General features: G+C 36.7%; 8 protein-coding genes, 1 long non-coding RNA gene and 1 pseudogene across 32 annotated transcripts; 3 read left to right on the forward strand and 7 right to left on the reverse strand.

Annotated features, from left to right (window-relative positions):
• Positions 1-6,146: 6,146 nt before the first annotated feature.
• On the forward strand, positions 6,147-10,955 carry LOC140807100 (serine/arginine-rich splicing factor SR34A-like). Of its 10 annotated transcripts, none has more exons than XM_073163787.1 (14): positions 6,164-6,298; positions 7,436-7,698; positions 7,840-7,963; positions 8,769-8,834; positions 8,926-9,000; positions 9,130-9,244; positions 9,347-9,393; positions 9,470-9,527; positions 9,741-9,790; positions 9,856-9,912; positions 10,162-10,241; positions 10,327-10,386; positions 10,508-10,562; positions 10,721-10,955. In XM_073163787.1, the coding sequence occupies exons 3-14, from the start codon at positions 7,877-7,879 to the stop codon at positions 10,736-10,738; spliced, it is 768 nt and encodes a 255-aa protein (XP_073019888.1). In that variant the 5' UTR covers positions 6,164-6,298; positions 7,436-7,698; positions 7,840-7,876; the 3' UTR covers positions 10,739-10,955. The 10 variants fall into 10 exon arrangements, with proteins under 10 accessions (XP_073019885.1, XP_073019888.1, XP_073019882.1 ...); XM_073163781.1 differs by having other exon boundaries at positions 6,168-6,298; positions 6,680-7,698; XM_073163790.1 differs by having other exon boundaries at positions 6,201-6,420; positions 6,680-7,698; positions 10,514-10,562.
• Positions 10,956-12,068: 1,113 nt separating this feature from the next.
• Positions 12,069-13,903, forward strand: LOC140808363 (large ribosomal subunit protein P1-like). 3 transcript variants are annotated; one of them, XM_073165465.1, is made up of 4 exons: positions 12,069-12,291; positions 12,402-12,620; positions 12,919-13,010; positions 13,674-13,903. In XM_073165465.1, exons 1-3 carry the CDS (start codon positions 12,223-12,225, stop codon positions 12,970-12,972), a joined length of 342 nt encoding a protein of 113 aa, XP_073021566.1. In that variant the 5' UTR covers positions 12,069-12,222; the 3' UTR covers positions 12,973-13,010; positions 13,674-13,903. The 3 variants fall into 3 exon arrangements, with proteins under 3 accessions (XP_073021566.1, XP_073021565.1, XP_073021567.1); XM_073165464.1 differs by lacking the exon at positions 13,674-13,903 and having other exon boundaries at positions 12,919-13,190; XM_073165466.1 differs by lacking the exon at positions 13,674-13,903 and having other exon boundaries at positions 12,922-13,190.
• A 1,708-nt stretch (positions 13,904-15,611) lies between these two features.
• On the reverse strand, positions 15,612-17,988 carry LOC140807490 (uncharacterized). The gene has a single exon (XM_073164347.1). It carries the CDS (start codon positions 17,959-17,961, stop codon positions 16,438-16,440), a length of 1,524 nt encoding a protein of 507 aa, XP_073020448.1. The 5' UTR covers positions 17,962-17,988; the 3' UTR covers positions 15,612-16,437.
• Positions 17,989-18,766: 778 nt separating this feature from the next.
• On the reverse strand, positions 18,767-22,350 carry LOC140808381 (U-box domain-containing protein 44-like). 3 transcript variants are annotated; one of them, XM_073165493.1, is made up of 5 exons: positions 22,070-22,203; positions 21,127-21,968; positions 20,696-20,999; positions 20,088-20,575; positions 18,770-19,967 (listed from the first exon to the last, which is right to left on the reverse strand). In XM_073165493.1, exons 2-5 carry the CDS (start codon positions 21,919-21,921, stop codon positions 18,963-18,965), a joined length of 2,592 nt encoding a protein of 863 aa, XP_073021594.1. In that variant the 5' UTR covers positions 21,922-21,968; positions 22,070-22,203; the 3' UTR covers positions 18,770-18,962. The 3 variants fall into 3 exon arrangements, with proteins under 3 accessions (XP_073021593.1, XP_073021592.1, XP_073021594.1); XM_073165492.1 differs by having other exon boundaries at positions 18,767-19,967; positions 20,867-20,999; positions 21,127-22,350; XM_073165491.1 differs by having other exon boundaries at positions 18,769-19,967; positions 21,127-22,350.
• Positions 22,351-22,659: 309 nt separating this feature from the next.
• On the reverse strand, positions 22,660-30,286 carry LOC140808383 (uncharacterized). 3 transcript variants are annotated; one of them, XM_073165494.1, is made up of 11 exons: positions 29,984-30,286; positions 29,652-29,730; positions 29,464-29,558; positions 29,129-29,233; positions 28,964-29,043; positions 27,590-27,680; positions 27,311-27,418; positions 26,385-26,471; positions 26,144-26,212; positions 25,817-25,963; positions 22,660-22,798 (listed from the first exon to the last, which is right to left on the reverse strand). In XM_073165494.1, exons 1-11 carry the CDS (start codon positions 30,185-30,187, stop codon positions 22,784-22,786), a joined length of 1,080 nt encoding a protein of 359 aa, XP_073021595.1. In that variant the 5' UTR covers positions 30,188-30,286; the 3' UTR covers positions 22,660-22,783. The 3 variants fall into 3 exon arrangements, with proteins under 3 accessions (XP_073021595.1, XP_073021597.1, XP_073021596.1); XM_073165496.1 differs by lacking the exon at positions 22,660-22,798 and adding an exon at positions 25,440-25,463; XM_073165495.1 differs by lacking the exon at positions 22,660-22,798 and having other exon boundaries at positions 25,535-25,963.
• On the forward strand, positions 26,478-27,189 carry LOC140808384 (uncharacterized). Its single transcript, XR_012112871.1, has 2 exons — positions 26,478-26,627; positions 26,725-27,189. It is a non-coding gene; the product is annotated as an uncharacterized lncRNA (long non-coding RNA).
• A 412-nt stretch (positions 30,287-30,698) lies between the features above and the next one.
• LOC140808433 (aluminum-activated malate transporter 4-like) lies at positions 30,699-35,451 on the reverse strand. Of its 3 annotated transcripts, XM_073165573.1 has the most exons (7): positions 34,837-35,449; positions 33,745-33,882; positions 33,368-33,631; positions 33,119-33,255; positions 32,881-33,027; positions 31,131-31,860; positions 30,699-31,034 (listed from the first exon to the last, which is right to left on the reverse strand). In XM_073165573.1, exons 1-6 carry the CDS (start codon positions 35,207-35,209, stop codon positions 31,153-31,155), a joined length of 1,767 nt encoding a protein of 588 aa, XP_073021674.1. In that variant the 5' UTR covers positions 35,210-35,449; the 3' UTR covers positions 30,699-31,034; positions 31,131-31,152. The 3 variants fall into 3 exon arrangements, with proteins under 3 accessions (XP_073021674.1, XP_073021673.1, XP_073021675.1); XM_073165572.1 differs by having other exon boundaries at positions 30,699-31,860; XM_073165574.1 differs by lacking the exon at positions 32,881-33,027 and having other exon boundaries at positions 30,699-31,860; positions 34,837-35,451.
• A 6,387-nt stretch (positions 35,452-41,838) lies between these two features.
• Positions 41,839-44,059, reverse strand: LOC140807921 (pentatricopeptide repeat-containing protein At5g16860-like; annotated as a pseudogene).
• Positions 44,060-44,349: 290 nt separating this feature from the next.
• Positions 44,350-49,091, reverse strand: LOC140807003 (uncharacterized protein At1g51745-like). 3 transcript variants are annotated; one of them, XM_073163638.1, is made up of 4 exons: positions 48,768-49,091; positions 46,752-47,218; positions 46,241-46,504; positions 44,350-45,844 (listed from the first exon to the last, which is right to left on the reverse strand). In XM_073163638.1, the coding sequence occupies exons 2-4, from the start codon at positions 47,122-47,124 to the stop codon at positions 44,721-44,723; spliced, it is 1,761 nt and encodes a 586-aa protein (XP_073019739.1). In that variant the 5' UTR covers positions 47,125-47,218; positions 48,768-49,091; the 3' UTR covers positions 44,350-44,720. The 3 variants fall into 3 exon arrangements, with proteins under 3 accessions (XP_073019739.1, XP_073019738.1, XP_073019740.1); XM_073163637.1 differs by having other exon boundaries at positions 48,297-49,090; XM_073163639.1 differs by lacking the exon at positions 48,768-49,091 and adding an exon at positions 47,492-47,596.
• Positions 49,092-49,337: 246 nt separating this feature from the next.
• LOC140806966 (uncharacterized) lies at positions 49,338-56,798 on the reverse strand. 5 transcript variants are annotated; one of them, XM_073163542.1, is made up of 18 exons: positions 56,403-56,798; positions 55,902-55,960; positions 55,683-55,814; positions 55,285-55,425; positions 54,916-54,972; positions 53,818-53,912; positions 53,495-53,627; positions 53,237-53,395; positions 52,714-52,904; positions 52,538-52,604; positions 51,844-51,977; positions 51,692-51,758; positions 51,519-51,581; positions 51,188-51,432; positions 50,979-51,108; positions 50,578-50,670; positions 50,233-50,433; positions 49,338-50,054 (listed from the first exon to the last, which is right to left on the reverse strand). In XM_073163542.1, exons 1-18 carry the CDS (start codon positions 56,722-56,724, stop codon positions 49,782-49,784), a joined length of 2,562 nt encoding a protein of 853 aa, XP_073019643.1. In that variant the 5' UTR covers positions 56,725-56,798; the 3' UTR covers positions 49,338-49,781. The 5 variants fall into 5 exon arrangements, with proteins under 5 accessions (XP_073019643.1, XP_073019647.1, XP_073019645.1 ...); XM_073163546.1 differs by having other exon boundaries at positions 56,399-56,540; XM_073163544.1 differs by lacking the exon at positions 56,403-56,798 and adding an exon at positions 56,046-56,378.
• Between the last annotated feature and the right edge of the window lie 12,061 nt (positions 56,799-68,859).

The raw sequence follows: 68,859 nt of genomic DNA on the forward strand, positions 1-68,859 counted from the left end.
TTGAGGTCCTCAACATATTCATTTTGCACAAGTTTTCTCAATCACGAATAGAAATGCTTGGCGTGCTTGTGATTGGAATATTGATTAAAACTCGTGTACAAGAGATACTTTAGTTTTTTTCTTTTTTTAGTCAGGTGGATGTTTTCTAAATGATGCAAATCCGACAACCATGAGTGAAATAAAAAAACTTACCGATCCAAAGAAAAGAAATCTATAAGATTGAGAGTGGAAGAGGAATTGGAGGTAACATAAAACCATGCACAGTTTTCACTTGAGCTAACGATAATTGGGGAGTCCAAGGATGGAACATTATCGTTGTTGGTGCCGTACAAGATGATCTACGTTGCCTCCTCCTAAAAAAAGGCAGTCGTTTCTTGATCGAATAATATTTCGCTCTCTATTTGGGCTCAAGGACCTCAGCTTGGCCACGCTGTGATCTCACTCAAACCATGGCTGATGCATTGGCAGCCATGAAGTTTGGTCGAGGAATCCTATTATTGATGACATTCCATCCGCCAGAGTCTTCGTATGGACTGACCATTGGTGCTCCAGCCCTGCTTATGGTGCTCCAGCTGGACTGACTTTTGGCGGCCAGAAGTGGTTGTCCATATAGAACATGAATGCCTATATATAGAGGCAATCTCAACTCCTTCAGAAAGTATAGGTGGCATTCAATCAGCCGAGACAATTCCCTCATTAGAGTCATCTTTGCCAGGTGGCTTCGGAGTCCTCTTTGCAACAAAGAAAGCTTCGTAGAGTCATCTTTGCTCGTTTCCGGATGTTGTGTCCCCTCACTAGAACTTGCAGCTTCACAATTCCCTTCAACACAAAGAATGCTCTCCTTGCCTGAGTACACGGTGGCGACATTCAACATGAGCTAAACTCTTTTTCTCTGTATCTTCCCTCACTTGACTCCACGCTAGATCTATCAGTGAGTACGGTTGGCATTCAATCAAAGTAATTGAACTAATATTTTTAATCAACAGAAAATTTGACTAAAGGACCTATGAAATATATTTTTCTATCAAAGATCAAACTAACCAAAACGACGAAATCGATGGCTGAATCGAAATATGCATATAAAACAATTTAGCTCAATTCGTTTTCTGACAAAAAGTGATCGAAATCGAAACTAACTAGCCAACGTTCTCAATATTAATTAACCAGCATTTGGAAATTGGAATTACCGAATCAAAAGACCAAGAAACCGATTCCACTGTAAAATTCAAATGGGCCTCACTCATACGGCCGATAGATGTCCAAGAACTTGAAGAGAATCAAAGAAGCTTGCCTGAATATGAAAACAAGAAAATTACCAGATAACATCTGAAGGCTGTTTGAATCACAAGAGCAGCAGCACTTTGTTCTCTAGTATCAGCCAAGAGCAGAGTCGGTTTTGTGGGCCTAATAATCTCTACAGCGGCTTGTGCTGTTGCCACTGCAGCCTCAGCAGCAGTAGTCTGTTGGATTTCGATTTTTTACGTGCCCAAAACGCAGCGGGAGTTTAAAAATTTTATTTTATTTTGAAAAACAAAATAATTTTGGACACTCGTATGGTTTTTCATAAATTAAACATACATAAGATGTTAAAAAATTATACCTTTAGTGAATTTATCACTTGGCTCCAACTACTCCGGTATTAGTGGATGCAGCTCTTGTTGTAAATCCCTTTGAACTTTATTCAAGGGAGTCCTGGTTTAATCTTCCTATCAAGTCCACGACTGGATGGTATGTTCCTCTTCCAAATTGCACTAGAAATTTTGGAAGATTTTTTCGAAGAGATAGAACACACCTTTTGTTTTAAAGTCTTTTGAGTGCACCCATAAATTTGAAGAGCCGAAAAAGTTTTTAAAGAAAAACTTTCGGATGCCTTTTTGTCCAATCAAGGATCAAAATCCTCATGCCTTTTTTATGAAGCTTCGGTGATCATTTTTCCATTCATTAATTAAAGTAACATATAATATTAATTTAATTAACTAATTGCAATTGCCTTAATTAATCAAATTAATTAAGTAATGAATCACCATAGAATCCTTGACTCTCGAACATGGCATAATCTAAATTAGTGGGAGCTAAGATTTTAGGTCAAAATTTAAAAAAATTCCATGACCCAATTATCATAATTAACATTTATGGGCTTGATTAATTAATTGAGCTAGTCAAACTAGTTTAATTAATTAATCAAAGTCTATCAAGAGCTTTAATTATTTAGTATGTTGGATTTGTACTCTTACAAGCCCATAAAACATATTTCCCACTATCTTTAATTTATTATTTGATAAACTCAACTTTTGAGTTTAATAAATTAAATTCTCAAATTTTATAAATTCAACCTTTTGAATTTATTCTCTCCAAATTTTATAAATTCAACTTATTGAATTTAATGTCTCATAAATTCAACTCCTTGAATTTATTTTCTCAAAATTTAATTATCATAAATTCAACTCCTTGAATTTAATATATCATATAATTTCAACTTCTTGAATTTATTTTCTCAACGGGAACAAACGATCCAGTGCTTGTGTGACCCTCAATGGTTCAGGGATACAGCTAGCCATGAGTTCACAACTCTTTGTGATTCAGGACATAATCCTTTATTCGGGCTTACCCTAGTTAGCCCCATTCTTTTCACAACACCTTGATCAAGAATGTCAGAACTCATTTCTGATTGCACCCATCAGATCATGGTAAGAGCGTCTAGTAGCATCACCCCATGATCCCCTAGGTATCACTGATAGTGCCTGCAAGAAACAGTCGATTATGATTAACGTACAGTACGGTCCCTTCATCTCATATATCCCGTCGAATCAGCAACCATTGGTTCATCGAGGGTTGCATATTAATTCGATAACTATGTGATAACTATAATAGTGGCACCGCGTGTACTATTGGAGAACTCCTTCTCCAACGTACATCTTATACTCTGGCCAGATATTCCATGCACTATTATTACATCAGGTCACATAGGATATCCACACCCGTAGGTGAGCGGTGAATTCCCGACTACAATGCACTGGCTCCTATATGTGTCGCAACTGTACCCAACCTCGCCACCTGATGACTCTCCTGGAGCCGGTAAACGAGTCAAAGCACAGCCCTCGCATATAGAGCCCCAGTGTTGTCCCGGGTCGTAAGAACTAATGGTGTACAATCATAACCACGGACTTATCCTCTCGATGAATGATAACCACTTGGAAAGTCCGAGGGAGGGTTGTTCGGCATAATCATCAAATGACTACACATCTGCATGTTTGGACATCTCCATGCCCTTACCAAGAAACGCGGTACACAACATCACAGATTGCTAGTCTCGAGCTCAAGCGACCTTTATCCATATTTTAGACGGCTGAATCGACTAGGAACAGATTTAGATAATACAGTGTTTACAAATGAGCTTCAACATCGAATTACGATTCATGTGTATTAAAGTATAATCAAGGTCTTTATCTATGTTGTTCACATGGGTATACAGATAAAGAAATAACAAACCATGAAATATTAAATTATATTAAAATAAAGATTGTTTATTACAACTGAGTCAATAAATTTCCTAGCCAACAGTTGGTTTACAGGACATCTACTCTAACATAGTCGCCATGGCCACAGCAATTGCACGCCTTTGATCGTGTTATTCTAAACTTTATGTTGTACAGTCGTTTCTTGACAAATTGGTTTAGAAAAATCCACCTCCTCTCTCTCCTCCTCTGCAAATCCATAAAAAAACATATATTATCATGACATCAGATTGGTAAACTAAATAATTATTTATTTTTACCATCGAATATTTATTACATAATTTTTTGAGGTGGTTTGCATGCCAAAGTTGCCGTTAGCCTGTTATTTTGAGTTTAGAAGGCAAGACATTTACCTTATCTTCTTCTTCTACCTCATTTTCTTCCCTTCTGTTGCTGCAGCTCCTCTTGCCATTATCTTTGCGAGGAGATCAATGGAAAATGTGTTACGTTATTGGCTAGTACATACGTATGATCTCTCTGAATGGAAAACTTTGCTCTGCTATGCTGTTTTTAACCTATTTCTATATATAACTTATTTAACCAATGTATATTTTAGGAGAATGTGTATAACTTTTGTGTCCACTGTTCAAATTGAGAGAGGTCAATAGAAAATGAAAATCAAGACATAGATCTACAACTTTTATGTTGACAACTTTTGCTTAGGCGAAGTGAAAAATGGTGTTTTGGATAGAACAAAGCACGTACCCGCGCACCAAACTATGCAAAACTTCTTCCGACAGCAAAAGACGCGCGATCGCACCAGAATTCGTGCACCAACACCCATCGCCTTTCCTGCACAAGTTTTAAGATTAATAAGAACGTTTTTGAGACATTTATCTCCTTCCTTCTTCTCTCAATCCACGAAGAAAAGTAGGAATTCAAGTTTTATAATCCGAATCTACATCGAAACATTGTCAAAACTTTAAACAATTTATATATTAGTAATTCTCGTGTTCAGAACGTTCTTTTGAGATAATTTTTTCTTGGGTTCAACATTTTTATTCATTGAATTGCTGGACTAGCATGTATATACATTCAAAATCAATGTGATGAAATAGTCGAAGAGAAAATAATTTTTAAAGTCAGAATAGAATTATATATAGGCATTCGAAATCAATATATGAGATAGAATAGTCGAAGAAAAAATAATTTTTAAAATCGGAATAGAATTATATTATGCTTTCAATTTTATATGAATTTTTAAAATTTCAAAACAATTTTGGAGCTTGAATTTTTTACTGTAAATGAACATATGCATATTAATGATTGTAGAACAATGACTTATTAGGATTTATAATGCGATATAATTATCTTAAAAATGTAAATATTAAATTGAATATTGTAGAATAAATTGATACATTCAAATATGCTATTAGAGTTGTATTTAAATGATATATATATATATATATATATATATATATATATATATATATATATATATATATCTTCTTTACAATGACCTGAAACCTATTAAATATAATGAAGTTGTATTGTAATAGCGATTAAGAGTGAATGACCTCACACAACATTATATCAATGTATACCAATGCTCGATTTAGTCTTGTTTACAATTAATAAGCATGAATGAATTGTGCGTTTGTGTTTGACTTATTAGTCTTACTTGCTCTTACTTAATTTAGTTTTAGTGAGTTGTTGATAAGATTAATGATTTGATACGATGGTTGAATGTCAAGTTTCAAGCTTAAAATATTATTAGCAGCTTAAGCGTAGCAAAAAGTTTTCAACTTGTACTATAATTTTAATTATTTTAAGTTAAACAATAACCAAATTGCCAAAAATTTAAAATTAAACGAATAAATTTAAAGTTCTTAATAAATATAAAATTATTAAAATTGTGACAATTAATAGTTTCCAGAAATCTACGAAATAATATAATAAAATAAACCGATCTATTTGGATTCATAATTAATTGCATAGCCTTTTCCCCCTAAAATTAAGCTATATATATATTTTGTCAACAACATAATTTGTATCCCATGACAATTCATTTTTTAATCGAAGTGTTGAAAACAGGAGTTTAAGATCCATTTAATTGTTTAGAAAAAATTTATGTGATGATTTTACGGATCAATTTTGTGATATTATTTTCTAACCTGACATGACTTATAAAAAAATAAAAGTATTAATTTTCGTTGTAGTTATAGATCAGGTCAACCTGTCTAATAAATAGAGGGCAAAAACTTGTGTGAGACGGTCTCACGGGTCATATTTGTGAGACATATCTCTTATTTGGGTCACCCATGAAAAAATATTATTTTTTATTCTAAGAGCATTATTTTTTATTGTGAATATGAGTAGGGTTGATTCGTCTAATAGATTATGATCCGTGAGACGGTCTCACATGAGACCCACTCAAAATATAGATCGGTGAGACAGAATTCATAATAAATCTTGATTGTTTGAATAAAATTATATTTATTGAATTTCAAATCCATAATTTGAGTTAAATATAAATATAATTATGATATATTTAAAATACATTCAACTCATATATTTTCCTAATACAGTATATGCACCATTTTTGCACAACCGTTTTGTTAATGGACGTGAATATAATTTGGGAAAAAATAAAAAAGTAGGGACCATTAACTAAATTTGCAAACATTTGGGGAGAAATTCGTATTTGAGAAACCTAACTACCCTAAGTTAAAACTGAGATGGATGTAATTTTACTCGTCAATTCCAACAACTGAGCAAAGCCCTAAACTTGGCGATTAGCACGATATCTCGAAGCGAAGGTTCAAAACATACCGGAGACCGAGGTACGTACCAAATTTTTCTTCGTCGTGTGATTAGTTTCTAAAAGATCTCGTTTTTTGGAAAGTGTATTGAATTCACTACTTGCAGAGGGCTGAATTTCGATTCTGATCTAGTTATCTTCTTGGTATGTAGTTCAGCTGTGTCATTTTTGCCAGTAAGGGGTTTTATTAAGTGATTTTAGATATGCGTGGTTTAATTGAAAATGGCTTAGTAACTGGTAATGAGTGCTGAGGGGTTGGTGGTTTTTTTTTTCCTCTCGATTTTTAATCTGAAATGAGACGGAATTAAATTAGGTCAACAATTGTCATTTTCAATTCCTAAACTTTCTCTCATTGAAGTTCGTAAAAAGAACAGTTGTGTATAAACGACGCCATTATATACAGGTATTTTCCTAGCTTCTCTTGGGAGAGGACTTGTTGAAGTTTGAGATATTTCTGTATGGATTAAAAAGAACTCAAAAGTTGGTCTACATGAATGGATTGCGCGTGATATGATATTTGACTTCATACTGGGACTATATGTTAACCAGTCTTGAGTAATATTCTGCAAATTGAGTTCTTAGGCCAGTGTCCTATGCCATAAAACGAAGAACGCTGATTTGTGCTGTGTGACTGTTCTCTGTATATCCTTTCTGGGGTGCTTATCACATTGTTTTCATTTTTTGGGGGGCACATTGTGTTTGAGGATGAAAGCTGTGGTGGTTTTACTAAGTCCTTCCGTAGTGGCATTTGGCACTTTTTGTTTCTTGTGATGTGCTTCCTCGAATCCTCGTGACCTCGGTTGGTTGAATTTTCTTCATGCATCTTATTCTTTTGTTGCAACTGTTTCCTTACAAATAACGAGGTGCAAAGAATTGTGATTCTGTTACTTTAGTTGTCATTTAACTAACTGATGCACAAATTCCGTTCTATGTTTTTCTCTAGTAGCGTTTACCTTGGATCAAATTGAACTAGCACACTTATTTCATTCAAAATTTCTGTGTATATGTCATACTGAGAAGGCCATCAACGTTGGACCACTTTTTGCATGTTTTCCGGGATCTTTATGTCCCTCATGGCTAAAAGAAATCTAATTAAGGTAACTGAACAAGTATATGGTAATATTACCTCCTCTTGTGACGGATGCTTTGTTTATGATAGATATCAAGAGCTTGGACAAATATGAGCTTTGCAATGATACATAGGGATGTAAAATGGGAGTTAGAGAAATCTGGGTGGATTTTTTGTGATTTATATATATTTGGAAGTTCTTGCTCACTCTCTGAAGAGCTATCATCTGCAAAAAATTTAGAGAGGATGGGAATCAATATTTTAGTTCAAATAAATAGTAGCTTGGGAGCATCTTGGAGTACATGAGCAATGGAGCTTGTGGAGCACTGCTCACCTCAAGGATTGCTCTCTTGGTTTGCTTCATAGGTTTTATTTTGTTTTGAGTTCTTGTTGTCAGATCATCTAGATTGCGTCACAAAAAATTCTTTTATCATAAGCTGACTTTTTTCCTCCAGGTTGTGGTTCTCCATTCCTTAAGTATTTTCTTTTTGCAGCATCTGTTGTTCTTGACATCTTCTTAAGGGTCTGAAAATGAGTGGTCGTTTCTCTCGCTTAGTTTACGTTGGGAATCTTCCGGCTGATATAAGAGAATCGGAAGTTGAAGACCTGTTTTACAAGGTTTGAGTTGAATATTTGGCATTTCATCTTTCATTTGTTTAATTGGGAGTGCTTAAAATTTGTGTCCTTCCTACATAAATACCTTATTGTGGAACTATTAAATCATCATCATAATGAAAATCTCTTTCTTCTTTTTTTCTACTTTTTTGTATTTGTACTATTCCATCTGCAAACTTACCCTCTGAAAAATTCCGACTTCTTATCATGTCAGATCGATCTTGTAGTAAATTTTATGGAGGGTGGTCCATTTGTAGAGGATATACATATTTTGTCAGTGATCTTATGGAAGGGGACATGTGTGTGCAATTTTCCATTAATTTGGTGTTTTCATTTACATATTCCTTAGGTGTGGTTGCTCAGCAATTTTAACTCCAATGTGTTTTTTTGCATTTTTCACCATATTTGATACACACCAATTTGTGAAAATTTGTTTTTTTAAGATTGTTTTGCACATGCCTTCACCAAATGTAAATTAAGTTGGGAATCTTAGTCTGGCAAAACTTAGTGCTCCCCCAATAGCTAAATTGTTGGTTCCTTGTTAAAGATGAGGCAAAACATTTTATCTATTGATTACATGCTTGCTAATGGTCATTTAAGATCCGCGTGTTTGCAGCGTGGGTATCATTATTTTGTTTGTTAAATTTTTTCAGAGATGTCATATGTTCTATTATGTGAGAAAGCACTTACTTGTTTTTTTGAAATATTCCAACTTATTTAGGTTCTGTTTTGATCATTTATACAACTTCTGCTTAACTGTTGTTTTCCAAAAATTTATTGGATAATAAATAACTGTTTTCTTGTGCAGTATGGTCGCATATTGGATATTGAACTGAAGATTCCTCCACGTCCTCCATGTTATTGCTTTGTGGAGGTATTTTTCAACTATGTTTTCTTATATAGGTATTTTATACCTTTTAAGCTAAGAAAATAATTGATGGTGAGTGGTCTGAACCTATATATAGTTTGAGAATGCTCGGGATGCTGAAGATGCTATCAGGGGTAGAGATGGCTATGACTTTGATGGTTGTCGACTGAGGGTGAGTTTATTGAATTAAAATAAACATGAGGTTTACTTTCTTCTTTTAAGTTTTTTTGTTTCCCTCAATCTATTGGTGACATTTCTCTCGTTTCTATTATTTCTTGACATCTTCTGCTACTCAATTAAGGTTGAGCTTGCACATGGTGGTAGAGGACCCTCATCATCTAATGAGCGCCGTAGTGGTCATAGCCGGGTTGCGGATGGTGGGCGCTATGGCATTTCTCGCCATTCGGAACATCGAGGTACTTTCCAAATTACCTCGTGTTATGTGGCTTTATGACTATACTCTCTTCATGTCACATGATGTGCTTTTTTTACATGTGGTTGTCTTGGTGGGCAAATAGTTGTTGTTCGTGGGCTTCCTTCTTCTGCTTCTTGGCAAGATTTGAAGGTGTGGGATATTTTATTTGCAAACAATTCATTCCTTTCCGGCGGCCCCATATTTACCTTGTCTAGAAATGTTTCAGGATCATATGCGGAAAGCTGGGGATGTTTGTTTTGCTGAAGTTTATCGTGACAGTGAAGGCATTACATCCATGATTGTTTACTTGTTTTTGTTTCTGGTGTTGGTTTCGTGATTTTCTAGATCTTTTTGTACCCACATAAATTTTGAAGTTTGAAATATTCACCTCATTTGTTGTCAGGATTGATAGTTCATATCAAGTTATCCTTATAATATCTGAACAAAAACAGTGCTTCTGTACTTCTGTTATTTCTGAGATTTGTGTTCGAATGCAGGAGCCTATGGCCTTGTTGATTATACCAATTACGAGGACATGAAATATGCTGTAAGTTTACTCATGTGTTTATTATTTGATGTAATCCAGTCCTGACAATTTTTTTAATAAATCAGATACGGAAACTTGATGATACTGAGTTCAAAAATCCCTGGACCAGAACTTATATCCGGGTATCATCCTCTCCTTTTCCCTTTACCTTCAAAATCTTCTATTCAACACACAGTTCTCACTTCACACGCCTCTTGTTGCAATTCTTGTTTTGATTCTGAAAATTATCAATAAATTCCACCGCTTATTTGTTGCTATAGTTTCCTCGAGCTTTTGCATTTTGTTATTAATTACAGTAATTTTGATTAATAGTAGTCTTTCAGTGTTTTCTTCTTTTTTAATGTATGTGTGCTCACACTATTGGGTTTTAGGTGAAAAAACACAAAGGCAGTCCATTAAGAAGCCGGAGTAGGAGTCGCAGCAGAAGCCGAAGTCCAAAGAGGAAAAGAAGGTAAAGCTACGTGCGATATCCTGAATTATTTGTATTTTGGTTGAGCCAAATAGTAAATCATTAAATGAATTATTTTGTTGGGCAGCAAATCATCGGATCGATCTGCTTCCAAATCACCATCTGCATCTCCTGCTAAACCTTCCAGGTAATGGTTTTCAAATTGCTTCTTAGCGTCTAGTCCACATTTTATTACGTTCTTCCACTCGTTTTAAAATCAGCATCTTCGTGAATACTTTTTTATTCTTTGCTTATTTGTGTGGACTCAGGTCCAGATCCAGGTCAAGGTCAAAGACTAGGTCTACTTCTGCTTCACCAAAACAGGTAAGTACCATTTTGAACTCTAGAATAACCGAACAGAAAAGACCTTTAAACATGCAGCGCGTCCCTGACAACTGCTTGATATCCTTGCATTATTTTTCTTGTCTGACTTGAATTTCGGTTTAATTCTGACTTGAATTTCAAACTTCTTGTGGCTTCAGGATGGTATAGATTCCTAGAATATTATCGATCCGCCTGGAAGAACATGCCAGATTGAAACGTCTTTTTTTTTTGTCTGAATGATTTATGTTGCGGATGTTTATTTGAAGCTGCCTGGATCTAATTTTGGGTAACCTGACTTCCATCCATTAATTGCTTAAAACTTATTTGGATATGGTCGTGTTATTTACAAGTATTAGTATTTTGCGATGGTAAGTGGATCCCAGTTGAATATAAGACCCTGTTTGGAGCATGTTTATAAATTATTCAACACAGTTTATAGGAAAGTGGATGTCAGCTTGGGATAAATGGATTTCCATTTATTTCAAATGTATTTTGGTTATTCAGTGAAGTAAGACCAAATTCACATTTTGCAAATTTATATAGTATTTCTTGTTAATAAAGATGAAATTCAAGTTCACTCAACAATGATGATATTTTAAATCAATTATATCTTGTATCACTGATGCGTAAACAAGTAAGACACAATAAAGCTAATCTTAAATTCATCTCTTACAAGAAAAGATGTTGCCAACTTGTTGTAGCTCAAAATCATACGAGCACCCTAAGTATCATACATATATAATGAAAATGTAAAATTGATAACCATGGTGCGGAATTGTCCGAACATGAAGCAAACTAATTTTCATTTAAATGGGTTAAATGTGTCGATCAATTTGGAATGCTCAGTTTGTCAAGTATATTCCGACAAAAATGTTGCTCGATTATTGATGCCAGCATGTAAATGTTCTTAAGAAATGAACTTTACATTACCCATCAACACTTTCTATCAGTATGTACAAAGACACGTAAAAGAGACAGGATTGCTTCTTCCCAAACAAAACTGTGTGTGCATAGTTGGCTGAACGAGGAGTAGTACATTGGATAATAGTACTGGCTGTGATGTGTAGAGTAGGATCTTCAGGTTCCCAGGGGTGCGAATGGGTTTCCAAAATCCAATCTTGAAAAGTGTAGGGATGAGCCAAAAAAGAAAGGCCTTCCCACAACTAACCACTTCACAATAGATTTGGATTCTCTACTGTGTTGAAAACACAGTACCAAGTGCTGTGTATTTTTTATACGAGATGATCACATGATTATCTAGTTTAATCTGATAATTTTTTAAATTTATCTTATATGGTGTGATGTCCACAAGATGATCACGTGATCATCTCGTGTAAAAAATACACATCACCAAGTGCTATATTTTCAACACAGTTGATGATCCAAATCCTTTCAAAATCTAGGCAATATGCGTCGCTTTATGTTCCGTAAGTGATATCTCTGTTGTTTGGTAGAAATAAAAAATAGATAACTTTTTATATCTACACGAAGATTCAAGAAAGATGAACAAAATTATAGTTGAATTTTTGAATCAGGGCCAAGTTTGGGCCGCCCTCAAACTTAAAAAGGGCGCTTCCAAAATCCAACAAAATAGTTCAATTGCCGAAACCCTAACGCTCACCCTGAATTCACCCGCGGAAGCCGTACTTCGAAGATAACAATGTCGGTTGCAGAGCTTGCCTGCTCCTATGCGGCCTTGATCCTTCACGACGACGGAATCGCTGTCACTGTAAGAATAGAAACGTATCTGAATACATCTGTGGATGTATGCATCGGGTTGTGATGTGTTTGCCCTTTGGTAAAAAGTTTTTTCCTTTTTAATTTAATTTTTTTTTTCAGGCGGAGAAAATTGCAGCTCTGGTGAAGGCGGGCGGGTTGACGGTGGAATCGTATTGGCCGAGTCTATTTGCTAAACTTTGTGAGAAGAGGAACATTGAAGATCTTGTCATGAACGTCGGCTCCGGAGGTGGCAGTGCTGCCGTTGCAGTTTCCGCTCCTGCAGGGGGTACTGCTGCTGGTTCCACTGCCGCGGCTGCCCCGGTTGCCGAGGAGAAGAAGGTAATTTTGTTTGGTTTCTCATTTTCACGTGCGGTATTTTGTTTGGATTTGTGTATGTTATTCGAGTGTAGTGATGTCCTTGTAATTCTTGAGATGCGGGATCTTAAAAAATCATGAATGTATTATAGATTACTGATGGCTCATAAAGGATGTAGTCTACTTCTTAGTTCCTTTTCCTTCGATTTAACTATTTCCTATAACCAGCTAGAACTTGAATTTAATGATATCAGTTGCATAAAGTTTTTGTTATCGTCATTTGATATCATATTGATTTTGTGTTCGATAATTTGATTTCCAGGAGGAACCGAAAGAGGAGAGTGATGATGACATGGGATTCAGCTTGTTCGACTAGAAGCTGTTACAACCTAGTGATTTGATTTTCAAACAGGGGTACCTAATTTGAGTTACGATTAGTTTTGAGTTTTTGTTATACTTTTGGAAGAATTGTTATTAACGTTGCTACAATGATCTGATGTGTCCTCCATTTTTGACAGACCATGAATTCAACTTATCAGAGTTATTTGAAATATTTGATTTCTATTTTCATGTTTAACTTTGATGTTACGAATATGCCTTGCTCATTCTCAGATTGTTAAGCAGCCTAATCTTAGTTATGGTTAGGTGGTCATTAAAATTTTGTTGTTGCCTCATATCATTTGGCTTTGATTCTAGAATTCCAGTTGCATGAAATGTTTTGATTTCTGCTGTTAATATGCCTCGATGTTCAAAGCTGCCCTCTTTTCTTGTCTATTCTCGTTCTCTCATTATTTGTTCTCTTTCTTTGTTGGATCCCAACTTCATGAGTGAAGACACAAATTCGTGATGTATTACTCAATTTCAACCATAATTATTCAGGATTCTTCTCTTCGTTGATCTTTTACTTGATTTTGAAGATTTTTTTTGGCTTTTTTGTGATGTTCTGAATTGTTTGTTCTTGTTGGTATGTACCGATTCGCTGGTTCCACTTTAATATATTTGAGTTTAGATCTTTATTTAGAGGTATAGTTTTTTTTATTACTTTAATTTGAATTATATTGCCTTTGGATAATGCAGATTGTCGAATCAGTCTGATGGGGAGTTGAATAAATGTAATCTGTTTGATACCATGCCGAATGGTATTGTAAAAACAATTCTCAGTATATAATGCCAGTCTGTTGAACTAATTATGTGTGCATACATTTTTGTTTTTTCATGTTTTGGGCTTGCCTCATGCTTTGTGGACCTAATACTACTTTCTTTGTTGGGATTGGGAAGTGGATTTGATGACATGGATTTCTCTACTATATCGGCTATTTTATATAAACAAATAAATGTAAAAAGCCATGCAGATTTTTGTGACAATTATGAAAAAAACAGCTCTCTAGCTATATAATGTTGGGTTTGGCAGGGATAAAATGGGATTGCAGGATGGCTTTGAAGTTAACCCTCATTTGTTTTTTTTCTTCCACTCATTTTATTCACCATATTTATGATTAAGTGGTATTAAATGTGGAGTAAACTTACTTATATGTAACGACCTGGGCTGTAGACTGGCCTATCATGAGACTCAATTCATGTCCCTGTCATGTGTCATAAGTTGGTCCAGCATGAGCTACATTATATGAGTAAAAGTGCATAGACATGAGCTACTGTCCATGCTGGACCAACATACGGTCTATGACCAGTAGTGGTGCATGAGCATGAGCTGAGTTTGATGTTGAGCCAACTTAAGGTTATGGTCGTCAAGTCCAATTGATGCCAACACTTTAAGAATTTAGGTACTAAAGACTGTAAGTTTCGAGTTCAAATGTTGAGGGGGTTAAATATTTTATGAATGACGGTACACGGGCTACGGACTACGGTCCATGTTGGACTAACCTACTGTTCATGATCAGTACTAGTGCATGGAGATGTCCATAAGCTATCTCTCTTGTATTATCAAGCTCTATTTAAAAAATAAAACATATCCATTTTATTTCAGAAATGCTCTCTTAGCCAAAAGATATTTTAGGCATAATAAAGTGGATTAATTTTTAATCATATAAAATATTAATATTATCTTTTTTATTATTTATTTATTTATTAATCACTCAATAATCTAATGCTTCTAAGTGTGAACAATACATATTCACTCGAAATTCATACTTGACATGACTCGGAATTATTTTTCGACCTATTCATACTTAGATCATCCATCTTTGACTCGTAGAGCATGTTTGTTGGTCAAAGAGAAAAATAGATCCCTTTCAATTTGCTTTAATTTTATGAAGAAACTTGATAAGAAGAATTTTAGGAGGCCAACGAAGAAGAAATAATTAAAAAGATAAGAGATCTTTTTACTTTTCTCCACAAGTTTTTTTTATTACATTCTCCATTCTTATACATCTTACAAGCAAAGAAATTGTCTAAAAATAATATCCACCCATTTCTTCCTACTAAGCCCCTACTATGTGCCAGTGTTTTAAAAAGCATGGAACTTAAGCACGTTTAAGTTTGGAGCTTGACATATACACTTCAGGGTCTTTCATGCTTTTTAGAACTTTGCAATGTACACGATTAGATGAGTGTGAAAACTAGTACTACTGAAATTAAATAACCAAGTCTTCAACTTCCATTGACTGAAGTATATGAAAAACTATAAATTAATAATTCAAATACTGAATTTTGGTAGGGTAGAAAGGTCAAACAAGACAGCACATCGTTGATCAAATTCTTGGTGATGTTTCTTTGGTATGTTTGAAAGAAGTTTCCCAGTCAACTCACACGCATTTTCCCAATTCTATAAAAACCTCTCCTCGATTCACATCCCCATAGCAACCAAAACCAATTCAAGAAAAGTAAGAATCCAAAGTTCTTTTGTGTGAAGAATACGAAGAAGTCATCATGTTGACCTCCATTTTCAGTCCCTTCGATGTGTTCTGCGCCGAATCTTTTGGCCTGAAAGTGAGCGCATCTAATATACAGAAATCGTCTGCCAAGATTGATGATCGGATGAGTGTTAAAGAGGCGAACCCATCGCCGCAAATGCCGAATAAGCCGGAAGTTTCCCGGAGGCCGAGGTTTGCGCCGGAGTTCGACGGGGTCCATTGTTTCGAAACTATACTCCCTTATTGATTTTCTTTTTTTGTCGGAAAAAAAAACTGAGATGTGTATTGAGAAAGAAATCTATACTTGATTCTTTTATAGGATTTTTTCTTATACTTCGTTTGCTGTTAATTCATCCGTCTTTCAGTTTGGTGAAAGACTTTATTCTTTTCGTTCCATCGGAATTGATTGATTTTCCTGAAATCTTGGGAGAACAGATGATGTGGTTGACAGTTCCCGTTATGTTTTGGAATCAAATGCAAGTTTGAAACGCTTAATTATTTTGAAATTGAACTAAACAAGGCTTGTACGTTATTACAGAGTTACAGTGAATTATAAAATCTTTAAAATAAGATAAATTTGGTAGAACAGAATACAACAAGAGAACACACATGATAAAAGACGAGGAAACAAACCTGACAGAAAATGAGACTCCATTATATCAAAAGATTATGGTAAAGATAAAAGTGATGTCGTTTAATCACATTTGTGTATAAAATATACACAAGAAATACAATACAGATCCCAATCGACAATTCTGAGTGGTCTTCTTGACAATTTTATCCAAATCGACATCCCTGTCACCACCAGTAGCAACTCAAACTCTAAGACTGTATTTGGATTAAAGTACTTGTTGGGAGATAATTTTGATGGATTTGAAATACATTAGAGATGATCTTTCAGATATTTGAACTGGTTCTCCAAATTCTTCTTCAAATCAAATCATTCCGCCCAAATGCATCGCTAAGAAGAATTAATTTCCGATATCCAACACCTTGGTTATACTAACTTGACATCGAGAGCCACAAAGATCTTCAACTAAGATGGAGTAAGTTGTTTCATTTGGTAAGAACCCATTAGTTAGCATCTCCTCCAAGACCCTGATCCCTTCATTTGCAATACCCACTTTGTGAAATCCTTTGATCAGCATGTTATAAGTAAAAGAGTTAGGAGAGCACCCCTTTTCCACCATGTCGTCCCACAACCTCCCAGCCTCACACAACTCCCCCCTTTCGCACATTCCTGCAATAAGTGTGTTATAGGTCAAAACACTAGGAATTGATCCCCTTTCGAACTCGTCGAACAATTTCCTTGCTTCCCAAACCTTCCCTTCCTTGCATAGCCAATAAATCAGCGTGCTTGATATAGTGTTATCCGGAGTACAGTTTTTTATCAGCAGTGTCCTCCACAACTCACATGCTTCCTCAACCTTTCCTTCCTCGCACAAGACATCTATCAGCCTACAACACATCGCCGAGCTCGGTATGTACTTCTTGTCAAGCATCTCACTAACGATATTCACTGCTTCCCCAGATTTCTTTTCTTTGCACAAAGCCTCGATCATTACACCATATGTTACGTCATTTGGTTCAACTCCGTTCTCGTCCATCTCATCCATCACTTTCGTGGCCTCGACAAACCGGCCCAACTTACAGAACCCATCCATCAAAACAGTGTATGTTGTGGCATCCGGAAGCCAACCTCTATCGAGAATCTCATCAAACATTTTCTTTGCTGCAATCATATCTCCGCGATCAATGTATCCGCCCATTATCGTGGTATAACTCACTACATTTGGAACCATTCCTAATCCAGGCATTTCATCTAACACCTTAACCGCACTCTCAACGTCTCCCTTCTTGCACAAAGCTTTCAGCAGTATGTTACCAGTGAACACATTGGGCACAATGCCAAACTTTTTCTGACAATTCTTGAACATAATGTAGACCGAATCATACATTTTATTCTGAACCAACGCATTGAGTAAAGTGTTGAACGACCGAACTGACCTCTGTACACGAAAGTCGTTAATTTGTAAGAATATTTTCATAGCTTCTTTAGGTTTGCTAGCAATGCCGTAGTTCCTAATCAGAGATATGAATAAATTCTCGCCGCTTTTGATTTGAGAATTCCGCAACTCATCCAAAAGGGAAGGTATGGGTTCAAACGCGCGGGCGCGTGAGAGCTTGTGGATGATGGAGTGGTAAGTGTCGTAATTATGAACGAAATTGGGATGGTAATTACCGGCGTGATGGAAAATTTGAAGAGCAAGATCAGTATTTTGCTGGCGTAATATTATGGAGCAGAGTCGTTTGGGGAAGAGTTTCTGGGGCCAGGGTTTGATCGGGGGTGTGACAGTGTAGGATTTGAGCAACTGGGATTTGGATTTAATGGCCGACAGGTCTTGGTGGCAGCCGCTGGCAGTGGTGGAAAGGAAGACCGAGCTGTTAGCGGCGGTGAAGAGGCGGCGCAGGTGAATTTGCCGCCGACCCAACATGATGCAGTGGTTAAATAGAATATTATTTTGAGTATTTCTAAAATTCACGATGTTCTTGAATTTTATTTTAAAGATTTTAATATTCAAAATTGTAAAACACCCTGCTCAAACAAACTTCATTTGCACAATTATTAAAATAATTAAACACTGTAAACAAAATACAATTAATCATCGATTCATCTATTTTTTTAAAAAATGAGTACATTAATTGAGGCAGTTACTCTCCATTTTTAATCTATTATGCATTTTATGTTTTGATTATCCCAAATAAGAATGTAAGCGAGTCAAGTTATTTGTGAATAACTCTGTTAAAAGTTGACTCGAGTTCGATTTGATTAAATTCGAGTAGGTCAACACTTCTCTTGAGTCAAATTTTAATTATGTCTACTCAAGTAGCTCACGAATTACTCGAATAACTATATATTATTATGTTTATTATTTTTAATTTAAGAATTATCTAATCTATATAAATACAAATTTAAATCTTAAACTATGTTACAAACACTATCGAGTTTTTCGAGTTAAATCGATATTTTCACTAGTCGAGCTCAATTTGAAAAAATTAAATCGAGTCGACTCGAGTTGTTTGTACCTTTGATCGCACATATATAATCTTGTTTTTATATTTCATATTAATTTTTCTTTTTTTATTTTACCAACATATCCATGTTGACGAAGTTTTAGAAAGATGTAGAACAATTTCTTGATTGAATTAAATAAGAATAAATTAAGAAATTTGTTTCAACAATGATATTCTCCATCCGTGAAAAAAAACAAACCAATCTAAGGCCTCGTTTCAGTAAAATCTGATTCAATGAAATCAAGGTAGCACCAGCAGTCTTAATGATAAGTATTTCTAATGTTTATATTCCATTATCATTGATAACTGTGATTAATGAATACACAAACAATCAAGAATCAAAATAATTTGAACTTGTAAAACCAATTAACCAACTATAAAGAATTGAGAACCACCAAGCGTGAGCAGGTATTGAATTCTTTCAGAAAAAAGAAGACTGATCATGAAGAACATTATTCAGCCGAGCAAGTATTCTGGCAGCTAATGATCTCAAGTTGCTGTTTCCTATTCGAGTCAAATCCACCAAATACCCATGAGTTAGTTGTCCATATTTCTGTTTATATTCCGAAATCCGAAATATCCTCTCTAAAGAGCTCAATATCTTCTCCTGTAACCTGGTACATGGGCTTGGGTGACTGATTAGTTTAATGATCTCTGTTATTGCATTTGCTTCCTCCAATACCTTGCAACCATTTTGCAAACTTTCACCATCTATCAAAGTTAAAAGGGCGTCTAAAGCTGCCTCGCAGGCTTCCGGATTCGGTTCTTCCCTCAGAACCTGAACAAGAGGCTTTACTGCACCTGCTTCCAATAGGCAAAACGAGGTTACAACTGTACAAATACCTCGGTGAACTAGGCAGGATTCGGGTAAAGAAGAAAAGCAACAAAAAAGCGGATGCCTAGAGATTTGCAAGCTCAGCGCAGGGGAACTCAGAGAGAGCTGAGTCAAAGAAACACCTACTTTCATTCTCGTTAAACTGCTTCCCGTCTCTAGCAGCAGTAGTAGATTGTCTATGATGCCTATTTCCACTACTTTCTTTTGCAATTCCACGTTTGCCTCAATTGTTAAACGGCATATAGCTCCAACAACGCTCTCTGTGAACTGGTTTTTTCTACTTCTAATATTCTTACTGTGGAAAAGAGAACTAAGACAACTTGTGAGATTGTGGGATTCCAAAAGCCACTCGGAGATTTGTGCAGATTCGGGAAGGTTAGCGATTGTGCCCAATGCTGAGGAAATTTCTTCCTCGTCCTTGGAAATCCTGATGATCACGAGCAAGACTTCGACTGAAGATTGTGTCATGTGTTCCAAGATTTGGGCTTTGTCATCATCTTTGGTTAAGCAACATAATAGCTTGACAGCATTTGCACGTAAAATGGAATCATCGACCTCACACAATCTCAACAACATCGGCAAGGCAGAGCACTGTGAAAGGCGATCAACCAGCCAAGCCATAAATTGGGAGGTGAATTTTCAATAGTAGCACATTTAATAATTAACCAAATAAAATGATATGTCAACTATACGGACAATATTTTCTTTTACCTGTCTTAATTTTGACTTGATAATAACAGAAGAGGGTGAAAGGCACATTGCATGAAATACCCTGAGAATGTTTTGCTGCACACCAGGTCCCGTAAAATTAATCAGCGAATACAATCCAATAATATCCTCGTCAGATTCCAGCAATGGAACTGGAATTGCAGCTGAATCTTCTTGTATAGTCGATAATGCTAGATTTGCAATAATTGCAGACACAAGCTCGCTCAATCTTTGTGACAATGTTTGATGATGGAGGATGTCCAACAATGGTCTGACAGCATTCTTCTTTATCGCCTCTTGCCCATTCTTTTTTAATGTCGACAGATTCAGAAGAGCTCCAACAGCAACTATTTTCATCTCAACATCATCATGGGAGACCAAGAGAAGAAGTAAATCCAAGACACCATCTTCTACTAGAGATGATTTGTTATGATTCGTCAATTCCATCTCCCACAGAGTTTTCGCCATTGCCATCTGGACATGATCGGGCCCTGTCAACAAAAATAATCATGGCCGGATAGCTTTGTATCAAGAACTAACACATAGATAACAGCAAAGATACAAACATACTTGATAGCTGTTAGTTAAAAACAAGTTTTCAAGATAATTACCAGTGGAGAGACGTCGCAGAAGATATTTAAAATAGTTATTATTAGCCATAAGAACAACATTGTCATCCGAGAATGCAAGGTTATCCAAAACATTATATGCATCTGTGGCAGCTTGATGGTCATCACTGGTTAACATAGTTTCAAGAAGAAGTATGCAGCCTTGAGCATTACCAATGTAGTCACGCACTGATTCACATTTCGACAGTTCCAGCAGTAATGCCACAGCCAATTTCCCTTCCCCAATTTGCTTTCCAAGAGACCGAACAATGTATTTAATTGCATTCTCAACTTTAGCAATTATTTCCTGCAAAATATATTATATCAGAAAAAAATTGCACAAAGCAAGATATGCAAAACTTAAAATGACATTACTTAATATTAGCGAACAGAAATGAGTATAGGAGAAAACATAACTGAGACTAAATTAGTACCTTAGCATCATCATTATACTTTGCCATCAAACAAAGTATCTGAAGGGTCTGGTTCCTGATACTCGGATCTTTAACACAGAGAAGCTCGATAAGAGTAGGTATGTAATCCTCCAAAATCAACCATTTTAGGTGTATTTCCCTTTGCTCGCACAGATCCAATAACTGTTTCAGACAAACACGAACTTCATCCTGCCCCCCTGATGAGAGTCTTGATTTAAGAGAAGCAAGAACAATCATGGTATTTCTCTCATGCCATTCTTCAATAGATTGCCTAAGGGTTTTGTTAGGCCTAAGCATTGAAGAATCCAATGGAGTTGAGGTCAGAGGACACATGGTGTTATCTGCTAACCACTTCTCGATGGAGCTCCTCTCAAAAGTATACCCCAAAGGAGTTTCCACAGGATCAACCATAACCTCTTTAGTGATCGGGCAATTGAACGTCATTAGAGGTTCGAGCAGCTGCATACCTAAAGATTTTCTCTCAATTAAGTATTTATTTTCTCTATCTTCAAACGACAAAGCTATATCTGCCCTTACTAGCAAAGCTATTATCTGATCCATCTGCATGGCTTCGGCATGACTTTTTTGCAACCTTAAATTTTCTATTTCATTCTTGAATTCCTCAAACTCCCTTTTTAATGCTGTACGATCGGTCGAAACTCCAACAGCCTTTGCAATAGAGACTAACAAGTTATTGGCAAAAGTACGATCGACATTCCTTTGGTGTATTCCAAATTCTATTTTTTCCAAAATTTCTTCTTCAGCAACGGCAGCCTTAAATTCGGCATTCTTCATTTTATTAACCAGCTGGTCTATGTCATCTCTAGTACTCGAGGAAATATCTAGAGAAGCGAGAGATAAGCAACTCATCACACGGCTAATCTCTTGGGTAATATCCCCTATACGCTTAGTAATAGACCTAGAATTTACAAAGAGATAAAACCTGTTTCTGTCACTACAATCCCGGATTAGTTGCTTCGCCACCTTCGTTTGATGGTTTAGAGTCTCCACAACATTTCTCAAGCTATCAGAATCACACAAATCCTTCCTACCCAACTCGCTCAGTAGAGGAACGAGTTTATGCAAATACGATGACAGTTGGGCAAAACTCTTCTTTTCAATGATCACATTTTTAGAGGCTACTCCTAGCTCAATGATGACTTCTATTACCTGAGAAACGACTTCCATGATTGTATCCATTGGCAAGTTAGCTACCGCATCCATGATCGTTTTTCAAGAACTAAAAATTTCACAGTGAGTTTCAGTCTAATCCCGTTTGAGGAACTTCACTCAACATATAACTCTCATTGTCTCCAAGCGAAAAACGGGCACAAATCTCTTTACAGTGCCTCAAATTCGCACATTCAAGAATACCCGTAACAATAACCATACAGAACTTCCTTCTCTAATTCATAAAAGCAGCAACGATAAAGAAAGAATGATCAGAGAAAGGAAACAGGCAAAGCACTAAATTCTATCACGGCCTGAACCTGTTTCTTATTGAAGGCAACAATTTTTCAGAAGCTAAACTCAGAAGAAAATATCTCAAGATAAACTTCTAAAAAAAGCCAAACAGAAGAAACAATTCACAACACCCGAGTCTCACTTGGCTTCAAAGCTTCCCAAAATTTTCTCGATCAAGCAGAGTTTCAACAAATTATCCCACGCAAAACTGCAACAATAAACTTTAATCACAACAAGAAGACAAGCTGAACTTTCTTACACCTTTTTTCCACAGATAATAGAGCCATAATAGTCAGCGTTAATTCATTAAATCTCAAGATTTGTAAACAATAAAGCTGAACGGAAGACGCTAATCCTTCCATAAGAAAGCTGTCAACCGAAAATGATATACATCAACAGCCAGAAGACTGGAATCAGGAAGACCATAATCGCATCAAATGGAAAAAGTCTTCTTCATTTTATATTCAAAAACACCAAGATTTTGTTAAGAACTTGGATATTCATTAAAAGGATATATAGATACCCAATTGGATCAATTACATGCAAAGCAGCCCATCATAGCAAGCATGATTCGTGAGTGAGTGCAGATAAAATATATTAATTAATTAATAAATATATATAAATTTTCTAATTAAATAATTATTAAGTGCTATAAAATAATTATCTTATAACTGATTTTATTTAAGTTTTCTTATTTGAAATTTTTGTATATTAACTTCGTTATAAATGATTTAAAATACTGCATTTTTCACTTAGATAATAAGATTATCATTTATCCAATCTTCAATCACTTGATTGAAAACACTCTATTGATGGTCGTCTTCGCAACTAATATAATCAGTATAAATATATTAACATTAGCATTTTGATTATTTATTTAAGAATAATTTATTGCGTGAGACGATCTCACGAGTCGTACAAACGCGCAACACATCTTGGTTCGGCCTGTGTTGAAGATTCCTCAACGCTATAAGACAGCAGGACGACACATTAGATAGTGGATTTTTGACGGACTAACCCGTCTGACAGTCCTAAACATAATCCTTGTTTTTTTTTTCATTCGTCTTGGAAAAAATTCACCCCCGACGGTAAAACACAAAAATATATAAAAATAATTTATGTCGAAATACTTTAATAATATAACTATATTATATGTATATGTCATTCATAATATTCTTATGTAATTTTAAAAAATGTCTCGGCGACTAAGTAAATATATAAAACACTAATTTGACATGGACTTAACTTCCTCTGGGCGGGTCTGGACTATATATATAATAATCAATCAATAAATATATTATTACATACAAATTTGACGCTGACTTTGATTCGGTTTCCTGGAAACACATCTGCTATGTCAGTATATTCAAAGTCCCAAAACCAAAATATTTAGAGTTAGTCTCATGTGATATCGTCTCACGGATCTTAATCCGTGAGACGGGTCAACCCTACCCATATTCACAATAAAAGTAATACTTTTAGCATAAAAAGTAATACTTTTTCATGGATGACCCAAATAAAAGATCCGTCTCACAAATATGACCCGTGAGACCGTCTCACACAAGTTTTTGTCAAATATTTATTAAGAATGGACCCAAAAGGGGCAAGCGCATACAAATCTTAATTCAATTTTTGTTACTCAAATTTATTCATGTTTTTATTTCTTCAGTGGCTCTGATGCACGTACATAATATTTTTGAGTAAAATATTATACTATTGAAAATAACCTTCTGATTTTTAAGAATTTTTTTTTGAAAAAATATAATTGAGCTTTTACTCGAAACAATCTCAATATTTTTTCCGAATGTCCCTATTTTCTTTCTTGCACCGACTTGATTTGTTTGTCTGCCCTTTTGACCTTTTTTCCCCCTTTTTAGATTATTTATTTTACCAAAATACAAAAACAATCAAATAAATTTTATACAATACATATATTTCCTTGACAACCAGCAATTATTTATAGTCCATAAAAGAAACAGCGAGACTGGAAGACTTGTCAAACGAGACGAGACAGCTGGCTGAACTCGTGCAAAAGACTCGAACCTTCGGTTTGTTTCTTCGACCAAATCCACATAATGCCAAATCACATTGGATATTTTTTGATAATATATTATTATATTATCAGTCACGATCAGCAACGTGTTCGTGTTTATACAATTTTTTTTATAATTAGCTTGAATTATATTCAAATAAAATTAATATCATAATTATAAAAATTAATAAATAATCATATTGTAATTTTTTTTAAAATAATTTAAATTGTTTATATTTAAATGAAATCATTGTGAAAATTAATGTGAGTATAAACTATGAATTAAAAAGTCAATAATATATCATGATACCAAATTATTTCTCTCTATATGCTCAGACTAACTAATAGTAATAGATTATATGAAAAACCTCGAACTAAAATTTACAATTGATACTAATAATGATGATATAATTTTTTTAAATAGTTTAATACTATATGTCATGTTTATAAATAATAAATTTTTTTGAAATTGCTAATTTTTTTTTTCCTGAAATACTAAGATTACTAAATATTTGTTTTATAAAATATATCAAAGGAAATGGAATTGAGCTCTGAGGGAAACGAGTGACAACAATTGCTTAAATATTTGGTTTTATTTATGAGAATGAAAAAATAAGTAAAAAAAATGAATCGTACATTTCCAATACTTCTTTTAAAACAAGCTTTATATTAGAACAAAACAAGGTTTTTTTCAACTTGAAAACTTCTCTATGGAAGCACATTCTAAATGTCAAAATAATGTTTCAACACACATCCTTTGCTAATTCTTTTCTCAAAGACAAGAATCAGCATTTAAGGCTAAACCACAAGCCACAAAATCGACACAGAATAGTCACCACACCTACGTACAAGCCAAGAAACCACTGTTCATAACCAAAGCTATGAGAACACCAACTCAAATCGCTCTATGTATGCAAACAAGTGGTCTATTTTATAGACCACGGCAAGTTTATCGAACTGTAGCATCATACCAATGGCATGAAAATCCGAACATGATAGATCATAGATGGATATTATCCCATTTTGGCGGAAGGGTGAGATGTTCTTTACTATAATAAGTCTCAATATTCATATCAGGAAATCTATCAACATCCTACTGGCTACTGTAAAGATTAAGTTGTCAAATTGAGTCGTCAAACACCCATCCGATACATCCCACTTATTGATATAAGTGCAATATACTTAATCACTAACCTTGTCATCAAATCCCTGATTCAAGTCTTGCCTGCTTTTTCCTCTCTTCATTTTTGCCTTCACGCGAGATTTTGTAATTAGGGTCTGCACTGTGTTTGCAAAATTCCCAGCAGCCATGATTATGAGAAGAATCCCACTGGTAATTACCTGAGATAGATGGGCCATTTTTAGTACCTAACTAGGCAAAGTTGATCACATACATTTAAGTAACAGTAAATCAATCATCGAAATATGGTATAATAGTTCTTGTCTCCCTTTTTTAAAAAAATAACATGAACAAATAAGCAAGCAGCAAATTGCAGGTAAAAAGTAATCCCGTAACTTTACCTGCCACTCGGAAGTAAAACCACCAAGTGCAGTTTTAAGCAATAAGAACCCCACATAGGCCTCAAAACCCTGAAAACATAACATAGTGGTACTCACTCAGATCAGCTTTTTGGTGGTAGTCAGTAGTCACAGCAAAGGCCGCGCTCTTTAGAAAAAACACATTTTCCAAAGGAGGAGTTTATTCAAGTACATTATGCAATATTCAAGCTTTTATGATGAACAGAACTTAAACATGGGATACCTGCAAAGTAAAGAGGATAGGACATAGCAACAACAACTGACCCTCCACTCCGGCAGTTTCTCCCCAAACAACATCCATTCTTCTGGCCTGCAAGATAAAATACCACCAAAAAATGTGCAGAGAAATTGAAAGATCGCGAAAATTGGTTCAAGGGACGAGTCCAAGTCAATCAGCCTAGTTTTTCATATGACTGTACGTGTTGCAATAGCTTTGGCATAAATTCAAGTATTAACATAAAATTACGTCGCCCTCCCTTAGCCTCCATCCTTATCAGGAAGGATGCTAGAATCGGCTGCGAGGTTGTCCGACAACCTCTTGTCCCCAGTCGTGCAGGTAAAAGCCGGTTGGAACATTTATCAGGATGTAGATTGCAAACAATGATGAAAATTAACCTCACTTAAATGGAAAAAGAAAAAAATTCCCACGATCAAATTCCTTCCCTCTCAATCCACTTGCAAGCATTTGAAACCCAGGACACCCGCATAATGACTAGTCATTATTATTAACAAATACCATCATGTAACAAAAATAATTCTCAGCTCCATCTTCAAAAATCTCAGTTTTTTAACACATCAAAACCTAAATAATACATTGATAACTTGTGAGTCATTGCAATGATTTTTGACATAAACTTGATTGGAATCTTGTCAGCCATTGCAAGAAAATTTTGAACTTGGAGTAGAGCGAAACCATTTAGCAGTTGTGCATTTCAAAAGGTATGCTTGAGTGTGTTTGCATGCATGTGAGGAATAGCGGGGCCACAGATGACCATCCATACTGGTCTCCCATATCAGCCCCTGCTAGTGCATATGGGAACTAAAAAGCTGTATAAAATTTCAACTGAAACTCCAAGAGATGAGAAACGAGAGAATGGACAAGTGGAGCACAAAAACTACGTGTTGAAAAACAAAAAATGTAAAACTTACCTTGCCAAGTGCAATACGTGTGTACAGTCTCTGCCTTTGATATCTATTCTGAAGAATCATGGAGACTCCTTGCATAATCGCCCATTTTAAAAACAGCTGTACACCTCTCTACAATAGGCATTTTCATTTCAATAGCTTTTTATCGCAGAAAAGGGGAAAAAGGGAAGCAAACAGCTAATGACACTAAGCCAGGTACACACGTTAATATCAATTATTGAGTTAATGGATTAGTACCCGTGTTTTTGCCAGGCAGGGAAATGTTGGAAAATGCATAAATACCTGTTTTTGGGAACAATCAGGTCCTCTCTCTATCTCCCATGTAAGACTTATGAGAGCCATAGCCATAGCATAATAGTGATGCTTAATCCACCTGCACAAGTAAATTCATCACTTATGAATGGAAGTATATAATACTGTGAATATCCAAAATTATCACTCATAAAAGTATACATTACTGTGACTATCCAAGAATCTCAGCTTTGAAAATATAACTGAAAAAGATTCTACATAAAGCTGAGACCGCAAACACCCAGTTGAAAGTTTATTCCAGAAATTTTGGCGAAAGATCAGCCAGATAGTCACAAAGTATCTTAATTACGAAAGTTGAACAAGTTCGAGCTTATAGAAGTTAGACAACTCGAATAAAAGACTTACTTTTATTTTTGTTTTAAATTGGATTATCGTCCCAATTGTCCAGTAACGGCTCCAATGGAAAGACATACAAATGGAATTCTATATAATAAAACTTAATTTCCTGGTTTATTTTATAAAGAGCACAAAAAAGAGTATAAGGAAAGACCGTTCCGCCATGCTGAATATCCAGCTTTGACCATCAAATGAAACGAAAAACGAAAATGGTAGCAAAATACCAGTTTCCTTTCATTGAAACCTATTCCTGAGTGCAATAAATTCTACGCATAGTTGATCAAAACAAAATTTTTACAAGAAATACAATCTACACACTTGTTCATGAGTCACACAGACAATTAGTAATTGGATTTGAGATAAAGAAATTTTCTTCAAGGATGCAAGCTGATATTTGATGAGGCCTTCAGCAGTCACAATTTACTTGACGAAAACTGATATCCTCATTGCAAAATTTATCTGCTTACAAACTGATGAAAAGTATAGTGGTGCACGTTTGCTTCCACTACTAGGTCAAAGGGTACTCCACCATCCATACGTGGTTAGATGCAAACTTTTTTCATTCATTCAGTTTCAATCGGAGTTTCAAATTAATGTGGATAAACTTATGAGTCAGAACTGGAATAATATAATCTCTAAACAAACGAAAAAAGTTGGATGAGCAATATATCCCTTTTCTTGAAAGTTATGTTGCTCTTGAAGCAAGCAAAAATTTACGTAGATTTCACTTCCATATTATCATCAAGCTCACTCTTAAATCAGAGAATTAAAAATTTGATTCAACACATTCAACCACATAAACTTCCACATCAAAATCTGCCACGGTGATAAACAAAAAAAAACACTACAAACAAAGGTTTTCTGATTCTAAGGGAAAACTCAAGCTCACAGAAAGTGTTGACATAGACAGAGAGGTGGAAAGAAACATTGCACTGTAAAGGACCAAAAGGCCAAACAAGATTTTGGAACCTATATCAAGATTGAAAATGTATGAACCATATTAATTACCATGGGCGTATGCCGCTTCCATTAACTCTCAAAATATTCTCTCTCAAAGTCAAACCTGTGTAGAGATACAGCAACCATGCCTGGATAGCAGAAATTGAGTAGGTTACATTTCAAGTAACCTCCACATAAATGATACCTAAAAGAAAAAAATTACACATGATATACCTGGTAAAGTTGAACTGGCAATGCAGGCAAACATCCATCCCAAATCCATGACCTTAACGTCAGCAGCAGTGATGGCAAAAAAAGGAACAAGAACGCTGTTCTATCCTGTCATGAGATATGAGTCATGCAAAATATGAACCAGAAAGGTAAAATTGCTTCTCCATCACATGCCTAAGAAGATTTATAAAGCTCAAGACAATCAACCACCTCAAGCTATATAAATAATTCCCTTAGTGAAATGAACAGAATTAAAACTAATTAACAAAAAGTTTAGCAGAAATCAATGAGGAAAATTGAATTTTAGTTGGCTTGAAATATTTAAAGATGAATCATACTCTGAACTTATTGTATTCCTCTTTGACTTTCAGTTGCACATCCTTTCTGTTCGCCCGCACATTAATTGGACCAAGAAACATCCTCAAATATCTCCCTAATATCCATGAATGACAAATATATACCATCACAATTGATTATCACGTGCAGAATCAACTCTCTACCAATGAAGAAATTAATAGAATCCCACCATGAGATTTGGTCGGGAGAAATGCAGCTGCGTCTCCTTCGCTCAGGACATATCTTGCTCTAACCAATTCATCTTCCAACTTGAGAAAAATAATGAAAAAATCAACGGAAAGCAGGCATATACAAACAGTCAAATACGATCCATTTGGTGGGTAAAGTACCCGTCTTGATAATTTTGCAGGGTAAATGAACAAATTAAATAGTTCTCCCCTTTTCAACATTGCTAGGAATCAAAGGGGAAAAAAATTTTCCACTAAAAACATATTAATAACAACATAACATCTGTATCGCGTGCATGCGCAGAGATAGTCAAGTTTTGAGCTGAGCACACACTTTTTCGGCTTGTTTGGAGCTCCGAAGAGTGGAACGCAGGGAACCGATATGGGAGTCGAGTGACGCAACGCGCTGGCGGAGCGCGTCTTCTTCGCGAGAGGTGCGGGATATGAGGGATGCCGCTAAGTCCTGCAACTCCTTGGCTTCTTCAAGCAGCCTGGAAACCTGGCCCCCGACATCTCGATCAGCCGGCGATTCTCCCATCGGTGCTCGGGAATTGGGTGTTACTGGGAATCGGGGAAATGGATGGATTCAGAAGTCAGAAAAACATTAAATTAAAATGAAATTTGAGGGAGATGATCCACGTATATGTTTGATTTGATTATGTGTACCGCTTCTAATTATTTAAATTTAAATTTAAATTTAATTAATATAAGAAGAATCCCCATAAAACAAAATTAATTCGAATTTCGATGGTTTACTAAAAAACTTTTAATATATTAATTATTAGTGGTTCCTTTTATAAACGAGTTTAAATTTAAAAAAAGAGTATTTTTCTTGGTAGGGTTGATACTACAAAATGAATTGAGTTTGCTTAAAAGTTTGAACTTTATCTCAAACTCGATTTTATAAGCATAAATGGTATGTCGCTCAATTCAATTCTTGTGAGGTGAAATCTCTATATAATTACTACTCTTAAAGAAAAACAAATAAATAAATGTCGTACTGAATTTGCAAATATTTAAGCATATTATGAAACTTGAACTGGCATTCATTCAACACTGAACTGAAGTTTCATTTCATGTTTTGCATTTTTGAACATGCTTATATATAAACTCAAGTACACGAAGCATAACTATATACAAACAAGAGAGTATTTGATGATTACACATGCTTTCACGTTTCTCGTCTAAGCGGCGACAAAATAAATTGTCATTGAATTCCACCCAAAGTGATACTTCGGCAATGAGCATATATGTAATGGGGTAGTTAGATTCTCTAAATACCTCCAAATGGGTCTTTTCTTATCATGTGTATACTATGTAGGAAGTGTTCTTTGGAGCTTAGATTCCAACCATACATTCGCTAACGCTTCATGTTTCTTGCTCCTCTGTGTAATCCCCGAAAATAACAGACTACTTCAATGCATCATCCTGCAGTAAATAAGATGAATACAACTCCAGGAATGAAAGATTTTAACAGTTACCAGTGCCGTAAAGTCCGTTTCATTAATTATCATTGCAGCACATGCACTTGAGCAGCCAACTCCAGAAACCAGCAGCCGCTTTCTGTTCTGTTGACTTGACCGGATCCTTGAATTTTGCCTTCTCGCTTAGTCCTTCAAATGAGTTCACGAGATTCTGAAGCCTGGCAACAAACTCGATCAACAAAGAAGTAAATGTTGCAAGCGACAATGCACTAGCACTTTCGTACGTCCTTATTTCACGCTCATTCAAAGGGAAAGGGGTATCACCAATGAGGGAGACCCGAGAAGGCCACATTGTCTGCTGTCTTAGCATATCTTCAGCTGAACCCCATTGTGATGCAGAGATGTTGACAGTCGCGTTTGGATTCTGCGGATCATAGTTTGGTAATTGTAGAGGTGCTTTTAGATTGGTCATTGATTCACTAAGTGAATTTATCACTGGCGGTCGCTTGTTTTCATTATCTTTGAGATCTTGTAGTTGTTCAGGATCGGCAAATTTCTTAGGACGGTTCTTAGTTTCCCAACTCTCTGCATTAACCAAATGGTACGATTTTTGGTCAATCATCAGCTGCAAATCCTCTGCGGCATCATGAACTTCCTGGAGCAGGTCTCCTGGATTTAGTTTTTCCATCTTCTCTACTTTTTCACCAAGCAATCGCAACACTTTAGCTCCTTCAGTCCCAACTCTTTGAATCTCATTCTTAAAAACCTGCCTCAATTCCAATGATGCCTACAAAAGGTAACATATGGTCACAATACGTAACAAGAAATGGATGGTAGTCTTTTTGGAGCTTCAAGTTTCATTGAACAGGGCAGGTCATGATACATTAAAATCTTTTTAATGATGAATCATGTATGAAGCCCACCAACGTATTATATTATAACTTTTGATGGCAACCAAAGAGATGCATAAAGCGCGTTTCTGTGTTACAAACAGGAATATACTGTTAGGTCACGGCAACCACTTGGTTAGACATGATATTGAGCAATAAGAACTTTCATTCACTAGCTTCAGCATGTAAATCGATAAATCGGGTTCAAGAGCCTCAAATCACAAAATATCTAGTCCATTTGAGGAATGTATTAGGAATATAAACAAGTCAAGCTTCTAAAATTTCACGATTTGCCAGCTGGATTAAAAAGCAATCAGGTCCTGCTATAGCTTCAGCTCCTCAATCTCTAAGTAAAGAATCTCAAGTTCAAACACGAGTTGCGAGCTGGCTCACAGAGGAGCTTGGGCTCAAGTTATGTTCACAAGCTATGCCACAAGTTCGACAGGCAAGTCCTCACTTATTGACTTGTTAATCAATTTTCAATGTAAAATCAACAACTTATATAACAATATATATGCGTATGTATAAGTTTATTTTGATTTTAAAATGTACAAGTATTTGAAACATAATTTTAAGCTTAGAAATTAGGCTGCATAGCGTTTGAATAGCATAAGTTGAGCTCCTGTAGAGTTAGCTCGACAGACAGACGAGCCAGCTCAGCTAGACAGATACCCTTGATGATATTTTTATTCTAATTACTTTAAGTAATTTTCACTTTTAGTTTAAGTTTCCGATTCAGGTTAATGACTTGCATCTGCTAAAGTTAAAATTATGTCTTATATATGGACAGGGAGACTCTGGGCAAATCCCATGCATATATATGGCAAATGGATCAAATGCAACATCTATCCTTTAAGCATGCCAGGAGTGAGAATGCTAATGCTAATGCTGAATAGAATGAAATATTTCAGGAAAACCTGTATTTCCGAAAGTATGCACCCATGCATTGCCATAACCATGAATGCACAATGCCTTAGAGCACCACTAACTTTAACATATTCATTCCAAGGATAATTGAGCATTCTATAACGACCATGAGGTGGTTCCCATACAGCAAAAGCTAGCTGCAGAAAGAAAGTTAAAATGAAACTAATATTTACATTTCTTTGCAAGGTATTCTTCGCTAAGTATAAAGCATTAAAAAGTATTGAATACCAGGGACTCCTCCTGGCTTGTGGACTCAACTGCAGCTCTATATCCTTTGTACAGGGGATCGTCAGAAGCCTGGTAGAGAAGAATCTTTGAAGGTATTCTAGTGTATTCAACACACTGCAAGTACATACTGATACATCCTGAACAAGGACTCCAGTTATTGATTTAGAATACATTTGGTCAACATAATTTAATATAATATGCACAAAAGTAAGCAGCAATTTAACAACAGAAAAGGAATCAGATATTCACCTTCCAAAGAACTAGCGACCCCCTTGAAATTTTTTGTGACCAATTTATGCAAGTCCTCGCCAGCCCAAATGGGGTAAATACAAACATTTATGATCAAACAAACACCGGCACCAACTGCAATAAACAGCAACCTAGAAACAGCTGTTCGAACAAAATGTGAAGATCCCGATACCAGCACAATGCAAAATGTCAGCAAGAACACCCGGAATCCATATTCGTACTGCTTCATGGCAGGGTGCAACTTCAAATAACTAGCCAACGAGCCTAATACTCAGAAAAATGCAAAACACCAATCAATTGTGATTCAGACGCTCCAAGAAAATCAAATCATAAAACTGAATTGGATCAACAATTTAAATGCAAGCGGGAAGATATACCAGCAATGAAAATGCTGACAACAACCGCTACTTCTTGGAATTGACCGGCCATCTTAGATAATTCTGCAATGCCCAGCGATAGTGCTCCAGCAGAAAAGGTCCCTAATGCGCGGTTGAACCCTTTGTTTAGTGTCGCCCCTTCACATGCGTGATACACCCCATCATCAAGTGGTTATATTTGCTTGCATACCAGTTATGAACGCTACATAAGTTTTTTTTGGGGCTAAATGTTGGCTAAAGCAATAAAAACATTCAAGAGAGGGGGGGCTAGGCCGATATAACTGAGAATTACAAGAGCCACCTAAAATACCAAAATTAAGCTAAGAAGGTAATGAACATTACAAAAACAACTAAACAAGCTTATTTATGAGAAATAAAATAAGGTAAGCTGATTTTATCCATCTTGGAGAGCTCTCTAGCATGTGTATTGAACCCATCTGTTCCAACAAACTTCAGTAGCTAAAGGATTGGCAAAGGCATTACATTCCCCATATATATATATATATATATATATATATATATATATATATATTCAATCACACGTGGTCTTCCTTCTTCATAAAACAAAGTACCAAAAGGTGGGATGTTAGACTCATTCCATTCAATTTTATTTATTTAAGGAAAGAAAAAAGTCAAATTTTAGTCTGCCACTTGTAGATTTTGTTTCCATACACAGCCTAATTTTTGTGCCCTCTGATTGAGAACTATACCTGCATTCTCCCCCTACCATATTATTGCCACGGATCCCATTGCCACATGGCCACCATAGAATGAGAATGAACATAGAAAATACAGAACAAAGAGTTTGATCTGATGATTAGGTTTACGAAAAAATTCTTACGGAGTAAACACATAATTATTGATTATTCTCCATGCAAACAATTACTAACGCCAGACCCTTCATACAATTTAAGGAAATGTAGAGCTGATAGACGCAAATCGGAGTTCCTATGTAGTACCCCTATCCACCACAACTTTCGTTATCATGGTTTATGATGATAATCAGGCAATCGGCAAATAGTGAACGTAGAAAACGACAAATACACTCCGTTCAGTGCTTCAAAATCATTTAAAGTAGATAGACAAACTTACCAATGCTAAATTCAAACACGACGACGACAGTGAGGATAGCCCAGATGGAGTATTGGCTTATCAAACTTAAATGTTCTTTGAAAAAAATAAGAACCGAAACCAGAGATAAAGCAGAGCCCATCTTAGCCGCAAACACCGCCTTCCTAGGATCAGAACGGCCCATTTCATATGACCTAACCGCAATTCCCTTGGCATCATTCCACCATTTGGAAAACCTTTCCAACGTGATCCGATAAAGACGATGTAAACAGCCCTCATGGCGAACGTAATAGGAATCTAAACCCTCGTCAGAATAAAACCTCCTCGAAAGCAATCTCTCTTGGCCTCTCTCCACAAAACTCTGCCTAAAAGATCCGAGATTTGCGGCCATCATTGTTAGTTTCTGAATCCAGATTTCACAGAAATAAAAAAAAGTACCAGAATTCCAATTTCGCGGGACATGGAATCAGAGCACAAATTCATGGCAGGAAGTTTTGAATATAGTTCGGAATTATAGTCTGAAAATGGTGGGTAATCCTGTCATCCCCGTGACATCCACAGTGGAAGGGTAGTTGACGATTAGGCTCGCGGAGGTGATGCGCGGCTTCGGTACACGTGATAGGCCAGTAACATGTTATGTGGCCCAACCCTTCCTCAATTATTCTTGGATATTTGTTTATATTTAATTTAATAATTGATTTATAATATATTAAATTAATCTTTCTTTTTTCACCAAAATTAATTATCACTCACTTTTAGTAAAATTATTATTACTTTTAATTTAAAACATTTTATATTATATCTTTTTTTTTCCAAAATTTTTAAATAATGAATTGATTTTTTTTTCAAAATGTTTAAGTAATATACTTTTATAAGATTTATGATTTTAAATTATTTATAATTTTATAAAATTTATTGTGATAAACTTCAATAATACATTTATGACTGGTTTAAAAAATTAAGTAGAGGAGCTACAATAAAATGTTTAAAAACATATTATATACCATTTCAAAAATGTGATATTATTAGACCCTACAAATTATTGTATTTTAAAGACATTTATGATTTTAAAAAACAAATATCTCTTTCAAAATACAAAACCAAATATAAACTACATTATTGTACTTATTTTTGAGAAAATATTTTAGAAAGAATATATAGTCATTGTTTTCTATCTATCAAAATAAAAGTACATAAACAATACGTGTCTATCATGTGATATTATTAGCCCCACAAATTATTGTATTTCAAAGATATTTATGATGGAAAAACAAATATCTCTTTCAAAATACCAAAATAGAAACTACATTATGGTGCTTATTTTTAAGAAAATATTTTAGAAAGAATAGTGTTTGAGAAATGAAAAAAACAAAAAATAAGTAAATATATAGTCATTGTTTTTTATCAAAATAAAAATAAAGTATCCATTGAAGAATGAAGAAGGCCAAATTCAACAACAAAAACTTTTTGTGTTGGAACCAAGAAACTTTTTTTTTTTTTTGGAGAACGACCAAAGTAGAAGATTAAATGATGAAGCAATCATATCAAAGCACTGTTTTAGTAGACTACCATGTGGCAATGATGACAGATTTGCCAAACATACATTTAAAAAAAAAGTCTACAAGCACAATGTTAGTATTGTAAACAAGGGCGGTGACAGAAGCTTTGGCCGGTGATTCTAATTCATATTTTATTATCAAGATTAATTAGTATAAATAAATAACGAAAATGAGTTTAAAAAAATGTTCATTTGAGCCCACATAAATTTTAGCTTGATCTTCCGATTAATAGAACATCCCAAAATTTTAAAAACACACAACAATATACTCTTGAAAATAACATCAAGTTCACAATCAACCAAACCAATATCCTATTACCGCACTGACTAGGACTAGACACGCATAACACAAAAAAATCCAAAACAACATAAAAGCTTCACAATACAGCTACACAAGGCATCTCCCTGGCAAAATTATCAAACTATTATAATATATATAGATATATGGGGACTCTGACACAAACAGACGCAACTACCGGGTACCACTTACTGACGGTCTACCAAACACATCAAATCCCCTTGAATAACCTGTTATGATATTAAAAAACAACCACAACGTAAAAAGAAAACAAGGGTCGGACCCCGGTACGACAAACCAGTAAAATTATGACGTAAATAAATGACATGTAATAATGCAAAGTAAAATGCAATGTTATACAATACATGAATGTTAACAATGGAATAACGGATATCAAACGAAGTCCAAACAAATAACATCAACAACAGTAACAGTGGCCACTCGTGCCAGGAATGCATCATAAAATCGTCGCTCCTCCATGCACGTGGCATCGGGAATGCTATTAGATAAGTAGCTCGTCCCTAATTGTCATATGTGAACGTGGCTAATCATATCTCACTTGTTCTTATGATGACTCAATGTTAGGATCGGTTAGTGAAGGTGATGTTTTTATAAGGAGGGTTGAATAAAGACTGTAGTTTTTGAAATTTTTTTCGGACATAAATCAGTACTTTAAGGAACTGATTCTTGAATCTTGTGTATTGATATCGATCAATCAACTAATAATAGTAGTGTAAAATAAATTGAATACTTTTTAATAGGTACCAATAACAAAATGAATAGAATGATGGACACAAATAATTTTATGGATGTTAAGAGACTTCAAATACTCCTACGTCATCATCCCTTCTATCTCAATGATAGGAATTCACTAAAAGACTTTAATTGATTACAAAGAATATTGAACTTATACAATGACAGACTGAAACTCTTAGCTTTTCTTTTTACTTATCAGTTGTTAATTGAATAGCACTAATAAGTTCCCTGAATGTTACGGATAAATCAATGAAGAGTTAAATTGTGCCATTTGTAAACTAAATAAAATCGTGTAATCGCAACTGACTGATAGTTGTTCGTGGATGGTTCGTCAACCTTTCTTCAACTGAACTCATCAAATATAAATATTCTTCGATTCCAACGATCACATTGAATGCATTTAATGATAATATTCGTTGAATCGTCTTCTAGTCCATGTAGATGACTTTATCTAACGAAAGTACAATATATCAGACTGTTCTGTTTCATCTCTTCTGCTTTGGTACGGACTGTTAATTTGTCTGCCGATATTCAAATGCAACTGATGACGTGACTAACCGATCATGAGTCAAACTGGTCGACTGATCAGTTCAGCTGGACTGATCAGTTCTAACTGATGTCTTCTTAGTTTAAACACTTTAGTTCAGTTAGGTTATTTCAGCTCAGTTTAGTAAAGTCTCCAGTTCTGATCTTCAATTTGTTTAGCGAACATCCGCTTTTTCGACCTATTAATACTTACAAGAAATTTAGTTTATTTACTTCAGTTCTTAATCCTTTTTAGTCTGATAAGTCTTCTTTAGTTTTGAGATAAGTTACGAACTCTCAATTGTATCAGTTCAGTTGTTTATTCAGTTCTTTTACGAATTTGTTTGTCAAACTCTGGAACTCATAATTTCCAACACTTAATATATCTCAACAAAATAAAAAAAATCATCGTCAACAGAGTCGAAGCTCAATATGCTATGCCAAAACAATTAATGTATGAATGAATTAGATAAAACATTCAAGTCACATATTAACAAACAACATCTACCAGATATTCTTACACGCCGATGTAGATGTCATAATAATATAGGTTTGAGCATACATTAACTACAACTTATAATTCCACAGTAATTCTTGAGGATTTTCTGATGACTCCAAACCTTAAACTTGTCCAACAATAGAACCTATAATCAAAATTTGTTATATACTTTAATATAATACATTTCCAACGATTAAAACAATTAAATCGGAGCAGTTAAAAATTGAAATCTCAACGGCCTATAAACTGATTTAAATTCTGGAATTTCAAGCTTAATACCTCGAGAATCAAAACTTAAAAGAACAATGGTGGTCTCGCGGGAAAAGTAACCGGAAATACAATTCATGGTGAGAAAACAAGCTGGATAACAGGGGAAAACTCAAGGGTTCACTTATATAAACTAATCCACAAGAACAACTAAGAATTGAAGCCGAAACCTTACCTAAAAGCCGATAAAACTCGCGTGTACAGGTGCTGAAAACAGGGCTGATCGAGCTCGAAATCTTCCAATTCATTGCAGAAAAGATACTCTAAGACCGGAGGAAAAAGGTTGATGGGCTGTTGCGCTGCTTCTCCGACTGTTTGTGACTGCAGAAACAGAAGGGAGGGGCGAACGGTTACAGGGATGTGTAGAGATTTATCTCTTTGGTGTACGCAATTTCATTAAATGGGTTGGGCTTAATGGGAATTGGGCTCTCACAGAAACAACGTTAGATTATTTAATACGTCAATCAACCGAAACTGAGGACCTCACAAGACAATATTAAAGGTCAATGAAAGAATTAAATATAAGAAGTCCCAACTAGTAGCAGAGGATTGCTCTACTTTCCTTTACTTTTTTTGATGTCTAGTGATCACTGAGTATATTAGGAGCCACCGACGATTGCGGTAAGCAAGCAAGATGTATATCATTATGTTGTAGATATAACGTAACACCATATTATATGTCTCATGTCTCCAACGGGCCCAAGAATTTGACTTACTAATAGCTGAAGAATGGAAGAAAAAGTGTAAAGTGACAAATAGGGAGTTGAGTCAAGGTGGACACTTACCTTCATGCCTGATTCCGCATCAGTGATTTTGTCTGGTAAGGATTCCTCTAGTGCTCTTCCTCTGTTGATTAGCTCCATTAGAATGACGCCAAAGCTATACACATTGCCTTTAGCGGCTACAACACATTTATGCAAGCAACAATTCTTAGATTGAGACATGAAACCAAATTTCGAATAATAGAAGATTAATTTTGATGATGTTTACATATATTAAAAGCCTTTGTCGACATGTGAAAATGCTACCTACTGGAGCGAAATAGATGAACATTCCGGTAAATCTAATGGTAATTAAAGCTTTCCCATATGTGGAATCCAAAAGAGTCAGCCTAAAATTTGCCATCTTTCTTCCCTCGTATCATTGTCCACTAGAACATTAAACAACTTCAGATCCCTATGACAAACTCGGTCAATCTAAGCAGTGGAGGTACCCAACACCTCTAGAAACATCCAATGCAATTGTTAGCCTTTCTATCCATTACAGGGGATTCATCCTTTTTTCTTTCCATCATAGACAAAAAGCGTCTCATATCCATCTAAGTGATATTGCAAATCTTTGACCAGGTGCCTAGTTCAAACTTTTGTGCAATCTCAGATTTCAACACATTTAAATAGCAATCTTAGTCCAATCATGCAACTCCACTATATAAATAGACAACAGTTTCAAATCTGCCCATGTTGAATATAATCTGTTCAATAAAGTTGTTGTCTCATTTCTCAATAGTTTCCAGAAATCACCAAGTTACCAGTTTCAACTAATTTGAAGGTCACATTGACAGTTGCTGATACGATTCTTCAAACACGAAAAGCAAACGTACTCAAAACGGAGTCACGCCCTCAATTCGATGAAACAAAGAATGTTGTGTTGTCCCGATCTTTTGAAACAAGCAACGATTTTGTGATATTCACCTGTAAGCGATGAAAACTTAGCAAAAAATATTCACGGCTGACACAATTGAGAATCAGACGAACCTTCAAAAAGCTTGTCTTTGACAATCCATATGAGATCAATCGACAAACATTACAAAGTAAAAACTTTGATAAGTTTGATTTTTGAAGAACAAAGCAAAGCTTTGACTGTTTGAGAGAAAAAATCTAAAACTTTTGTATAAACTCAAGATAATTATTAATTGTGTTCCATGTTCGTCTATATGTTATTTACATATAAAAAAGATACTCAAAATAAGTTACCAAATAATCTAGGATTCTAAATTAGGCTAAAGTCTAAATTTCCCGTAAGAGGGCACGCTCGGGCGGTAGGATTTGATCGCTTGAGCGCCAAGTGTTCTGGAAATCATCTCTTGTACAGTAAGTGTGGCGCTCGAGCGGTAGGATTTGACCGCTCGGGCGCGGAAGGTTCCGGAATTCGTCTTCTTGGCAGTAAGTGTGGCGCTCATGCACGGATGCTTCTGGTCTCCCTCATCATTTAACACTTGAACAATGATTATATGGCTCACATGCATCACACATCTTTCGTGAAAAGGATTTGCCCTCGAATCTTGTTCATCACCGGCCATTAGCAAGCCATGCTCGATCAGATTCATATCAATTGCTTCTTTGGTTATGAGTCTCACTAGTACCACCATTAATAGTATCTTGACATCGTCTTGCTACCTTGGGAGCAAGGATGGAAACCATAGCGTGACGAAACTGCACTATGTGGGAACAATTATGTTTAGTTCAATTAAAATGATTCATAACATCAGTTCTTCCATGCCCTATCCATCAAAAGATGAGCAAATACATGCCACTATGAAATTGGTGGTACATTATTTCTGAAAATGAACTGCAGAATTGTGTTTTTTGCCTCTTTTGCGGCTGAAGCAATATTTCTGACACATTCTACAAATCATTCAGTTGGAAAATATTCCCTCCTTACCGATATCTTTTAAAGGAGTAGGGGCATGATTCATTTTTGAAATGGTGGAAACGGCTTGAGTCCCTCAAAATGATTTCATGTTCAATGATCCTAGAAATGTAATTTAAAGCTGTATGACAATCACCGCATACACGCAAGTTTTTGGTAATCCTAATAGGCATGCCGAGACCTGTTGTAAGAATGCCATAAGCAAGGGCCAATTTCTCGCAATGTTCAAGTAAAGATCTCTTCTCTCCTCGTCATCTACATCATGGAGAGCAAAACTAGTTTCGAGTAGGGGCATGATCCATTTTTGAAATGGTGGAAACGACTTGAGTCCCTCAAAATGATTTCATGTTCAATGATCCTAGAAATGTAATTTAAAAGCCGTATGACAATCACAATCGGATTCTGCAAGTTTTGGTCACTTCTAATAGGCATGCCGGGACCTGTTGTAGAGTAGCCATCATTCTCAAGTTTAACTCTAACAACTTATTAACTACATGTTAACTCTAACAACTTATTTACTACATGCTCTGCAAGTTCCACATTCCCATGAACCCTGCAACCACTAAGCAGTGTCAGCCCAAACTATTGGACTGGGTTCCATCGGCATGTCCTCTATGAGCTTCAAAGCTTTATGCAAGCGTTCAGCACGATTCAAAAATCAAAGACACGAGCACAATGTTCCACTTCTAGAACCACCTGAAATTCCTTCATCTTGTTGAAGTAATTAATTCCCTTCTCCACAATTCCAGAGTGACAACAAGCACATAGCACAACCACAAAAGTAACCCATCAACAAGGAGACTAGCCTTCCTCATCCCACTGAAAACTTGGAGAGCCTCCTCTCCACGACTATGCATCTCATATCCAGTCATTATATATGTCTAGGAGACTACATTTTTGCCAATAATTCCATCAAAAAGAGCTCGAGCAGCATCTACATTTCCAGATTTAGCATGCATGTCAATAAGGCAATTTGACACAAAAAGCATACCTCTATTTAGCGATTCCTCAGTATATAAGCATGGACTTCTTGGCCAAGTCTATGGGAACCTAGACATGCACAAGCCACTGATGCACGTGATATAGTGAACGGGTTTGACATAATGCCACATTTGTTCTTTAGCATTTCAGTAAAAAGTTGCAAGGCATCAGTTGGCGTCTCCATGTTGTGCATAACCACCAATCATGACTGTCCAAGTAACCACATTTCTGTTTTCACAATCAATCAAACTGAATAGTTTATGTGCTGCTCCGAAGTTCTTGCACTTTGCATGCAGATCTATGATGCCATTGATCACCATCATGTCCCCATGATTTGACCTTCCAATTTAAATTTTTTCAAAACATAACAGTGCATTTCATTTCCCTATCAATGCTGCCGACTGAAGCACAACCCTGATAAAATTGACAACAATATAACTTCATGTGGTTGCGATCCAGAAAATATCATCTCCCTAAACATATCAAGTGCCTCATAGCCAAGTCCTCTCTATGTATACCCTGAAATTATAGCAATCCATGTCACCACATTCAACTCGATCTCTTTCTCCCTCATTCTCTCAAAAATTCCAAAACGTGATCAAATCTCTCAATTTGAGAGTATCATGTAACTAGTGCATTCCAAGACACCCGTCCTTCACCTCCATCATATCGAATACATTCTTTGCCTGGTCTATTAATCCACGCTTTGCATACATAACAACAATTGCATTCCCCACATACACATCCTCAAACAAACCTCTCATGATCGAGATCCATGAATTTTTGTTCCACTCCTCCATGCTTTAACAGAAACACAGGCTGTGAGCACATTTACCAAACTAACTGCATCTGCATTAAAATCATCATTCTTGACCATATCTCCCAACATCGACAAAGCACTCGTACACTCCCCAATATGAACGTAAACACCCCTAATGGAATTCCAGGATATAACATCACACATCCCTCTCAGAAGCATTTCATCAAAAAGTTTGTACGCCTCATCACTTGCCCCACAACGCCCAAAAATAGCCACGACAGCATTGCCCACAAACACATTAGAGAAAACCTAACCTATAACAAACGCAAGCGCGTGGACAAACGACCGAGTAGCCAGCAAAGAAAGTTCCCCACATGCCTTGAGAACGTAGGGGAAAGTGTATCCATCAGGAACCCAACCAAGAATCCACATTTCACCAAACATGCTGAGGGCACTCTGTGATCTCCCCAAGAAACTTTCCATTTGATTAGGATATTCCAAAAGAAAACTTCGGAACGGTAAGGTGAGATATGACGTAGGATAGTGAGAACATCTGAATGGGCATAGTGGGATAGGTAATTGGAAAGTATTCGGAAGGTGACATCTGGATTTGAGCGGAGAGGGAGACCCCGAATTATGTGCTGCTGGTGAATTAGCTTCCTTTTAGTCACAGAATCACGTTGTTGTTGTGTAGATGACTGAGAAATCTTAAGAGACAGCGGAAGGCGGCGGCAGAATAACGTTTGGGTTTCGGTGGGAATGACGAGGAAAGGTGCATTTGACAAATTGTCAAAGCTTACTTTGTGGTGGTATCTCTCTAATGCGCCATTTATAATTGATTCTGAAGTATTTGCTTTTTTATGCTATAATTATTGGAATTTTTTTTTCTAAAATAGATGAAAATTTATCAAAGATAATAGTAATTACATTGTTTCTCGTAATGTTGCCCATAAATTTGTTAATTACTCGAAAGTATAATTAATTTAAATACTTGCCAACCAGTGAATATATTTTTAGCTAAAAATTATAATTTTTTATATATTCGTAAGGGTGATTAAATGAATTTTTTTTTAAAATTTAATCAAAGGTAGCTTTCGACACTAACTTTTGCTTGTCTAAGGCTTTTAAATAACAATTGTAATTTGTACTTTTTAAGATGAGAAATTTCAAATTAGAATCTTTTGTAAAACACATAGATATTGTGGGAACATAAACAAATTATTGATAATATACTTCATACATAGCAGTAAACACCTGTCTCATTCAACTTATCAGGGAATTAATCTTATCGTTTTGATCCAGAGAAAGAAAAATTTGACGAGTCAAAATAAAATGTACATATTCATTCAACCATATAAATAAATCTGCAATATGTATTCCTATCTCGTGCAGGCTGCAGATAGATTCCACCATCCTCTTCTTTTCATGTCCACATAACATAAATGTGACTTAAATCTATGACACTTCCGCGTGATATTCTGTCGGCCCTAATTATTTTTCTTGCCAAAGGTTAACAAGCTTGGGGAATCGGCGAAGTAGGATGCTGGATCTTGTCGTTATTGTTGCTCTTCTAAAATGTACATGCAGCTAGTAGTAACCATAATAGCAGTTGCTACTGATGGCACCCGAGTAACTCATGTAGCCTACTGAATACCAGGCTTACAGGTATACAAGCAACGGCTGTGGGTGGAGCTTCGGTTTTTATCAGCCCATCCACATGGTAGTCACCGCTGCTGCTGCCACCACTTCTCATATCGTTACGACGATTTTTTGGCTCAGAGGCAATCGAAGACAATGTTCTAATCTTCTGACTAGTAGATGGGCTAATTTTCCTCGGTGAATTTTTGGAGAATATCTTCTCGGCAGAATAGTTGGGAATGATTGGTATGGACATATTTGCTTTCTGACCTTGACTGGAGCCAAATGGAAGCTTTCTATCTTGATAGGCCGATCGAGTTTGATGCTTACAATCATTTTCAATTGATGAGTATAAATGTGGGCGTGGAACACGAGAATTTGCTGTCCTACGGCCAGTCCTCCACGAGGGGGGAAGCCTGTTAGGACTCTCCAACGACTCAGGGAAAATATTATCAGCTGCAGCAAGAAGGTTTTCCGATGACCCACTCTCGAGCACTTCCATTTGGATGGGATGACCAATTATAGCATGTCCATTTAGCATACTCAGCATTGAAATCATAGGAACATCCCTTCGGTAGTTGCTGGCCTGAACTTCTAAATCCACATCTACCAACATGATCCTACCACCAAAATGATGCCTATCAGCGAACATAGTGTCTGGATACTCACGACTATCCTCCCAGAATCCTCTTTTTGCAGAGTAATTATCCCATGTCAACACATCTGAATCTATGATATTGTGACCAGAACGACTTAGACCTGTTGATTTATATTTGGCCGCATGGGTCCTACGACTTTTCTGGCCTGAATCAGCCTTGGTACCACCACTGGTCCAATGGGAACTTCTTCCATTCGTATATCGTCTGAACACCTCTGAATCAGTTCTGTCAACCGACCGCTTTCCGAGACCGCGGTTATTTCTTTTCCTTTTCAGCTGCCATTTAGATACACCTGATTTAGTTGATGCATGTTCATTTGGGTTGGACAAGTCATCAGGAAATGTCAATTCATCGGGGTCATCACTGTTAATACTTCCATGCCCATCATTGGCTTCAATTCTCGGATATTTAGGATGCAATTCTATAGAGGCAGAACCATCTGTATAACCAGGTAAAAAAATGAGCCTATGAAACCAGACTATTTTTTACCAGTCAAATATTCATGTAAAATCAATTGGCCATGGACGTTAGGAACAGCAACCACCAAGAATCAATAAATAGATCAGATAAAACAATAATTCCTAAAACAGTGGCCGAATCAATCATCATTTTGCAAATAAATCATCCTTGCTCATGGTGCGCATTTAATAAAAAACACAGATAAGTTGTTCCATTAAATACTATTTTGGTACAGAAAATAATAAATTGCCAAAAACAGAAAATGAACTGTGAAGCTTTAGAAGCAGAACATAGTTTTTTCAAAAAATGATGAGCACATGGAACATAGGAAAATGTGCTAGTTGCTTAGTTTCATGAAAGGATTCATCATGCTAACCAGAAAGTGCAGTCAAATCATCATCTGAATCTGATTCCATAGAATCTGTCTCAGAGCAATCTGTTTCTGTATCCTCTGTGGACTCAGAAATATGGTCTTCACCCAAATCCGAATAGGGCAAGTCTTTTTCTTCAAGCTTGGAAACTGGCATTTCTGCCAGCGAGGATTGCAATTGTCCATCATTCAAATAATCTCCAGAATCATTCGACAGGTAAGCACATCTGCTCCTCTTTGCACGAAATGTAACTCCGGACAGCTCCTCTCCTGTAGAGGCAGAAACAGAACCATCTGTAGGGTTAGACTCAAACAACAGGTAATTTAGCAGTAATCCAGTATGACAAGAGAGTGGCTCCTATGATATCTCTTAATTAGAAAGTTCTCAGACAAGCTTTTGATGCTGGACATAGTTTATCATTCTAATTTAAGGGCAACAATTAAAAAGGTAAATAATAAGGTAATAAGACAAACAAGAAGTTGAAAAAAATTGAAGCTATTAAAGTAGAAAGCTTACTTATTGGTGCAGCGCGGAGACCAAAGTCCTGTAATCCTCGCGTCCGAGGCAGCACACTGGCACCATCATCATCTCCACTCAATTGACTTTCCTCTCTAGCAATCACTTCATACAGACAGACCTCTGCATTCTTCTCAACAGGAGACAAACCAAGCCTTTCAGATATTTGATCTGATTTGGATTCATTTTTATTTTTGCCTCCATCTCCCAAATACTCTGAAGATGTTGCAGCATCTGGTGACGATTTGCTCCTATGATTAGAAGAATTTTCCAATTTCCCATACTTAATCTCCAATAATTGCCTCTCTAGTTCAAGAGCATGTAGTATTGCATCTTCCCGACGAGCATATTTCTCTCTTTTCTTTGGAGGCATACCCTGAGAGGCTTCAGCCCTTTCTATACAGTCATCAAACTCACCACATCGGAATGCCTTTACGCGTTTTGACTTCTCCAAATTGTACCAGTCCCTGGTGGTACACACAGCAAAAATATTCATAAGCAATAGTAACTTGGGGAAGACTAGCAAAATGACATTCATTTTGAAGTCAAACTGCACAACTGGCTGAAGGATTTGGAAACAGTTCAAGTCTCACAGGAAGTATTTACTTTTGTGATCTATAATAAATTTGCAAAAAACTAATCAAATGCCACATAAAATAATGCATGCGAAGTAGTTTGTATTAAAGAGAAACATTTTCTTATATTATATTGAATAAGCGGCCAAATTACATTTAACAAACCATATATTCAGTTCTCCATACAGATTTGACAGAAAAACTCCAGGGGAACAGGAACTTCACTGCTGCCATTAAACATTTGGACTCATGACAATTCTCGTCCTGTACAAAGCAATTAAACCCTTCTGAGTATCGCCTTTTTACCCAAATGGTTGTCCATGTGGTTCATGAACGGACCTTGACAACATAGATCATAAACCAATAACCATTTGAACTTTGGAGAGAGTAATTGCATTTCTTTCTGTAGAATTGTATCACTGCAATGAGATTTTGTACACTATTTTCAGTTGAAAATAATGAATTAAAGCCTAAAAAACCACGGAGAGACACGATGTCTAGTGTACATTTATTCCTCTCATACATGCTAGATTTCATTTTTATTGGTTTTTTACTCCTCTGATAACAATTTATGCTGCCAACGAGCTCGGATGACCCAAAATATCATGGTAGTGAATAAACAGAAAAGACACTTAAGACGTGGTCGATCATAGACACTAGCAAAATTAAGGCCATGATGTAAATCTAGGTTGCATCTGAGTAACATCAATGACAAATCTTTCTACCTTTGACAAGTCTACATATTTGAGCTCACTGCAGCAAAAAATTAAGTCAGTTCACAAAAAACGTTAATCCATCAGTATCAAAAAACGTTAATCCATCGGTATCACGAAAAGTAAAGAGGCAGCAATCAACATAAAACCATTACCAAACGCATCCACCAAAATGACATGCATCGCAGCACACCATCACAAATATTGCACATAAAGCTTCACAGGAATGAAATTTTTAAGATCATGTGTAAACTCACACGCTAGCATCTTCCCTCCCAAGAAGCTTCACAGGAGTTCCAGATCGCGGAGATGTTATATGAGACAAAGATAGCTCTTCCTGACCAAGTATTTTTCCAGGCCACCAAGACCCATTACGCCTTCGAACCCACACTATACTCCCCACACAACCATCAGCCACTTCCCCAGATTCTGAACTACCCATCTCTCTACTTTTTATCTATATAAATATATGCTACAAGTCTTAAGGTAGAAACAGGCACATAAACAAGCGTATAAACAAAACAAGTCCTATTCCCTCCCACCCTCTACACACCTTATCGATTTACCCAGCTCACTTTCTCATCTTTTTATTTAACCAACAATAATTAAGACCGAGTCCTCGAGACAGATTATTTCACCACTGCCAACAAAATAATCAAAAGGAATCACGTATAGTACTAAAGAGAAACACGCTTTGCTTTTTGATCGACAGAACAAAAGTACCGTACCGACTCCTATCGGTAAGCCACCCATAAATTGAACACAGGTAAACAGCAATTTTATACGGATTAGGAAGAGACAGCTTTTCAACGATCTGAATATTGTAATTAAGAAAAAGGGGGTAGGGTTAGGGTTTTCTTCAAAATGTTGGGTAACGTCACAATTGGGGGCATTCAAATGAAACCACGGGGACTGATTGGCGGTTGGATTCAGGTAAACAGTGGATTTAAAGTGTTCGGTATGAATCAATTTCATGCGATGCGGACTTTGGATTCAAGCCTGGAAGTATTTGAGTCTGCTGCGCGACCTACGTGGGTTATCTGGGCCACCAGAAAACGGATGCAACCTAACCCATAAAAAAAAAAGCGAAAATTATAGATTAGCCCCTTATAAATATGAAATTGCGATTTAACCCAATTGTAAGCTGCAAGAACTTATTGTGAATTCAATTGTATGTTTTTTCTAGATCTGCAGATGATTGAATAGACATATATTCAAACACAAGCTGACAATTCCTGATTAACTTTTATAAAATGGTAATATAGGGGGCATTTGTTATGAAATATAAGTTATGACTATTGCACAAACTGTCGCATTTTTACATCTTCCATTAATCGAAAACATTTCTTGATTTCTTCACTAAAACAATTTAAAAAATAAGGGAAAATAACATAAAAAGTGGTTCGGACTAGAGAGAGAGAATTGAGTTTGGAAAACTGTTGAATTTAACCATTTTAAACCAGCGCGCTGGCGATTAATAAATAGTCATAAACAACAGTGCAGCACCCAATTTACAGAAGCAGAGCCATACACAATTTGCAGTGGAACACATAAAAGTATGCTGCTTCAGCATCATTCTACCCTGCTCTCGTGTATGATCTTCAATCTCATACCTATTTAAGGATCCAGATCACCACTTGCAAAGAATTTTCACTGTGAAATTATTTACATTCTGCGTCAACTAGATCACCACTTGCAAAGAATTTTCTCTGGAAATTATTTACATTCTGACTCCAGCTACTTTACATTCTGACTTCAACTACATCACCATCTTTTAACTTTGTACTGGGTAATACTAAGTGCCCATTTACTGAAACCAGCTTCCCATCTAACCCAATTCTTCTAGCAGCATCAGCAGCTGTGCTGCCAGTACTCAATCTCATTATCTCACCATGCGGCCAACATACAATTGCTACTTCACCAAGAGATACCGAGTTCCTAAAGGTAAGTTTCTGTAACCCAGCTTCTGAGCGCAGTTGTTCCTCCCACTGAAGCATTGTCCTCAAGAGTTGTACCTGTTATTTAATGAAAACTAACGCGTGGATTAATAATTCTGATTAATAAACTGAATAATCACCTCAATTTCCAGGTGATTGATTTGGAAAAGCCGTGATGCATCAATTTTAATACAATGGAGACCACCAGTTAATTTTTCATGAACTTCATATAATCTGATGGCCGCATAGGATATACCTTGTTGTTGATGCCAGTGTCCAGCAACGACGATTTAGAGGTAAAGCTAGGCCTCTCCTCAATAATTGAGTTAGCATCAGTGGAATCAATGGATTTCCCCTCAAAAACATCTGAAACGACACCCCAATATTCCGCTTCTTCCCACTCTGTCAATTCGATGACTTGGATAAAGGTTGGCAGCAGCCTCTGAAATTGATCTTTCTGCAGATTTATTTGGTAATTTAGAATGTGCTGCTATTGAGCAATAAACAACAACGAAAAATATTTCCAAAGCAAGAAAAAGAAGGAACATAAATTTTATCAGCACATGGAAAAGAAGAAACAAGAAATGCATTCCGTAGATACCTTGTGGTATATTCCATCTCTGCAAAGAGTGTATTTTTCCAAGCAGGTGCACCAATCCCCATGACCGGGTTCAAACCACCATTCATCGGACACCTTAAAATTACAACAAATAAAAAACAGGTAACCCCTTTAAATTTTGTTGCTCAACTAATTCAGATAACTAACACTTTTGTGGTCATACAAAGTATTTTAAAGGTTTATGACTGGAAACATTTTGCTTCAGGCTCCAGGAAGAATACATGTTTAAAACAATGCAAAAATGCCACATAATCTGAAGCACAAATATTTTTGAAAGATATTAAATTCTTACAAGTAATGAAAAAATTCACTACAAGCTTTTAGCCTGTTACACAGAGTTCTTTTTACTATATTAGATAGCCTATAACTGATAAAAATAGCACCTTTTTGTACAGATTTGCGTAAGCTTCCCATCTTTTTATTTGGTAAGAAGATCTTCTTTCGGCCACAGCTTCTGAAGCTGCTTGTCCAAAGCTAACAGCAACAAGCAAATCTCTTCCGTGGTTATCAACTCTGGACAGATAAATATTTCATGCACAAGTAAGATAAGTTAAATGCATGGGTCAAAGCTGACAAATCAGTAGCAAGTTACCTAAGAATAACAGCAGCAAGTAATTGGCCTGCTTCCACTCTGAGAACCGGATGTCCCACTTTAAGTGCACTGTATTTTAAGACAGAAACATCCTGAAGGGAACCCTGATCTTCCATTTCCTTCGAGAAATTTGACGAGGCACCTACTTTAGGCTCAGTTACAATGCTCTTGGAGGGCAATAAAATCTCAGTCTCCTTATAAAGCCAATGTGCAGCAAGACCATGTTCAGCATATTCATGCATCCTCTAAATTAAAGAATCATCGTCGAGCATCAACAAAATTGAATTGTTGCCACTGTCAGTTCCTGTACAAAATTTGAAGAATCATATACCTGTGTTCGTATTTGAACTTCCAAAGGAGAGTTGTCTGGACCTTGTACTGCAGTGTGCAGTGACTAAGAATGGGGAAATACGTCAAGGAGAGGAGTCAGAATTACAGCACAAGATGTACTCTCGCAAAACATTAGCACAAAGCTAGATGCAGTAATTAAAATAGAATTTTGACCTGGTAACCACTTGGTTTTGGGTTGACGACATAATCATCAAATTCACCATCAATTGGGGTCCAAAACCTGAAGTCAGGAACAACATATATTTGATAACTCTTTACACCACAAAACTGACTTGATTGGATGAGAAGTTATTGTTGACATATACTTGTGGATTATGTTAAGGAGATTGTAACAACATTGAACTGCCTGTCCATGTAAAGTCCCATTCTTGTCCCCAACAATGACCCTCAAAGCTCGGGCATCATATACCTTGTCAATGCCCACATCTTTTCTCTTCATCTATGAAGTGGTGAAATCAAAATGAGCACTGGTTAAAAGCTCGTGTCACAACCGAATCGATAAAATGAACACTTGATGTATCAATATTTACAGTAGGAACAGTTAAACTGATCACGACGATTGTCACAGAAAAAATTCTCAAAAGTATTACGTATTAAATATATATTAAAGAATTCACGATGTCAAATGCACGAGCATTCAAAACCAAACCAGGGATTTAATGAAACAAATAAAGCAAGCTAAAAAATGTATTACGAGTTAAATATTGACAGAAAAGACTATGCTGTCATCCTTGAGGCAATTCCTAGGCATGCCCTGTGCAACTTATCCTCATTTTTTGACATGCTTAATGCTTGCGCCACATTCAATTTTCAACTCACCCCAGTCAAATATTACATCTTAATAAAAGATTCATTTATTCCACCAAAACAGTACAAAATATTAAACTCTGAGGATCTTAAAAAGTCCCAAACTGCATTAGTTTTTATAATCAGTTTATCAAATATATCATGGGTAGTACCTCAAATTATTGCTCACTCGACCAAGAAATAAATCCATACCTTACTGTAGATGCTATACAAGCTTTTAAGGCGTCCGGATAAAGTTACTTCCATTCCTGGAACATATCTGTAAACATTATGTATATAACGAAGTTAAAATGTGGGTTTCTATCATGCTCTTTGAAAAGCAGCAATATTACTAGGTTTATAACATTATGTATAAATGGATAACCTACGATGTTGAGATAAATAATTCCCGCTCCAGTGCTTCCTCACAAAGAACCAGAGATGCCAAAGCAGCGCCGGCATCCCTCACAACCTTAGGTTTTTTAGGTGTATCCTTGTAGGTAGCTTGAATTTTCAAAAAATGAACACGTTTCTTCCTATCCAGCATGAGATCAAAAGGTAGAACAGCTTGCAAAAGAACCTGCAGATTAAGAACAAAAAGGATAAGAAGATCCATACAGAGCGATCGAAGTTATGTATAAAGACAAAAACAGAGACTATCTCAAATATACAGAGAAAACAAAAATTACGCCAACATCTCTACACAGAGGAATTGGTGGATACCTAGTAACTATTATAAGAAAACCAAACAGTGAAGTACATATATTCACTGATAATCACGTCTAAACAAGCAGGTAAGATGTCTAACATTCACATGACTGGAAGTTACAACACAATTATGCATATTCATCAAGGATAGAAATAAGCACATGCTGCTCTAGGTTCACATCAAGACACATTCAAAACTATTACCTTCATGCTTGCATTTTCCTCTTCCCAGTCTCCAGGTTCTCCACATTCAGGGAATTGAATTACAGTGCTGGACTTTGCAGATATTTTTCTTTGATTTCCTGCCTTGTTGGAACTCCACATTGAAGCCAAGTCAGCTCGTAGTTGGCGAAATATTTTGGGCTGCACATTTAGGCAGTACCAATGGGTAATGTTTCCTAACATCGATGTCATGTTTTTCTATTTTTATAAGAACACATTAAAAAATAGTTAGCAATAAACCTGGAGGACAGCGAAGCAAAGGTCTTCTAGTTCAGCTTTTAGAGCCCACAAGCCTAATCTGGAAGCAAGTGAGCACCAAATAGCTAATGTCTCCTGTGCAACAGCTTGAGCTTTGGTTGGAGGAAGAGCGTATCTGCAAAAACCCATAACCACACCAAGTGACGGATATGTTGTTTGAAGAAGACAATTGAAAAGCTTACGAGTGAAAAAAGGCTGACCAAACTTAAGTAGTAATAACATATGAATTTGTCATCTAAATGCCTATAGATATAATCTCTGGCGGATACATGGAAAGAAAAACAGAGGAAGCATAGTATAAGTACATTGTTCTCATGTTATGAAGACGATCAGCGAGCTTTATGAGAACTACTCGTGGATCATCAATCATTCCCAGCAGCATCACTCGTAAATTATTTGCCTATAAGACAGATTTCTAGGCATGAATATTCAATTTCAACAAAGTTACATCACAAACAACCGTATAACACTGATTCCATCAACATCATCATATTTAAATGACTGCAACAAGATATTTTTTCCTCGGTACTAGCTGAGAAATTATGTTGCTTAATAATGTTATGATTAAAAATATCAATCAACGCAGTTGGATGAGAATATAATTGTACTGCACTGATATCACAACACTTATATAAGTGTTTTGAAGCCTCGTACACCTAATTCCCGCATGAAATTTCAGTAAAGTGTGAACAAGAAAGATATAGAGCCAACATCTCATACTTCTAAGAACATGGGCGTGCAAAATGTCAGAACATATAAAAAAGTATCGTCATCCTTTATCATCATGACGTCGGATTCCTGGCTATATTGAACAGCATTGGCCTCTGTGATTCTTTCTAGTTTAATTACAAGAACTCAGCCAGCTATTGATTCTGAAACTCGATTTCTCTTAACATAGGGCACTGATTCAGCAACATCTTGAAATAAATAAATAAAAATGTCTTCGGCATGAAATTAAGATTGTAAGTTGTAACTTAAAAAAAATGAGTTTATTGGATCATTTCAAGAGCTATTAAGCAGTCCAACCAGGCGCAAGGCGCAACGAGGCGCACAAGGACCATGGAGCCTGAGGCACAAGGCGTACAAATTGTTTTAGATGTAGATGTCCTCACCTCGTTCTTCTGTTCAACGGTCTCTTCTTTTGATTCCATCGTTGGAGCGTTGAGTTGATATGGTTTAGGTTTTTTTGTTTTAAACATGTAATTAAAAAAATTCACTAAGCCCGCCTGAGTGAACTTCCAAGGCTAGTCCAGGCGTGCGCCTGGGCTCGCCTTAGTGAATCGCTGCGCCTGGGATGACCCCATGGTGGCGGCGAGAGGCGCTTGCCTTTGACAACAATGAGTCCAAAATCTAAAGAATGTCTCTTTAGCTAATTGTTTGCATGATAGCAACATTGTGTATACCTCTTCATGGCTAATGGTGGCTTGACTCTCATTCATCCTGCGGTGCCTACGTAATAACTGGAGAAAAAGCATATGATGAGTGCCAAAACAATGGAAATGCTGACCATCTTAAAAGGGGGAGTAGACATTAAAGTGCGATAGAATGATAACAAGGAGTGCACATAGCAAAAGAGTCAAAATTCCTTGCTTAAGTCCTGACAAATCAAACACTGGAAGTTTGGAACTGACAACAATATGGTGAATAACCCCACACTCCTCCCACGAGAAGTTGAATTGTTTCCCTTATAATGGATTAACAACTTGGCATTTCCAATGTGAACACTGAAAATTTTAGAGTTCAAAATTATATTGATATGTTAACGTCTATACCTGATTGACATAACTTAGTCTGGAAACTCCACCCACCAGTTTCGCAACGTCTGCATCGAACGCCCGCTTTATGCTGTCCAAACTTTCACAAGTGTCATCAGCCACATCGTGTAGGATTCCAGCAACAACTGTATCGATTGCCTTCATAAAAGCATTTTGCTACTTCAAAATGTATACAGATAGCTTCATTAATGAACAATTGAGGCACTCAAATAAAAACAAGACAGGAAACTCTTCAAGTTATCAAATATGCAATTTACAGTCAAAGAAGCAAATTTTTTTGATGATGCTTTGACAGCAAAAAGACATCGTGCATAACAGTTTCTTATCTATGGAGAAACTTTGGCACTTAATTTCAGGAAGTAGCATTTAAATTTCAGGAAGTAGCATTTAAGTACTCTGTTGCCATTTGATGGAATTAAACCAGCTAAAATTTTTCCTGTGTGAATACAGTGGGATAAGTAGGGGTCCCCTGTCTTCCTCATCTGGCCATGATGAGCTTTCCTTGCAAATGCTATTGCCTTCTGCACCTGCCTTCACAGAATCAGAGTTTAGTAGCAATATTGCTGTAGAGCATTTTGACTTCAAATGAACATATGCAATTAAAGATGAAGCACCTTTCCTTCTTTGAAAATAGGATAATCAGTGACATCTACACCATCCAATACAAGTGCTCCTGCACCAGATATACTGCTTTGTCACTCAAATAAATTAGAAATACTGTAAAATTCCTCTCAGTCATTTTCAATAAATTTCAGTACTCTGAGGTGCCATGCCAAGCGCAGTATGGCTTTGCTAACTTCGTAAATTTCGTTTATCTGACTCGTGCTATGCAACGAACCATGTATATACACACAAGCGATAAGTTTTAAACGGAGGGGGGTGACCACCCGTCCCAGGCTCCCAGCCCCTTCTGGGACTGCAAACATGCGGACACTTTTACACTTGAATCGATCTATGAACTCCATTTTATATTTCACTCATTAATCTATTGTGCTTAACCAATTATATACTCAGCTTTTTCCTCGAGAAAGTGGTGCTTCTCGACAGAAAGCTTCGAATTTGATAAAACAGAGTTGCTTAGAACATAAGGACAAATACGAGGAGATTTAACTTGCCGGGTTGCTCACTGACTTTAGGCCACAAAAAATCAACTTTGGTGGAGAGGCAAGCCCCCGAAGCAATTGCAACGGCAGTGACCGCAACTTGCGTAATAGCTGACGTCACTGCTCCATGCGCGGTACCTGAACCCGCGGCGGCAATAAGGTTGCCGGAGGTTAGCAAAGACGAGGGGACGGAGAAATTGTGAACAATCTGATCCACAACACACCGGAATTTGCCAGAATCACGGAGATTTTTAGCGAAGGAAAATCGATTAGCTCGGAAAATTGTGGAAGTTTTGGGGTTTATTAACATTGCTGAGGTGTGGCAAGTAGACATGAGTGTCCTGTACCGGTGGTGGTTGTGGCATCAAAAAAATCACCACACCCTAAGCTTGCAATTCATTTGGCTTGCAGTTCATTCAACAAATGTAATACTCATATATATAATGTAATACTTATATATATATATATATAATGTGATATAATACAAATCATATAGTGTAATCTTCGTCAGACAGGGACGACAAAGGTATAATTCATGTGATATTCGAGAAGCATAACTCAAATTAGATTAATTTGAGTTTCCCAATAAAATCACATACTAGATTATTGTTTATATTGTTACCTGATTATGCTTTGATTATAGAATTGTATTCAAGCATGTAAGATAATTGTGATATTCAGTTATGAATATGATTATGCTTTGTTTACAGATTGTTATTCATTGCATTTAAGATAGGAAAGTCTTGACAGCCATTGTCAGACTTCTAGACGTTCGGTGTATCTCAACTTAGGAGTAGCCATTACTCCTATTGCCAGCCGTCGATACAGCTCAGACCGAAGTCTAGGAATAAGACGTACCGTCACCCCGATTGGGAGGTTAGGTGACAGCCATTGACGTCTTATTCACACCGGGATCCCTAGAGTTATAGTTGAGTCGAGTCTAGACATGATTTGACTAGAACTGCATGTGGTTATGAATGTGGTTTCATAGATTATGAAACACATGTGTATTGCTTTCAGTTATGACAGCATGTTTATATGATTTGATTTAAATTGCGTGTTTATCTGAATTGAGTTGCATGCTTATTTGATTTGATTTCATAGATTATGAAATCTAGTATTTTGAATATGATCATGATAGCATGTTTTATGATTTAGATTGTTTCTATACATGCTTACCATGTTTTATACTGGGATTTATTCTCACCGGAGTTATCCGGCTGTTGTCTTGTTTTGTATGTGTGCATGACAACAGGTGGGATGTGCATGACAACAGGTGGGGCTGGATCAGGGTCAAGAAGATGATAAGAGAAGACGAGCTAGCGTGGTGATTCCGGACTTATTGTAGACTTGGTTTTATTACTTGAATTTAGTAACTGAACCTTAGATCTATTTTGTACAGTATGGTACTTTTATACTGAATTTTAGTTTTATACAGAGATGTATATTATTTAGATTCCATTACCTTCCGCATTTACATTAAAAAAAAAAAAATTTTTAGACCCTGTTTATCAGAATTGATAATTAAATCCCAACGATGATTAAGAAGATGATTAGCGTCCGGGTCCCCACAATAACTTTCAATAAATTGTTTAAAAAAAATACAAGCAACATATCCATGTACTTAACATTGGTTCCAGAAATACCGTCGACTTCAACCTCAATGACAATTTCATTTAAGTTCCAAGAAAACACAAAGTAAGTCAAAATTAGTTTTAGAAACACGTAAAATATTAAATGTGAAAGTCTACGTATAAAAGCACATGCTTCAATATTTATACTCGCATCAAATAGATCATTTCATTATTTTCAAAATGAACCACTAAATCACACCCATAAGTAAGAACAGAGCCAGAAAATAGAAGTTAAGGGGCAAAAATAAATTTTAAGGGGGCAAGAACAAATATTACGAAGGAAAGTGAAAAAATAAACTAATTTTAGACCCTTAATCAATGAAATTTAAAATTTGAAGGTGCGATCACACCCACTCGCCCCTTGCCTCCATCTCTGCCCATGAGTCTCCATAACTGTTAAATCTGCTCAATATTGAAAATGATCAACCCATAAAAAAGTGTCAGCTAGAATAAAATCATTTTTTTTAAACAATGTAATTTAATTTAATCTCACACCAACTAGTTTTTGATAACATATTTAGTTCTGCCTCCTATGATTCCATGCTTCTCAAACTTAACACCCCAGTCATGTTTGCTTGTTGTGGTGCGTTGCATTGACTTGGCTTCTGGTAGATGTTGAAGCACAACGTCTTCAATTCTTGGTCCAATCTCAATTTTATCTCGGAATACATGTGGCATATGCTCAAAGCATACTTAACACAGTGTGCGTGTATGCGATATGAAGTTGAGATCGAAGATGTAATTGTGGTAAAAAAGAAGAATCTATGATCTAAGCAAAACTTATTAAAAGTCCCAGAAAAAATAGATTATTAGTAGATAAAATCGAACATGTCTCGCCATATCACGTCTCCTACTCTCTAGTGTGGCTCATGTTTCTCAGTTAAACATCGATGGATCATGTCTTGGTTAAATGAAAATTGATTTCTGACTATGACATTTGATGCTATTACTTTAACATTGATTATGATATATACAGCCATACAGTGTTGGTCCCACGTGCGGAATTTGAGATAATAAAAGCCGAAAATAAAGAATAAACTGGACACCGAGATTTACGTGGAAAACCCCTAAAAATAATTAGGGTAAAAACCACGGGCAAGATGAAAAGAATTTCCACTATAATATTTTGTGGTGTACAACTCACTCACTGTGTTTCCAAAAAGAACACACACTCTCTTAATACAGGAGAACAAAACACCTCACAAATATTATAGAACTAAGCACTCAAATGCTTATAAGATGAGAGAAAACTCGAAGAAGGGATGAAGGGATGATTTCCAAATGAAGGGGGAGCTCTATTTATAGAGTCCCTTGACCTTGTGAACACACGTTAAAAACACGTATTAAAATTCCTCTTCAACTTTTCTTCCGGCCAACCACATGTTTAAAACTCAGCTAGCCAACCCATTTTGAAGACCACACGTTTCTTTGTTGAATTTTGATTGGTCCCTCCCTTCATTATTTCTGCCGACATTTCTCCCACTTGGAGATTTGATTGAGAATCAACACATCTCCACACATCCTTTCAATCTTGTCATTCCCTGCTGCTTACGTTTCCACTAGACCACTTGAGAATCTACACCACTCAAACTTATCAGTGTTTACTGGCTTGGTCAGAAAATCAGCTATGTTTTCCTTCGTATGGATCTTCTGCATATCCACGCTTCCTTCTTCTACTACTTCTCGTACAAAGTGAAATTGTACTCCAATGTGTTTCGTCCTGGAATGAAAGGCTGGATTCCTTGCGATGTGCAAGGCACTCTGACTGTCACGAAACAAAGGAACATTCTCTTGTTTGTGTCTGATCTCCTCCAATAACCTTTTAATCCATATTGTCTCCTTGCAACCTTGAGTAGCTGCCATGTATTCTGCCTCCGTTGTAGATAACGCCACAACTGTTTGCAGTTTTGAAACCCAGCTTACTGCTCCCCTGCAAGTGTAAACACATAACCAGTAGTAGATTTCCTCTTATCAGGATCACCTGCATAATCTGAATTGACATAGCCCCTGAGTGTAAAATCCGATCCTCCATAACATAATGCAGCATTCGAGGTACCCTTAATGTATCGAAGGATCCTCTTAACAGTGCTCCAATGCTCTCTTCCAGGATTCGCCATATACCGACTAACTGCTCCCACTGCTTGAGCAATGTCCGGTCTTGTACATATCATGGCGAACATCAAACTTCCCACTGCTGATGCATATGGTACTCGAGACATCTCCATCCTCTCTGCTTCACTGCTAGGACACATCTCGGAGGATAACTTGAAGTTAACAGGAACAGGGGTCGAAATTGGCTTACTATTTTGCATGTTGAAGCGTTGCAAGATTTTCTTCAAATAATTTTTCTGGGAAAGCCAAATCTTTATGTTACTTCTGTCTCGGTGAACTTGCATCCCTAGAATCTTGTTTGCTGGTCCCAAGTCCTTCATATCAAATTCCCTAGCCAACTGTGCCTTCAATCCTTGGACATGATCTTTGTTGGGGCATGCTACCAACATGTCGTCCACATACAACAGCAAAATGATATAATCATCACCAGACTTCTTGAAATACGTACAAGGGTCTGCACTCAATCTGTTGTATCCAAGGCTCATGATATAGGAATCAAATCTCTTGTACCAACACCTCGGCGCCTGTTTGAGACCGTACAGAGATTTGTTCAACCTGCAAACCAAGTTCTCTTTGCCTATTTCTGCAAAACCTTCTGGCTGGAGCATATAGATTTCTTCTTCAAGATCTCCATGAAGAAACGCCGTTTTCACATCTAGCTGTTCTAGATGTAGGTCAAACACCGCACACAATGCCAGCACCACTCTGACTGTTGTAAGCCGAACCACAGGAGTAAATATCTCATTGAAGTCAGTGCCTTCTTTCTGAGCATACCCTTTTACCACCAATCTAGCACGATACCGCTCCACTTGGTTATTGCCATCACGCTTGATCTTATAGACCCATCTGTTTCCAGTGGCTTTCCTCCCTCGTGGTAGTGTAACAAGATCCCAAGTTTTATTCCTGTCTAATGCCTCCAACTCTTCTTGCATTGCTATCATCCAAAGGGATATATCCGAGCTTTGAGTAGCCTCGTGGAAACTCGATGGCTCACCATCCTCTGATAATAGACAATATGCAATGTTGCTTTCAGTGACATAATCTGAAAGCCAACATGGTGGTCTTCTGTCTCGAGTTGACTGCCTCACATTTGAAACTTCAGACTCAACATGTTCTTGTTCTTTGTGCTCTGGTATTGCTTCACAAGAAACTTGACCTTCGTCTGTCTTATTCTCCACCTGAAATATAGTAGTTTCTGAATTCAGTGTGCCTTTGTCTCCTTTTACTTTATCTTCCTCGAAGATAACATCCCTGCTGATGACAAGCTTGTGAACAGTAGGATCCCACAAGCGAAACCCCTTTACTCCATCAGCATAACCTAAGAAGATACATTTCCTGGATTTCGAATCCAACTTTGATCTTTCTTGCTCATTGTACAGAACGTACACCGGACTTCCAAATGTATGCAAATGAGAATAATCTGTCGGCTTCCCGGTCCACATCTCCATCGGAGTCTTCAGATCAATCGTCACTGAAGGAGAACGATTGATAATGTAACAAGCGGTTTTGACTGCTTCAGCCCAAAATGACTTTTCCAGACCTGCAGTCCTCAACATAGCTCTTGTTCTGTCCAACAAGGTCCTGTTCATCCGCTCTGCCACTCCATTCTGTTGGGGTGTGTAAGCCGTCGTGAATTGTCTTTTGATGCCCTCATGTTGACAATATGCATCAAACTCATCACTGATATATTCTCCTCCATTGTCAGTCCTCAGACACTTGATTTTCTTTTCTGAATCAAGTTCAACCCGCGCTTTGAAATCTTTGAAGACCTGGAAAACATCTGATTTCTTCTTGATTGGATACACCCAACATCTCCTAGAGAAATCATCAATGAACGAGACAAAGTATCTCGCTCCTCCTAGGGATACAACCGGTGCTTGCCAAACATCCGAATGAATCAGCTCCAATATGCTTTTGCTCCTGGCAGTAGAAGTGCCAAACTTTAATCTGTGTTGTTTACTGATAACACAATGCTCACAAAAGGGTAGTGACACTTTTGTAAGTCCCGGCAGCAGCTTCCGTTCTGAGAGAATTTTCAAACCCCGTTCTGACATATGCCCGAGCTTTCTATGCCATAACATTGTTAATTCTTCTCCTGAACCATTTGATGCAACAGCTAGCTCCGCCTCTTTGTGTGTTTCTCCCAAAAGTACATACAGATTGGCAGCAACCTTTTCCGCCTTCATAACCACAAGCGCACCTTTCACAATTTTCATGATCCCGTTCTCGATCCGAGTTTTGCACCCGATGTCATCCAATTGCCCCAAGGACAAAAGATTTTTCGTCAGTCCTTTCACATGTCGTACCTCCTGTGTGGTGCGAATGGTTCCATCAAACATTTTTATTTTGATAGTACCGACCCCAGCGATTTTCAAGGCATGATCATTTCCCATGAATACAGATCCTCCTGAGACCGGTTCATAATGATCAAACCATTCTCTACGAGACGTCATGTGCCACGTCGCTCCTGAATCCATAATCCATGTGTCACAAAATTTGTGTCTGCCTTCTGCAACAGTTGATGCTTCGCTGAATAATATTTCACCACTGCCTGAAGTACTGGCCACATTTCCTTGAGAATTTTTATCAATACTCGTACACTCTTTCTTGAAGTGCCCTTTACCGCCACATTTAAAGCAGTAAATATTTTTCTTCTTACTTCTTGACTTTGATCTACCTCGTCTTTGGCTCCCACTGGAGTCACGGTCCATAAATCTTCCTCTTATCATCGGTAACGCCTCTGCCTGCTTCAAGGATACCAACCTATCTTCCTTATTCTTGCGCCGGCTTTCTTCTCCGAAAACCGCAGTTAAGACATCGTCGAATCTTAGAAAGCCCATCAGAATATTGTTGGTAATGTTAATGATAAGTTGATCGTATGAATCTGGTAGACTTTGAAGTAGAAGCTCTGCACGTTCATTTTCCTCTATTTTATGCCCCATGGAAGTGAGTTGGGCAAATAGAGTATTTAGTGTATTGATATGGTCGGTCATCGATGAGGATTCCGCCATCCGAAGAGTATAAAGCCTTCTCTTTAGGAAAATCATATTGTGTAGCGACTTGACCTCGTACATCTTTGTTAGAGTATCCCAGATAACTTTGGCTGTTTTTATCTCAGAGATACTTGACAAAACTTCGTCTGCTATAGCCAAGTGTAAATTGGCAACAGCGTTATCATTCATCTCATTCCACTTTCCATCATCTGTAATCTCCACCGGCCTATCTCCAATAGCCGCCAAGCAATTTTCTTTTCTTAAAACTGCTTGTATCTTTATTTTCCACAGCATAAAATTGCTTCCCTTGAACTTTGCTATCTCGTACCTTCCCGCCATTATGTCTACAACAATTTTATAGACTGGACAAAATAATCCCGCCTTAAATAAAAAATCTCAAAAAATCTTTTCTGATGTGGAAGATCAGTCTAGGCTGCAACCACAGAGCATACTCAGAATTTTAAGAAATTTTAAACCAAGGCTCTGATACCACTTGTTGGTCCCACGTGCGGAATTTGAGATAATAAAAGCCGAAAATAAAGAATAAACTGGACACCGAGATTTACGTGGAAAACCCCTAAAAATAATTAGGGTAAAAACCACGGGCAAGATGAAAAGAATTTCCACTATAATATTTTGTGGTGTACAACTCACTCACTGTGTTTCCAAAGAGAACACACACTCTCTTAATACAGGAGAACAAAACACCTCACAAATATTATAGAACTAAGCACTCAAATGCTTATAAGATGAGAGAAAACTCGAAGAAAGGATGAAGGGATGATTTCCAAATGAAGGGGGGAGCTCTATTTATAGAGCCCCTTGACCGTGTGAACACACGTTAAAAACGCGTATTAAAATTCCTCTTCAACTTTTCTTCCGGCCAACCACATGTTTAAAACTCAGCTAGCCAACCCATTTTGAAGACCACACGTTTCTTTGTTGAATTTTGATTGGTCCCCCCCTTCATTATTTCTGCCGACATACAGGTCAGGATACTAACGCTGAGGATGTCATTCACAGTAGCTTTCGTGACCATTTGGAGCTTGACTCATAGCTGTGAAATCAGCTGACTTAATCTTAGGAAACATATTGACATATTAGTAGGGCAGGTAAATTACGTATTCCTATCAGCATTTACGAGCGGATGCTTTCCTTGAACATTACTCCTTCAATCCAGACATATGACACAATGATCAGACAAGAAATTAAAGCTTTGATTCTAGCAAGTCAATCCAATTTTTCTTGTAATTGTGATAAAATCACATGGTTATGAATTTTATGAACGAAATTTGTTGGTGCAATGTGTATGGACAATTCCAAGACCTGGACAAAGTAGTGGAGATTGATGATACTAAAATTTTACCTTGAGTTCGGTTTGGAGAGCGGGTCTCAAATCTTCACAGTTGAATGGGTCGAGTCGAGACTCTGAGCTCTGCACAGACAGAAATAAGGTTAGACGGTGCCGAAAATTTTTCCGGCGTGACCTCTCCGATTTTTAAGTCAGGTCAGAAAGCAGACTTAATAGTGAAATATAATAGTGCTAAATGAGTAAGGGAATGTGAGTAAGGGAATGTGTATGAATAAAATTATGGCCAATACCTTATATTTTTAGATGCAGGAGAGGCTAGTTATCTTGTAGGAGCAGAACTCTTGTTATAGTAGGACTTTACTGTACGTCAGATGATAGGATTTCATAGAACTCGGAGACCAACACGATTAGGACTCCTACATGGCGATTAAAACCCGCATTATCTTAATAAGATTTGGTCAAATCCCGGATTTGTCGGAGCATCTCTCATTCCCTATCTGTACAGTAGCACGGGCTTCCTGACCCAGTTCATGGGTTCGGGCTTCTAAGGGGCGGTAGTGATGGCAAAACACGCTGAGTTCATCTTAAAAGATTGGAAGAAGACGGACGAAACATACTGTATATAATTTAGAACTTTTCCATGTAAACCTCGATATCTTGTTTTATACTTTATTTTCATATTATTATCTCAAATTGTCGTACATGGAACGAACGGTGTCATACTTCACAAAAGTTTATTTAGGCTGACAGATGTGCTACGACATAATGATCAATGTAAATGCCCCCAAAGGACTTCATCATCGAAAAATTATATTTAAGATAATGTAATTAAAAGGAAAAGATTATTACAAGTACAAATGTGTTAAAAGGATGAAATTTATAACATGTCAAAGGAAGTGAGTGTCAAATACATGAAACGTTCTTCTAGTTTTTTATTACTAGTTATTACTGATATAATAATATTATTATTATCCCTGAAAGATTAGTCCTAAGTTTTTTTAAAAATTTATCTATGAATAATAACAAAGGTAAATATTTTCTTTTAACCTTCCCTGATCAATATTTATACATTTCTTCCAGATTTTAATAGGGCTAAACAAACAAATTACATCAAAATGTCAACAATTTAGGATAATATATGATTGATTTCTTTTGATTAAATTATGTCCTGAACTTGAAAAGAAGAAGAAGAAAGAATAGGTATTTCACTTCTTTAGTATTTTCAAAATTCGAAACTGGATACGCTTAAAAAAATTAAGTATTTTAATTACATACATATTTTGGCCAGTTGAATCATTTATTCCAATTGATTTAATTTAATTTTTTTGCAATAATCGGTTAACTCCATAAATACAAATTTAATTTTATTTAAATAGTTTAATTAGTTTGCAAGCTACCGATCGATTGCATACTCTTTGTTAAGATTGGAACTTGGACCTAACTCAACCCCAAAAGCTAGCTCAAGGGGGGAGGATTGCCCAAGCCAATATATACCACTCAAAGGTTATTTATCCTACCGATGTGGGACAATTAACACACTCCTCTCACGCCCAGGAATGAACATCTGGAGCGTGGAGTTTACAAATGACCCAATTATGGGCAGAACGGGTGGCCTAATTATAGGCAGTCCAACACATAACGGTGAAACCCGGGCTCTGATACCAAGTTAAAGGAAAAGGAATTGTGCGGAAACTGTAGTATTTTATTACTGAAAACTAAAAAAGAAGCTACGTACAAGTGGAACACACATATTTATACATGAAGCAAGCTAAAGCTAAAAACGTGTGTTGTGAATTTATTTAACTAAAAGCGTGTCTACATGGTTATACACCAACACTCCCCCTCAAGATTGGTGTAGGTTCAAGACACCAATCTTGGAAAGGAGATAAGAATGTTGGTCACGACCCAATCCTTTAGTGAAGAGATCCGCAAGCTGCTCCGTGGTAGAGATATGTGCAGTTTGAATCAAGCCATTCTTGATTTTTTCCCGGATCAAATGACAATCAATTTCGATGTGTTTGGTGCGCTCGTGATACAATGGATTGGTCGCGATATGTAGTGCTGCCTGATTATCACAGAACAATGTTGGAGGTGTAAGTAATGTCACCCCCATATCATGAAGTACTCCAAGAATCCAAGTAACCTCGCATGCGGTGCTTGCCATGGCACGATATTCCGCCTCAGCTGAGGAGCGTGACACGGTGCTTTGCTTCTTAGACTTCCAAGAGATCAAAGAACTTCCCAATTTTATGCAATAACCTGTGACTGAGCGACGAGTCATTGGGCAAGCGGCCCAGTCAGAATCACAATAGGCATGAAGAGATGAAATACCACCAGTGGCAGATAGCAAGATCCCCAAACCTGGTGCAGACTTCAAATATCGTAATACACGCAAGGCATCATCCATATGAGATTGCTTAGGTGCATGCATGAACTGACTAAGAAGTTGGACATCATAAGAAATATCAGGTCGCGTAATCGTTAAATAGATGAGTCGGCCAACCATTCTCTGGTAAATAGCAGGGTTGGAAAACAAAGGGTCAGAAAGTCCAGAGGCAGATTTCTTGCAATGAACCTCATCCAGGTCATGACTAGTTAATTTGAGATGCTGGACAACAGGGGTATCACATGGTTTAGCACCCATTAAACCAGAATCAGTGAGCAGCTCGAGCACATATTTGCGTTGATTGAGATAAATCCCCATCTTGGACCGAGCTACTTCAATACCAAGAAAATATTTCAAGGATCCAAGATCCTTAATGCGAATATTGGAATGCAAGAAATCTTTTAACTCTGAAATAGCTTTCATACTACTCCCAGTAACAAGAATATCATCCACGTAGACGAGTAACAATGTGATATGATCAGAAGCATGCTGAACAAAAAGGGAGTGATCATTCACTGATTGAACAAATCCAGCAAGTTTCATAATACTAGCAAATTTATTGTTCCATTGCCGTGAGGCTTGCTTAAGGCCATATAATGACTTAAGCAACCGGCAAACATGCTGCTCCCCCTGAGTAGAATGCCCCTGTGGCAACCTCATATATACTTCTTCATCCAAATCTCCTTGGAGGAAAGCATTAGTGACATCCATTTGATGAATAGGCCACTGCTTTGCTGCTGCGACACTCAACAAACATCTTATAGTAACAATTTTAGCCGTAGGTGAAAAAGTGTCATGATAGTCTATCCCTTCTTTTTGTGTGTAACCTTTAGCCACAAGACGGGCTTTAAAACGATCAACAGTCCCATCCGAATGTCGCTTGATCTTGTATACCCACCTACAACCAATGGGTTTCTTTCCAACTGGTGATTGAACCAACTTCCAAGTGTGATTCGATTCTAAAGCTGCTAGTTCTAAGTCCATGGCTTCCTTCCATCTAGGATCTAAGATAGCCTCATGATAAGAATTAGGCTCTCTCTGTCCAGAGAGATAGATGTCAAAAAGGTTTGATATGGTTGAGAAAACTTTGAATAAGTGAGATATCGGATGAGAGGATATGAGGAAGATGCGAGGTTACTGTGAGATAGAGTAGGGCATGAATAATCCTTAGTCCAAACAGGAGGTTTAAGGGCACGTGAAGATGTTCTTAAAGGTTGAGAAATAGGTGCTGGACTTTCGGTGCAAACAGAATGTGTGGGTGAAGTGTCCCTAACAGGATCTGATTGAGTTGAAGAAAAATCAGAGGCAGTATGATCAGTATGTAAAGGAAAAATTGGTGGAGGATGACTGGGAGATGCAAAGAGAAAGATACTCTCATGGAAAATAACATCTCGGGAAACAAAAAATCTTCGTGTGTCAATGTTCATGACCTTGTACCCCTTTTGAGTGTTGGAGTATCCCAAAAACACACAAGCACTTGCTCTAGCAGAAAATTTATCCCTAAGAGTCAAGGTTGTAGCATAGCACAAACAACCAAAAACACGAAGATGATTAAATGACGGAGTCTTATGAAACAAGAGTTCATGTGGTGTTTTATTTCCCAGCAAGCCAGTAGGGGTTCGGTTAATGAGGTAACAAGCTGTTAAGACACAATCCCCCCAGAATTTTAAAGGTAAAGAGGATTGGAAACGTAAGGCTCGAGCAACATCAAGTATATGCCTATGTTTGCGTTCAACAACTCCATTTTGTTGTGGAGTGTATGGGCAAGAACTTTGATGCACGATACCTAAAGAATTGAACAACAAAGTGCATTCATTCTTAAAGAAATCACTCGCATTGTCAGTACGAACGATTTTCACGATGGTAGAGAATTGAGTTTTAACGAGTTGGAAAAAATTCTTTAGGAGTTGTAGCACATCAACTTTAAATTGCATGAGATAAACCCAAGTGGCTTTTGAAAAGTCATCCACTATGGTAAGAAAATATTTCTCACCATTATGTGTAGGGGTATGAAAGGGTCCCCATATGTCGA

The sequence above is a fragment of the Primulina eburnea genome, chromosome 12 (assembly GCF_022965805.1).
Source record: "Primulina eburnea isolate SZY01 chromosome 12, ASM2296580v1, whole genome shotgun sequence".
NCBI classification, from domain to species: domain Eukaryota; kingdom Viridiplantae; phylum Streptophyta; class Magnoliopsida; order Lamiales; family Gesneriaceae; genus Primulina; species Primulina eburnea.

Coding starts and splice junctions, on each gene's coding strand:
- LOC140807100 (XM_073163784.1), top strand. CDS start 7,877: ATGAGTGGTCGTTTCTCTCGCTTAGTTTACGTTGGGAATCTTCCGGCT. Junction 9,528..9,740: donor AGTTTATCGTGACAGTGAAG/GCATTACATCCA, acceptor GTTCGAATGCAG/GAGCCTATGGCCTTGTTGAT. Junction 9,791..9,855: donor ACGAGGACATGAAATATGCT/GTAAGTTTACTC, acceptor TTAATAAATCAG/ATACGGAAACTTGATGATAC.
- LOC140808363 (XM_073165465.1), top strand. CDS start 12,223: ATGTCGGTTGCAGAGCTTGCCTGCTCCTATGCGGCCTTGATCCTTCAC. Junction 12,292..12,401: donor ACGACGGAATCGCTGTCACT/GTAAGAATAGAA, acceptor TTTTTTTTTCAG/GCGGAGAAAATTGCAGCTCT. Junction 12,621..12,918: donor CGGTTGCCGAGGAGAAGAAG/GTAATTTTGTTT, acceptor TTTGATTTCCAG/GAGGAACCGAAAGAGGAGAG.
- LOC140807490 (XM_073164347.1), bottom strand. CDS start 17,961: ATGTTGGGTCGGCGGCAAATTCACCTGCGCCGCCTCTTCACCGCCGCT.
- LOC140808381 (XM_073165491.1), bottom strand. CDS start 22,350: ATGGATGCGGTAGCTAACTTGCCAATGGATACAATCATGGAAGTCGTT. Junction 21,000..21,126: donor AGTATAATGATGATGCTAAG/GTACTAATTTAG, acceptor TATATTTTGCAG/GAAATAATTGCTAAAGTTGA. Junction 20,576..20,695: donor TCTGCGACGTCTCTCCACTG/GTAATTATCTTG, acceptor TTTTGTTGACAG/GGCCCGATCATGTCCAGATG.
- LOC140808383 (XM_073165494.1), bottom strand. CDS start 30,187: ATGGGAGAATCGCCGGCTGATCGAGATGTCGGGGGCCAGGTTTCCAGG. Junction 27,681..28,963: donor GGAAGCGGCATACGCCCATG/GTAATTAATATG, acceptor TTACTTGTGCAG/GTGGATTAAGCATCACTATT. Junction 27,419..27,589: donor CTGATTGTTCCCAAAAACAG/GTATTTATGCAT, acceptor TGCCTATTGTAG/AGAGGTGTACAGCTGTTTTT.
- LOC140808433 (XM_073165573.1), bottom strand. CDS start 35,209: ATGATGGCCGCAAATCTCGGATCTTTTAGGCAGAGTTTTGTGGAGAGA. Junction 33,256..33,367: donor GGTCGCTAGTTCTTTGGAAG/GTGAATATCTGA, acceptor GTCCTTGTTCAG/GATGTATCAGTATGTACTTG. Junction 31,861..32,880: donor GCATACTTTCGGAAATACAG/GTTTTCCTGAAA, acceptor TACCTTTTGTAG/GCATCATTGGAATTGAGGCA.
- LOC140807003 (XM_073163637.1), bottom strand. CDS start 48,481: ATGGGTAGTTCAGAATCTGGGGAAGTGGCTGATGGTTGTGTGGGGAGT. Junction 47,219..48,296: donor GGGAGGGAAGATGCTAGCGT/GTGAGTTTACAC, acceptor GTGTACCACCAG/GGACTGGTACAATTTGGAGA. Junction 45,845..46,240: donor TGATTTGACTGCACTTTCTG/GTTAGCATGATG, acceptor CTGGTTATACAG/ATGGTTCTGCCTCTATAGAA.
- LOC140806966 (XM_073163542.1), bottom strand. CDS start 56,724: ATGTCTACTTGCCACACCTCAGCAATGTTAATAAACCCCAAAACTTCC. Junction 52,905..53,236: donor AGGAAAATGCAAGCATGAAG/GTAATAGTTTTG, acceptor CTTAATCTGCAG/GTTCTTTTGCAAGCTGTTCT. Junction 51,978..52,537: donor TGTATAGCATCTACAGTAAG/GTATGGATTTAT, acceptor ACCACTTCATAG/ATGAAGAGAAAAGATGTGGG.